This window comes from Hordeum vulgare, chromosome 5H (genome assembly GCF_904849725.1).
Source record: "Hordeum vulgare subsp. vulgare chromosome 5H, MorexV3_pseudomolecules_assembly, whole genome shotgun sequence".
In the NCBI taxonomy this organism is placed as follows: domain Eukaryota; kingdom Viridiplantae; phylum Streptophyta; class Magnoliopsida; order Poales; family Poaceae; genus Hordeum; species Hordeum vulgare.
In genome coordinates, this window is record NC_058522.1 from 565,898,109 (window position 1) to 565,970,197 (window position 72,089).

A 72,089-nucleotide genomic window follows, 5' to 3' on the forward strand; every position below is an offset into this window, starting at 1 on the left:
GATCTTGTATTACGGAACGAGTAAAGAGACTTGCCGGTAAGCGAGATTGAAATAGGTCTACGGATACTGACGATCGAATCTCGGGCAAGTAACATACCGAAGGACAAAGGGAATGACATACGGGATTATATGAATCCTTAGCACTAAGGTTCAAACGATAAGATCTTCGTAGAATATGTAGGATCCAATATGGGCATCCAGGTCCCGCTATTGGATATTGACCGAGGAGTCTCTCGGGTCATGTCTACATAGTTCTCGAACCCGCAGGGTCTGCACACTTAAGGTTCGACGTTGTTTTATGCGTATTTGAGTTATATGGTTGGTTACCGAATGTTGTTTGGAGTCCCGGATGAGATCACCGACTTCACGAGGGTTTCCGGAATGGTCCGGAAACGAAGATTGATATATAGGATGACCTCATTTGATTACCGGAAGGTTTTCGGAGTTACCGGGAATGACGAATGGGTTCCAGGAGTTCACCGGGGGGGGGGGGGCAACCCACCCCGGGGAAGCCCATAGACCTTGAGGGTGGCGCACCAGCCCTTAGTGAGCTGGTGGGACAGCCCAAAAGGGGCCTATGCGCATTGGAAGGAAAAATCAAAGAGAAAAAAAAGAGGAGGTGGGAAGGGAAGGAAGGACTCCCACCCACCAAACCAAGTCCAACTCGGTTTGGGGGGTGGAGACCTTCCCCCTTGGCTCGGCCGACCCCCTTGGGGCTCCTTGAGCCCCAAGGCAAGGCCCCCCCCCCCCTCTCCCACCTATATATAAGGAGGTTTTAGGGCTGATTTGAGACGACTTTTCCACGGCAGCCCGACCACATACCTCCACGGTTTTTTCTCTAGATCGCGTTTCTGCGGAGCTCGGGCGGAGCCCTGCTGAGACGAGATCATCACCAACCTACGGAGCGCCGTCACGCTGCCGGAGAACTCTTCTACCTCTCCGTCTCTCTTGCTGGATCAAGAAAGCCGAGATCATCGTCGAGCTGTACGTGTGCTGAACGCGGAGGTGCCGTCCGTTCGGTACTAGATCGTGGGACTGGTCGCGGATTGTTCGCGGGGCAGATCGAGGGACGTGAGGACGTTCCACTACATCAACCGCGTTCACTAACGCTTCTGTTGTACGGTCTACAAGGGTACGTAGATCACTCATCCCCTCTCGTAGATGGACATCACCATGATAGGTCTTCGTGCGCGTAGGAAATTTTTTGTTTCCCATGTGATGTTCCCCTACAAATATACGTCCATCGTGGCTGATAACTCACGCGCAAACATCGTGATAATTTTTGACTCAAGAAAAAAGTAGTTGACAAACATACACTCATAACTTATATGGAAAAATAACATGGTAATATATGCACAATAAAGCTGATAATTTACTTAGCCGAAACGTGGTAATTTTTTACCAGGGGAAAAAGTTGTTGAACCGCCTTTTCCTGGTACTCATGTCTACTAGCATGGTAATCTATGCACATCAACGTTGATAACTTAGCTAATACATGGTAACTATTTTTTGACTTACGGAGAGGGGGATGTTAAAAAATTACATGGTAAATCACATGGCGGGCAAGGATGGGATTCAAACAGTGAAAAACCAGAAAATAATAGAAAATAATAACTTTCTTCCATAAGAATTAATATGTAGGATTACCGCTCCCCTGAATCATAGTATGTAGATATTGGGAGTAGGTAGGGCAAGACAAGTTCAGTCAAGAGATAGTAAAGATATCTGAAACAATTTTATCTTGGTAGGTTGATCTCTCTTTAGGTAGACTTTCCTTAGGAACAGATATCTCCCCTTAGAGATATTTCTCCCTCTTTAAGTAAGCTCATTGATGATATTTCTCCCCTATAAATAGGTTCATTGGAAGCTTTGATATTTCTCCCTCTTTGACATTAATTGCCAAAAAGATCAGAGGATAAGGGCTCATTGAGAGATTGAAAGGGATCCTTGATACTTCTCTTTTTGATAAGGGTTCCTTGAATTTGACTTTTCGTCCCCTTAAAAGTAGGTAAGGGTTCATTGAAAGTTCTCCCCCTTAATTATGAATTAGAGTTCCTTGAACTATCTCCTCCTATAATAGGAATCCTCGATAATTCTCCCTCTTATAGTAGTTTAGCGCTACAAGCGACTACCTGCTACAAGCGATATCATGGGCTTTGCCTAGGTGCCGAGGTTGGCCATGTCACTCCCGTCTTCGCCTTGGGTTCTTTAGAAAAAAAATGTCGCCACTGATACTTTCAAGCAAGTGACATTTTTATTATGACGATGTTTATGTAAGGGGTCCCGAGTTTCAGTTTCACCCCGGGCCCCCGAAATCTTAGGACCGGTTCTACCAATCCGGCAGCCTAGGATTAGCAAGCATGGATTTCGCTTTTATCGTTTGATTTCGTCCGTAGTCGGACCCTGCTCTTATGTATGATGATTGAATGTATTGTTGTATTTGAGATGTTCAGGATTTAACTTGTGACGAGTGTAACCCAATTCCATATACTCATCTCCTCTTTACGTGTACTTATAACGATATCCATTCTTGCGAAACGACGAGATGTGCTTCTATCCCAATCGAGGCCCTCGAGTGTCCATCCTCACCGTAAGTGTAGCAGCCACCTTTCTTGGTATTCGTTTTAATGTTCTTCTTGAAAGTAGTGTTCCATTGAACCGTGTTCCTTCCCTTAAATTTGTGGAGATTCTTCTACGCCATATTGGCGCTAGAAGATCCCCTTTCATGTGCTAGTCATTTGCTCTCAGATTCTTCTCAGCACAGGGATGACCGATGACATCATAAACAAAGAATTCATATCTCTGGTGCTTAAGAGAAGTAGCAAACCTTCTCCAAGGAGGGAGTTCAGAAATCATGCATCCTGCAATAAACTTGTCTAGTAACTCACACTTGAAGAGCTCATCATGTAATCATGTAATGATGTAATCGTGGAACTGCTATCAACCATCATGTTGTCATGGAACTGATATTAATATTGATATCAAGGAGATATCAACTACACCAAGTCTCTGCGCCAACACGATTTCAAGAACCATTGAAGACTTCGAGGATGCACACATCCAAATTATTACGAAAGGAAAAAAACCGACAAAGCATTGGAACAAACCTTGGCTGATGGCAATCTCAGGCAACATGGTAGGTTCTACAACATTGACACCTCTTTTAGAAAGGAAATGGTGCACGAACTGGACCCAACCATCGAAACATGCAGCATCAATAAGGTATGAAACAAAATTTAATCTACAAAGACCAAGTACATGAACTAAGATTTTATCACATTGGTTCAGTTATAAGACGTTTTGATATTTCAATATGGACTACATACAAACTGAAATGAGTCAACAAACTCACTAAAACGTGTATATATACATCCGATTCAGAAAAAAAAGTTAGAACATCTTATAAATCGGAACGGAAGGAGTAGTTAAAAAGACTGAACTTCAAGGTACAATTAATCTCCTAAAACAAATTATAAGAAGACCAAGCACAAGTCTCCTAGCAGAGCTAATCATAGCTCACAAGTGACAGCACAAAAATCAACTTATCTCGAAAGAAATCTAGCCGAGGGAAATTCAAATGCCAACTAGTGTCAGCCGTTGAATGTTGTTTTCTTCCAAACCTGAAAAAGAAAGGGGTGCCAGGCAGATCCCTTCATACTAGGATCTAAGTACAAGTGTTCTAGAAGAACTATCAAAGTTCCCAAGAGGCAGCATAGAAATGAAACTTAATTACACTGGATATTAAACTAGCTCTAGAGAGGGATGATGGAGTCCTAGCTAATTGATGTTTGAGAAAGGGTTGACAGGAAGAGGCCATCATAGGGTCCATGGCAGCCTGCGCACTGCTTCGCCGCAGCGTCATTGCGGCTAGCATGGTTGCAGACGTCGCAAAAACATACATGGAAGAGCCGTAACCCTCGCACCGTCGCCCCTCGGAGGTTGCAAGCCTCGCATTTTCTGTGCCCGTTCGCGTCAAGGTTCTCCAGGAACATTACGTGCTTCAGCACGACGAAGTCGCACCGAATAGTGTAGCGGTCGCCTTTGATATGCTTCATGTTCTCCATGGCCTCCCTCGAGATAAACCTGCGGTAGCCCACGGTGCCGAATTTTTGTCTAAAAGGACCATCTCTCGAAACGATTTGCTAAAGAAGACCACATGCGGTATCTAAAGACAAAAAAGACCCCCTCTTTGCGTGGCGGCAGGCGCGCCAGGCGACACGTGGAACCTGCCGCCACCAGCCCCAGCCGCCACGGCGCCAGGCGGCCGGTGTGCCTTTCCGTTGCAGCTCGCCCGCGACGTAACGGGCACAAAGGCATTGGGCCCTGCCGCCACCGCGTGAGGCGGCCGGCGGGAATCTCGGCCGTGGCGGCAGGCCCCACCGTACTAGATGTGCACCATGAGCTGTGTATGCATGGATGGCTTGACTCGTTTTGAACTACTAGGATCCGTACTATACCACTCATATATATCATGGTAACGCAATCACTACCCCGATGGACGGCAAGTCGTACGTGGTGGTGATGCATCATTTTATGCGGAACTGTTGCCGTCAACATTCGTCTCCATCTCTTTCCAACCACCCCACTACCTAAGCTCCAGCCCCACAACTATAAACATTGCACTACCACGTACCTACAACAGCTGCTTCACTCGATTGCACGGGCCGAGATTCCTGCCGGCCGCCTCACGCGGTGGCGGCAGGGCCCACTGCCTCTGTGCCCGTTACGTCGCGGGCGAGCTGCAACGGAAAGGCAGGCCGGCCGCCTGGCGCCGTGGCGGCAGGCCCCAGCCGCCTCGGCTGGTGGCGGCAGGTTCCACGTGTCGCCTGGCGCGCCTGCCGTCACGCGAAGAGGGGGTCTTTTTTGTCTTTGGATACCGTATGTGGTCTTTTTTCGCAAATCGTTTCGAGAGATGGTTCTTTTAGACAAAAATTCCACGGTGCCACGATCCCCATCTTCACGGATGTGCACAGTTCGGAGTTGGTTTCGATTTTTATTCTCGAGCAACGAGAGAGAGAGAGAGAGAGAGAGATCGGCGGCTGCTTATAGTTGACTCGTTGAGATCAGTTCTTTTTGGGAGGGTGGGGGCTGAGATCAGGATTTTCTCGAGTTCCGTCAGCAAAACAAGAGGCGGGGTATAAACTGAAAAATTGCGAGGTTATCGGTACCGGCAGATCCTGGACCGTTTTCTATGCATCCATATTAGTGCTACTTTTGTTCGTACTAGTTAAATGTCCGTACGTTGTCACGGGACAACATAATAATACAACGTTGATGTCCTTACGTGGGTTCAATCTCGATCCACTCCTTTTGCTCAAGACCTGCTCCTATCGCTCTACTTCACACCATATAGTTTCACTTTAACATGATAAGCTCCCTCTATGATGCTACGACAAAAGTAAACCCGCATTGTCGCTAGGGACAAGTATATAGGTCTGTTGTCAACAACTTAGTTTTTTCGCCCAGTGTTGTCTTTACTGAAGCACTTTAGCTATCCCTATTTATGAAATCCTCAATTACTATCACCGGAAAGGGAATGTGATCACTGTTTTAATATATTTTTTCTGAATCTTATTTTAATTTTTATTTTCAAAATAGAACGGTAGAATTCTGACACTACATAAGTAGCTTAATTCCACCACACTTCGCTTTCATGGACTTCACCCAAGCCCACACATCATTCTTCAGTAGAAGGTCGGTTTATATTCAAGTTTGTTCATGCAAATTTTAGAGAAAGTAATTTGAATATTAAATTGAAGGAGTGGCATTATCAAGGTTATTTAGGGTTTAGGGTATAGGAGGGGAGAAGGAGAGGCATGTGTACGTTTTCAACCTACAGCAGATATCTGGATAACAAACCTGTATGAAGGCAAACATGATATTGCATCTTAGTTTCGTGAACAACTATACGGGGTAATACAGAATACAACAGAAGAAAATTCAACTGAATGTAGAGAAAAAATAGAACCCACCTGCTGCTCTGGCCGTCACATGCAAGCAGCAAAAACTATGCATAAACCAAGATGTGGTGGGCAACACAAGTAAGCAAATAAAAACCTACATTTTGCATAACCATGCATCGAAATCCAATTGCTAGAAAGGCAAATGTCATAGATCTTACACCTTGATCGAATAAGCTTCTCGCAAGAACAACCCTAATAAGGACCAAAAAAGAATCAACTAAAAGTATTATATATTAACAATTAAGCAACCACCAAACTTTAAAGGTTACAACTCTTGTCCAGTGAAACACCCTTTGCCGGACATAGCAGAACACTCGAACAATTTTGTTAAAGAAAAATAAAATCATATACAATTATTATATACAAAATCTAATCCATTGCCACCGCCTCCTCCCGTCCATTGCCACTGGCGGATCTCCTGTTCTCCGTTTCGTCACCATCCATTGTCCCACCATCCGTTACCACTCGTTGGCCCCTGCCATGGGAGAGAAGAACCTGGGGGTGCACGGTGCAGCAGTAAGGGCAATGCAAAGGCACAAACAATGTGATGTAGTTTCAATAAAAACATGCCGCATGCTGCAGAAGTCACAATTAATAGACATGACGTGGTGTTGGGAGGACTATTTTGTGTGCCAAAAGAACGTGTCCGCACTCTGCACTAATGAACATGATAGTTCATAACTTAGTATCAGCAGCGAATCATATAGTAGATGTGTGTGTTTGTTCCAGTTCTGACAGTAAAATATGTTTTACTCGGCAAAATGCACGTCTAATTTGCAGAAAGATTGGAAAACGTACCTAAGAGCAGAGGATGACCGCTAGCTCCATGGTTCAGGAATAGCGTGAAGTGGCTGGCCAGGCACCGCCAGTTTGGCGCTTCCACTGCCACTCCTCTGCTCGAGTGTAGCCACCGCGCCGGAAGACCACCGTATTGGAAGTGACCCACCGGTTGTCACCCTTGTTAAAGCCTGATTTTTTTGTTTGCAAGATTCTTGTATTCTTGTAAAAATAAATAGGAAGATTGTGTGATAACTTATAGTGAAAAGGCAAACCTAGAATCTCTAAGAACATGCAGATACTATTGGATTACTATGGTTGTTGAAGTCACAATGCAAATTAACTCACCTCTTTATTCGGTTGTTGTAGTTTTGAATCACATACTTCTTCATGCGCCATGTGATCTGGGTAGTTCAGAAGGAGGAAAATGTGAGCATATGTTCCAATGGGAGGACCACCATGAAAATTTATTTTGTGTATGCTTACTGGTAGATGCCGATGGCGGCTTTAATGCGAGCATATGCTTACCTATAGATGTCAATAGCAGCAATTTAGATGAAAAATAGATGGTGGAAATTAGGATTTACTTATGCAACTTGATTCAATCACACAACTTACATACTTGATGATGTCAATTGTTGTCCAGACAAATCAAAACTGAAAAACTACTAAAAAAATAATTGGAAAATAATGAAAGTGGACATGAGTATTTTCTACTAATATATGAAAACCACATAAATAAAACTTAGATTACACCCCGAGAGTAATTGCAGACTGCAGATAAATATTTAACAGCTAGAATTAAATCAACCAATCAGACATTATTAGGGGGGTGAAATCCTAATAACTGACCGCTGTGGCATGAATCATTTGTGCGTGATAAGAGATCAAAAGATGGCGCACTCAATGATACATGCGCAAGAGATGGGAATCATCATATACTCCCTCCGTTCCTAAATATAAGACATTTTAAATATTCCACTATAAACTATATACGGATGTATATATATAGACATATAATAGTGTATAAATTCACTCATTTTACTGTGTATATAATCTATAGTAAAATCTCTACAAGGTCTTTTATTTAGATACGGAGGGAATATAGTTTAACTTGAACAAACCTCAACCATGAGGAAATAGGAGCACTGCTCCTTGCCTTGAGCGCCTGCTTGCTTTGGTTTAGCACAAATTAGCATGTTTTAGGATCAAAATATTGGTACCTGAAACAAAAAACAAAAAATGATAGGACGATGTAAGCGGCAATGTCTTAGGAGCAAAAAAAATCAGATCATGATAAGAGCTTCCTAGCAACACAATCATACCTACAAAGGGGGGGGGTAATATTTTCTTCGACATACAAATTGAAGGCATGTTTTTAAAGTCAAGGCACATAGGAAACAGAATGGAGGCACAATAATATACATGCATAATTAAGGGACCTCATATTTAAAGATCAATGTAACTGGAAATAAGTTGATCACAACATTAGAAATCTAGTGGTGCAGTCGCATGCAGCTATAGGACGTGATAGTGCAGCAAGTCATCTAGACATTTAATTAATCTGCAGTTGTAAGCATTTATATTAGTGATTATGTGCAATCGGTCGATTACATATTCCACAATCCACATACAGGTCAAGTATAAAAATGATACCTCACTCGGACCACCATTTATAATTTCTAGTACATTCCTAGGGACGGCTAGGATCTACATATCCTCTTCCGGTATCCTCCAAGACCAAGAGAATACTGGTGGATTTCGTTGAGCACCTCCAGTACACAGCAAAGTAAGTAAATCCACCCATGAGGCATACCAACGGAATGAGCTTGGATTAACCTGACATGACGCTAGTCCAGTTACCTGGCTACTATGCTTGCACGCCACTTTGAGTTGATGGTTCTGCCTTCTCATGCTCTAGCTTTCCAAAAGCATGTAGTACGAATCAGCATGATCACCGTTACTCGGCACTTCAAAAGCCATGTACCGCTGCAATAGATTTTATAGATAGCCAAGAAAGATTCAGTGCTTGCTTGTCATGGTAATTCTCAGAACAACATAAATTTTGTGATTGATTAACCTGACATGACGCTACAGGCCAAGGTTCTACAGAATCAGAGTAATGAAGGGATGATGTTCAGAGGCCACACCTTAAAGAAAGCCTCAAATACTTTGGAGGGATTGAACAAAAACGCAACAGAAAGCCTCTCGGGGTAATGGTTCTGCAGGATATTCGCACTGTCTCTGGCAGTCTTTATGGGGGTTGCGTTGGCCAGTGTCCATTCTGTGAAGTCTATCAACCACACCATTTTGTCTAGACCCTCAGACCTCAGGCAGGCTGAGAACTGCATTCTCCAGGGTATATATAAGATACCGCTACTGCCCCTCATGAGATGACGTATTCTGAAAAAAAATATGGGTGAATTAAAGGATAACGAAACTATAGGCCGCCAAAAACGGCGAGTTCTTACCTGCTTTGCAGGTCTCATAATAACGACGGCTCTCCCCTCTCTATCTGCGAAAGTTGCCCTGTACATTTTACATGTTTCTGCTTCCACAGAAACATCAGGCTGGAATGAAAAATGAAAACAATCAGAAGAACTCTTGGTTACTTGACCAAGTTCTGAGAAAGAAATCACTTGAGCATTGTAGGGAAGGAAAGCATATATATATTTACCCAGCGAATATCCTCAGGCCTGCTAACTGCCCTCCACTTGAGACTTTCTTCCAACATTTTCCGAGATTTGTCAACATTCCAGTTGCGTGCTTCGAGATACCTAGCCAAGCATGCTTCACTGCAATACTTCTCGCCACGGGCAGACATAGGCCCAAGTGCAGCTCTCAATTCGTTGATCTGCTCACAGAAGATTGTTACATGAGAAAATAGCATATATGTTTAACCAAAGATGCAGATACCAAGGGTGGTTTTCTCTTTAACAAGAAGTAGTATGCACCGATATTTCTCAGCTTACGGGGTACGACCGAACTGGAAACATCTAAAGAATTCATAAAAGAGCTCATGTAGGTTCTGGTATGGAAGGGGGCTATGTTGTATCATACTATCAATGACAAGATACGTTTGTATCAAAGCACACGTAGAAAAGCTTATGTGGTCAGACATTTCACACTCCTAAAAATGCTACATTATGGGCTTTTGTGCAAAGCTGAATTTCATTTGATCTATGTAAGATTTGCATGGTAACAGTTTTACAGCGTAAACCAAACGTGACAAATTTTCAATTATTACCTTTGCTTGTCGCTGCTCAGAATCATCTGAATTGAAATGAGAGGCGTGCTTCCTACGGAACATGATGTCTTCAACTTACCGAGGCTTCAACCTGCAGATGTGAAATGACAATAAATTAACACACATATTAGATGAGTAAATAATTGAATACAATTGTATTTTCTATTTGACTAAACGTGAAAATAAGTTCATCGTGACTTTTGAGAGGAAGTGGTTTCAAATCTGACAAAATTGGCGTGAGTCAGAGGTCATGTAGTGAGATTATTAATATTATTTCTGGTTTTCTTCCTATTACAAGAGTTCGCAAATGACATTAGAAACAACAATTAAAATTGGACAAAAATGAACATGATGTAATTATATTTTTAGTCTTCTACTACAGAATGTTGTAGAATGAACAACATGAGTCGGCCATTTTGTGTGCCAATGCAAAGATTACCACACTGTTAGTGTGAGGTCTTAGCATCCTGATAAGTCTGAATGAATCATAAGTAGACCACAAGTATGTGGACCCATTTGAGCAAGCATAAATAAGCCAATTTGCTCTACCTACTGCCTCTGTCTTCGAAAAAGGATGGGTGCATCTTCCCCTTATTTTCTGTCGCCCATCAATTGAGCGGGTCGGGCAGGGCGTCGTGCAGGTCGGCGAAGACGCGGGCCCCGGCGGCGGCGGCCTCGGTGGCGACCTTGCGCAACGAGCTGCCGGAGCGGGAGGAGATGAGGCGGCCGAGGTCGAGGCCGGAGACGATCCCCGACGACGCGGCCTCGAGGGCCTCCCGGTGTGCGCGCTTGGACGGGTGCAGCTGCGCGGCGCCCCGCCCGGCTCGGGGGCGGCCGCGAGCGCGCGGGGGCGGGGGCGGGGGCGGGGGACCGAGCGGCTAGCGCCGGAGCGGAAGGAGATGAGGCGGCCGAGGTCGAGGCCGGAGACGATCCCCGACGGCGCGGCCTCGAGGGCCTCCCGGTGCGCGCGCTTGGACGGGCGCAGCGGCGCGGCGCCCCGCCCGGCTCGGGGGCGGCCGCGAGCGCGCGGGGGCGGGGGCGGGGGACCGAGCGGCTAGCGCCGGAGCGGGAGGAGATGAGGCGGCCGAGGTCGAGGCTGGAGACGATCCCCGACGGCGCGGCCTCGAGGGCCTCCCGGTGCGCGCGCTTGGACGGGCGCAGCGGCGCGGCGCCCCGCCCGGCTCGGGGCGGCCGCGAGCGCGCGGGGGCGGGGGCGGGGGCGGGCGACCGAGCGGCGGCTAGCGCGCCGCAGCCGCCGATGTCGCGATTGTGTCAGGGGAAGGAAGGAGAGGGGAGACGTGGGAGGCGGTTGTGTCAGGGGAAGGAAGGAGAGGGGAGACGTGGGAGGTGGATCCACGAGATGTTTTTTTTCTTTTTTGTTGCGAGGTGGGATCGAGAGGTGGGATCGATCGCTGCGAGGTCTAACCATCGCGGAGGTTGAACCATCACGATGGCATATCGTGCTTTAATAGTAGAGAGATATAAGATGTCACTTTTTTTTTTGAAATGGACACACATCAATACAGATAGAGAGAGAGGGGTCCGCACTTGCGCTAAGGCATTGCAGCTGCCGGGCTCTAGTGAGCCCTTTATTTATTTTTGCCAAAATACTATTTCCACACACTAAAAAAATCTGAAAAAAGTATACACACAGGTACATATTTATCATTTTTTTGACCTTTTCAGAGCTTCGTCTAATTCCTTGTACTCCACAAATTCATCCGAGTGATCTTTTATCTTCTCTAGTGCTCCAATCAATTCTGGAGTCTTGTTTTTTCCTTGATGTAGTCGTTGTATAATCTTTTCTTTCAGCTTTGAAATTGTGTGGCTATCTTATTAAGAGTAAATTTCAACCGTTTGCTATATGTGAGATACTATGGTAGGCTGAAATGTGACATGACCGTATCCCAAATAAAATATGTCGACCTTTCATCTACATAACTAACTCCTCGATCTACCTTTATCTGATTCTATTCTCGAATGGTGATCGGGGCTTGGTCCCTAAAAAATAATTCCGCATTTAGTTATATATTTATGGGCATTCTCATGAGGAGCAATTGGTTTGCTATCTTTTGTGACTTCATCGATGTTTAACTTTATGTCATCACCCAACTTTTTGGCCCGGCCTTGTACCCTTCTAGATAATTGGCTAAAAGAAGGAAGATTCATATATATATATATATATATATATATATATATGGATTGAGCTATGCAGCGGCGCCGCATGCTGGTGCTCCCATGCGGTGGGTCGCATGCACATGCACCTAAAATAGACGTAAATATTCTCTTCAATGCTTGAAATTCAAAAAGTTTTATCTTTAAAACCGTTAATTCGATCGATGATCTGTTTTCAGTGTTGGCTTTGTCGCGACAAGATCTTCGAAACTAGATCACATGTCGACATATTTCGACAATATTTTTTTTCCTTCCGTAATTGTCACATTGTTTCACTCACTTGCTATATTATTAACCACTTACTTGCCCAATAAAAATAACTTAATTACCATATTTTTTGATGTCGTTTTGTGCAAAGATTATCGATGCTTATAAATGCAGTCCCCAAAATGTTTTGATGTGCTTATCATTTTTATTCTAATAAGTTGTCATGTGGTCTCACAAAGCTTGTAGGTGCTTATAAAATCACAGTTGCCATATATATTTTTTGTGCTTGTCATTTTAATCCTACCTCGTTATCATATTGTCTCATACAACTTGTTAGTTATTGTAAAAAAAAAATTGCCACGATGTTTGCTGTATTTATCTGTTGAATTATATCCTCGATTGTTATGTTGTGTCTAAATAAAAGGACATTTGATTGTTTTGAAACGTAGTTGTGGTAGTGTTTTGTTATGTCGGTCAGTTAAATTCTACTCAAATCTCATATAAGCTTGTAGTTGTTATAAACAATATAGTTGTCGTATTATTTTGCAACGCTTGCCACTTAAATTATAACTAGTGACCAGCTATTTTATAACATTCACCCCCATCACCTCATTACCACGAGTATTCTATGTAGTAAAGAAAAATAAACCAAGCATGCATGTTATATGCTTTGTCATGTAAAAAGATAGACCATGCATACATGCATGCTTCAAGCTTGTGCGTAGTATTCAGCATGCATGCATTTCCCAGAAGCAAAAAAAAGTAGACCATGCATGCATGGCAGCGAGAGAGCATCCAGCTCCTCTCGGTCAAGCTCCTAGGCATAGCTAGCTGCAGACAGGAAAAGGAAAGAAGGAGGATGTACTTGTGGTGGGGTCCAAGCTATAACGACATATGACACGACCGCCTCCTAAACGGCTCACACCCCGCACATCATCGGACGGAAGCGAAGCCGCCGCACCCAAAGAAAAGGATGTGTACGGTGTAACTTAGATTTTTTATATATATAGGTCATAATACCAGAAAAGGTTGAATTTTTTGTATTTTTTACACTATTTTTGTATGTTCGCAATTTTATGTGATATAAAATATGTTTATATTGGTTACATTTTTTTAAGTCTCGTTTTACGTATAAAATAAGATAAAATTTTCGGAACGTAAAATTATGGTGCATTGATATTAAAACAGAGAGGGTGAAGAATAACTATTTCTCACCCAGGGTGACGTACTCCCAAAAGTACATAGTCATTTTCCTATATTTAATGAAGTATATTGGAAATAATAAAGAGGTATAACCAATGTGTATATGAAGTATATTAAGAATGCGCGTGTGTGTGTCTATATATATATATATATATATATATATATATATATATATATATATATATATATATATATATATATATATATATATAATCAATTAATATATTTAATGATCACCAAAGGCTTCATATATATACCTCGCTGAACTTTGTTAATTGTCTAACATTTTCTTGGTCATCATTTTCTTCGTCTCTTGGTTCTTCCTCAAATCCCTCATCGGAGTCATTCTGAAATTTTGAGCCGTCATGTCGTTCATTCTCTTGCTTTTGGGAGGAGCATATGATGTCGAACATGTCATCTTCATGATATCTTCCGCTATCGTTCATTTCTTAACTAATCCAAAAAAAAAACAATTTAGTATTCAAATTAGAATGCATTCAATAAGCTGCAGTCAACTGCCGACGAAGTTCCTAAGCATATGCAACCATGCCACATCAACACCTCCGACGATCGTCGAGGACTCCTCACTGCGATCGTCCAGCACTCGATCCTCACCGGCGATCGTTGGGGACTCCTCTGGCGATCATCGGGGACTCCTCATCGGCGATCGTCGGGGAGTCCTCACCAGCGATCGTCTAGGACTCCTCACTGGTGATTGTCGGAGACTCCTCACCGGCGATTGTCGGGGACTCCTCTCGTGAACGCCCGGACTCGTCACCGGCGATCGTCGGGGACCCCTCACCAGCGATCGTTGAGGACTCCTCACCGGAGACCGTCGAGGACTCCTTCGGCGATCGTCGGGGACTCCTCACCGGTGATCGTCAGTGCTCCTCACCGGCGATCGTCGAGGATCCTCCAGCGATCGCCGGGGACTCCTCACGTAGTAGAAGTTATATAGTCATTTTATCGATACATTGCACAATACATAATTTCATTCGTGTTTGTAATAGAAGTTCTTGGTGAAGTAAAGAATTCAAAGGACAACATGTAGTCCAACAAACATATAAGAATGAGATTGAAAGTTGTCAGACGTTTAAGAAGCTCTTGAGTGATAGCGTTGAATTACATCGAAACGGCTAAGAATCTGGCAGATCCCTTTACTAAAGAGCTATCACGTGTTGTGATAGATAATACGTCTAGGGAGATGGGTATGAGACCCACATAAGTTGCCATGGTGGTAAACCAACCTATGTGATCGGAGATCCCGTGAATTAGGACCTGGGAAAACAAGCTAGTGGTGAACTCGGGAGAGTAACTTTACTAACCCACTCTTGGATACTCTATGGTAGGATGACTACTGCCTTAATGTATTCTAAAGCTTATATGTACGCAAGATGCTATCTTAGAGAACGATCTTTGGAAGAGCACACCTATATGAGCCTGACTACTGGTCATGGTCTATGAGATTGGGATGATCTCTAATAAGTTCATGAATACGCCACGAGTGTGACTAATATGCTGCACCCGAAAGGTCAGCCTTCGGCAGCCTAGTACTAGTAAAACAAATGGTGAAACTTCTTTACGCCAAACAGACAATTCAAGGCATAGTCCATTGTTCAGTTGTGAAGGAGTGTAGCTACTTGATCTAGGTGAAGTTCAACCTTAATAGGACTTCAATGAAATGTTGTTTACATATGAGATGGGCCTAGAGCCCATATGACAATTTCAGAAAAACCTCTAAGGGCCCATGTAGGTGGCTTGACAAAGGGTGGTGGGAAGTTTAGTCCCCTCTGACTAGTGGAGAAAGAGTTGGGCCTCCTTATAAGGGGTTTCTCTTCCACATGCTATTGGAGCTTGAGAAGAGAGAGGCCCTCGTGCACTCCTCCTCCGTCGCCTACCTCGCCACGCCATGCCTCGTCACAACGCATCTTGGGTTGCGGGTTTGAGCCGAGCCGAGCTCATACATACGCGCTTATTTTTTCGGTCAGAAACGGCGAATACATAACAGACACGTCACGATCTGACACGTCAAATCGTGGGTTGTTACCGACTCATACATGCGTCCAGCCCACGTCTCTCCACCCATACGTGCCTATATATGCGAGCCATCGGCCAACCCTAGCCACCACGAGATCAGATCACATCTGCTCCACGCACTTGTTCCTTTTGTAAATGCTACCGCTGGTGACTCCATCCCCGCGTACACGGTTGACGGGAGAGCAGGCCTCTCAAATCCTACCTCTCTAGATCCTGTATGGGAGAGGGTGGTTAGGTTTTTGGGGAGAGACTACGGGACTGCTCGCGTCCGTTTGACTACTTCCTCTACATATGTGTCGCCTTCGTCATCACCATGTCGTCCCCAAATGACGTCGAACGTGCCGCGCTGAGAATCTGGGTGCCGAAAATAAGGCGGCCGAAGAGGTTGCCGTTGCGGCTACAGCCAACTGGCCTATTGAAGGGTATGACACATTTATCTCGCTCGTCTTTATTTTCTTTGTAGCACTACTAGTGTTATACATAGATCGGTCTGCGTAGTATGTGCTTGCATGATCAAATATCAGCATATTTACATTTCTGTTAATGCCATGCTAGTGATTTACGTGTGGATTAATTTAATCAAAAAATTACCTATTTAATAAGCAGGAGGAGGTGCTGGATGAAGAGCTCGAGGATGAGGAGCACTCGCCCCATGCCACCACCATGCCTCCAGGCCAAGCACCAGCTCATCGTCATGCCTCCACATCGAGCGTTGGCTCATTGAAGAAGGGATTTTTAGGACCGGCGCAACATCGTGGAGAAGAGAGAGGAGGAGCTGTAAGGGGAAGTGGATCGGCGCGGCGTCATGAAGGAGGAAGGGGAGCTCAGTGGCGCAGCACGTTGGAGGGGAGTGGTGCGGCGGAGGGTAGCGGGGCGGAGGGGCGGAGGGGACCGGCATAACGCAGTGATAGGACTATGGGTTGTGTCTAATAAAATTGAAGGTTTGTTTTGTAAGAATGTTGTCGTAACCGTGATATTCTTTTTCGTACGAGGGAGTACGAGATAATTGTATCTATAGTCCTCGTAGTCACTTGTGACGTCCAATTCGGTCCTGGAACTTGCGTATTGCTTCAATAAGGTCCCGGTATATGAAAATGTGTGATCAATACGGTCCCTGAGGTTGAGACAACAGTCCCAAATGTACACGTTCTCCTGTATGAGTATGACACGTCAATGGAAGCGAGATTTGTTGCGAGATTTTGAACCAGCGAACCCCAGGCCAAACTTTCGGGTGCAAGCCACCCCACCAACGGCCTCATTCAGGTAAACTATGGGGATGCAAATCGTATTATATGTAAATTTATGTCTTTAAAAAATAGTCAATTTATAAAATGCCCATGAGTTTTTTTTAAAACACTCATCAATTTAAAAATAATAATATTAAAAAATAAAGGTTCGTGTCTACAAAAAATGCTCACGGATTTCTAAAAAATGTTCAAAACAATGTATGGCAATTTAAAAATATTCAATTTTTTTTAAAATGTTCACTGATGCCAAAACATATTCATGAATTCAAAAAATGTTTGTCGTAAACAAAAAATGTTTATAAATTTGAAAAAAAATCCCAAGCTTCAAGAAATGTTCGCCTATGCATAAAAACTTGTTCATATGTTCCAAAAATGGATGCAAGTTTTCAAAAAATATTCACGAATTTGTGAAAAAATGATTTCAAAATATACGCAATTTCAGAAATTATATACACACTGGGTGCAGGGGGTACACATGTTAGTTTTCAGTAAACAAATGGAAAACTTTCAAAAGTGTATGTATATGCATGTATAGTAGCGCAATATCACTGTGCAATATTTCATCAACATATGTGCTTGTATGTGAGAGATATAAAAAACGCTCAATACATGAAAAAAGACTTGTTGAAGAAAAAAATCATTATCGCTATTTTAAATTCTGGGTCATTTTCTGAAAGGGAGTTCTTTTTTTTGTATTTCTGAACAAAATTGAAAATTCAGAAAAAAATGCATAAGCGGGGATTGAAAGTCCGAAAATAAAATGCCAATGAAAACATTTTTGGAAACTTATAACATATTTGTATACTGTGACCAATTTTTGAAACTCCAATCTATTTTCGAAAAATGTGATTGTTAAGAAATATTCTGAACTAGTTTTAAAAGCGCTAACAAATGTTAAATGCTTTAAACATTACTTTACAAATTAAAATACACAGAAAGGGAAGAAAAGAAAAGAGAAACATACAAAACAAAAAAGGAAAGAAAGTATGGTTCGAAACCATGTGCAACTTATTAGTAACAAATACAGTACTACTTTTTTGTAAAAAAAAAAAATTACTGCCTGCTTAATTCGCTAGCACACGCGTTCTCAAAAAAAAAAAAGTCTGAGCCTGCTGTAGCTGAATGAATAGTACTGTTCATACAGTAGGTCGCTCATCCAAATTTTATGAGAAGAAGCCCCTTGTCGTGGTGGCTTGTGCCTGAAAGTTTGGGCATGTTGGAGTTGGCCTTAGACACGATCATCTACGACACATATTACTGTCTTGCTACGACTGTAGTCTCGGTAAACATGTCCGGCTACTGTTTAGTTCCTCGCATGTGCTGGTTCTGAATTTCCGTTTGAGTCGATGCACTATGGTGTCTGATTTTCACCCGTCGCTAGCAATTCTTGTTTTAGCTACTACTTGGTCTTGCTCGATGCTCACACACACTGTCTCTAGACATTTCCGTTACGATGTATATCTGATACACGATCACCATACCTAATAATCACATAATTGGGCAAAGCATAATTATGTGATTAGGAATGCATGTTGGCCATCTTTAGCAGATCTGGCGCAACCTATCGTTGATTGATAGAAATGTTCATGTGTAGAACAACTTAAATTGCAGGCCTAAGTTATGGCTGTTAGGTTGATCTCTTCCGCGTGGGCCCAACGGCCCACCGGGCCCTTGATCTATGCGCCCTGATCGGGGACGCCCAACCCGTTATGATTGGTGGGCCCCTGTGACCTGCGCTATATATAAAGTGGTGGGGGCCGGGGTGCACGGTACGAGGTTCACCGCGCCGCCAGACACCCCATCTAAATCCCCTTCCGATCTAGGATTTTGCGCAGTGCTCACGGGAAGCACCACCCACGACCACACCTCCTCCTTCACGCCACCGACGACTACACCGGCACCAATGGCCGGAGCAGGGAGTTCATCGGCCTCGGGATTAGGTGAGTACATGGTAACTCCGGATCTATCTATGCCTAGTCGATCTACGGCTTCAACATTGGTATCAGAGCCACTAGGCAGAGATTTATTCGGAAAAAGAAAAGAAAGCATGTTTCCCCACCCCTACGAACCCTAGATGGGCATGGCACCGAGGATGGCTACGGCCTCGTCGGAAAAGAAGCACCGCCGCAAGGCCGCGCCTGTTCCTCTCGATCCCCACACGCATCGGCAAGCCGAGGTGCGGGGAAGAAGAACCTACCCCCTCGGGGGCTATGTACGGATCAAGATCCGAAAGGAAAAATAAAAAGAAAGGGGGAACGATGCAAAACAAGGACAAAAGAAAACATGTCGGATCAAGATCCGAAAAGGCAAAAGATAGAGAGAATGGCAACGAGGCACCACGGCCAACCCACTCGACGGCGACGCGCTCCCCGCAAAGGAACGCGCCACCGGCGAAACGGGAGGCCACGGCGCCATGTTCCTTTTCTCTGTAAAGAAAAACATATGAACCAAAGGCAGGGTGGATGGCACCCCAACGCCCCCGTTGACGGCGGCGCACTCTCCCTCGGGAGAGGGCGCGCACCGGCAAGAGGAGCGGAGGGGGCCGCCGCTGCATGACATGGTGTAAAGGCCGCCCGAGAGGTATGACGCGGGGCTCAGAGACCTCCTCGGCGGGGCATGCATGCCACCGACGCGAGGGAAGGCCACGGCCGCCGCGGAGAGCAAAGGGAAGAGGAGCGGCGCCAGCTGCTCCCCTCCAAAGCACCTCGCGGGAGGAAGATAGAGGGCGCGCTCGGCAGGAGAGTTGAATCTCACCGCCGGCGGCCGGCTCCACCCCTGGCCACGGGATGCTTGGGAGAGAAGGGGCCGGCGCCGAGAGCTACTGCCGCTCGAAAAGGAGAAAAGAGGCCGATGGCCGGCGCCGAGAAGTACTGCGCCGAGACGAGCCGTCGGGCTGAAAGGAGAGAGCGGCGCCAAGGGGGAAGAATGAGCTAGGGTTTCTCGGTGGGTGCGGCTCCAGCCGTTTTTGATGCGCCGATGGACCCGCCCGACCGTCGGATCTCATCCGACGGCCGAGGCCGATACCCTAGCTCGACCAGGCTCGGTTTTGGGCCGCGCGAGGGGCTGCGCCGCCCCAGTGGGCCGGCGGGAGCCGCGCAGGAATAACTGGGCCGCCGGAAGGCGCGCCGGTTCGGCCGCCAGAAGCCTCCTGGTCTTGCGGGCGCGCAAAGGGAAATGGGCCCAAGTCGGCCTTTTTCCTTATTTTAAAGCATTCTCAGTTTCTGTCTTAATAGGCAGATTTGAAAAGGTTTTTTCTAGGAATTTTTTCCTACGAAAACATGTTTAGAAAAATTGAAAGTAAAAATGTTCAAAGTTTCTGTAATTTCTTACAGAATTATTATGTAATTTTTCTGTAAAGAGAAGTAGAAAGTATTTTGAGAATAAAATAGCTTTCTCAGAAAAGGAATAGTTCATGAATTTTATAAAAGCATTAATAAAGTTCATGAATTTTATTTTGAATGTCAGAATTATTTTCTGTTAAGTTATGAGGCACATGAAATTTTATTTCACGTTTTCCGCTGCTATAAGCAATATGGAATATGATCATGTTGTTATTCTGACCGACGTTGTTTAATCACACAGTCATATTGCATATTGCAAAATGATGCATTTATTTCTATCATTTGCCCAACGGTAATGTAGATTAATATGCATAGGCAATTATATGATTATGTTAACCAACGTTATTTAATGCATATGATTGTCGGACTGACTTCGCTTATTTGGTGATTTCAGGAGGTTTCCATCTGATGAGCTGCGTCAAGGAAATTCCGACACTCAGGGGAGACAACTACTCTGAGTGGAGGAAGAAGGTGGACATGGCCCTCTGCATTGCAGAGGTAGACTGGGTGCTGGAGGAACCACAGCTAGCTGCACCAGCAGACCCAGTCAGAGAGGCTGATGAGGATGATGAGAGCTGGGACAAAAAGAAAGGAAATTATGAAAAGGAGGTGATGTCCCACTCCACCAGCAACAGGCTTTGGTTGAATGCCAACAAGAAATGCTTGGCGTTCATAAAGAACACCATTGAGACCACTATCGTCGGATCAATTGTTGATTGCCCTACGGCAAAAGAAATGCTGAATAAGATAAAGAGTCAGTTTACTGGCTCTTCTAAGACGTATGCCACCCAGCTGATCAAGCAGCTGGTGACAGAGAGCTACCATGATGGTGGCCATGGCATAAGGGAGCACATCCTTAGGATGAACCACACGGCGGCTAAGCTCAAACCTATGGATGCGGACTTGGAGATAAAACCAGCTCTCCTTCTCCACCTAGTGATGGCATCTTTGCCCAAGGAGTTCGAGACGTTTGTTGTCAATTACAACATGCAACCCGAGACTTGGGACATAGAGAAAGTCATCGCAATGTGCACTCAGGAGGAGGAGAGGATTAAGGCCTCACATGGTGGATGTATCAACTATGTGAAGGATAAGAAGAAGGGCTTTCCGCCCAACAAGGCTTCTCCCTCCAAGCCACGGGGCAATGGCAATGGCAATGGCAATGGCAAAGCTCCTGTCTATTTTCAGCATAGGCATATTACAGTGGACAGGGAAACTTGCGTCCACTGTAAGGAGAAAGGGCACTACAAGAAGGATTGCCCTGTTTTTCTAAAGACCTTCATGGCGAAGAGAGGTAAAGATATAGTTTCTTTTGTTAATGAATCCTTGTATACAAAGTTTATGAAATCTACTTGGTGGATTGACTCGGGAGCAACTGTTCATGTTGCAAATTCTTTACAGGGATTCAGTTCGACGATAACTTTGCCAAGAAATTCAAGAGGAATTGAAGTTGCGAACGGTGTCCAAGCCGAAGTTGAAGCTGTGGGTGACGTCTCCTTGGAGCTAGCCGGTGGTTTCAAACTTCTGCTTAGGGATGTGCTTTTCGTACCTTCATGTAATAGGAACTTAATAAGTGTTTCCTGTTTAGACAAAGATGATTATCAATGTTTCTTTGGACATGGCAAATGCGCCATTTGGTCTCTTAATGATTATGTTGGGGATGCATTCCTTCATGATGAGCTTTATTTATTATCGCTATGTGGAAAAGCGCCCTATGTGTTGAATGTGAATGAACAAAGTACTTCGTCGAACAACGATCAAAAGAAAAGAAAAAGAACTCACGACTCCTCGAAACTATGGCACTATCGATTGGGCCATATTTCCAGGGGGAGAATAGAAAGATTAATCAAAAATGAAATTCTTCCAAAGTTGGAGTTCTCTGACTTAGAACAATGTGTGGATTGCATTAAAAGGAAATATGTAAAACAGATAAAGAAAGGAGCAAACCGAAGCACAGGAACGCTGGAAATTGTCCACACTGATATTTGTGGACCGTTTCCGGTGAAAAGTGTGGACGGTTATGATGTTCATAACGTTCACAGACGATTACTCCCGCTTCGGTTACATTTATCCAATCAAAGACCGACATGAAGCATTTGATAAATTCAAGATATTCAAAGCTGAAGTTGAAAATCAGCTTGATAAAAAGATTAAGATAGTGAGGTCTGACCGTGGGGGGGAGTACTACGGTCGACACACTCCATATGGCCAAGTCCTTGGACCTTTTGCAAAATTCTTGCAAGAGAATGGCATTGCTGCCCAGTATTCCATGCCGGGCGAGCCTCAGCAAAATGGAGTAGCTGAAAGGCGTAACCGTACTCTCATGGATATGGTACGCAGCATGATGAGCTACTCAGACCTTCCATTGGGATTGTGGATGGAGGCGCTTAAAACCGCCATTCACATTCTCAACAGAGTTCCAAGCAAGTCGGTGCCCAAAACACCGCACGAGCTCTGGACAGGAAGAGTGCCATCCCTACAACACTTAAGAGTGTGGGGATGCCCTGCGGAGGCCAAAATGTTTAATCCAAATCTTGGAAAGTTAGACCCGAAGACAGTGAGTTGCCATTTCATTGGCTGCCCTGATAGGTCAAAAGGTTTTCGTTTCTACTGTCCAGAAAGATACACAAAGTTTATGGAAACGAGACATGCTGTCTTCTTAGAGGACGAGATGATGAGGGGGAGCCGGGTAGCTCGAACAATTGATCTTGAGGAGAAAAGGGTGCATGCACCCATTCCGATGATTCAAGAGCCATTTTTCTCACTACCCGACGTAACTCCAACCATGACAACTGCGGGAGAAGACCCGGAACCTGTCCTTCAGGAGCCGACTGAACCCGTTGTTGATCATGAATTGGAAGTGCAGCAAGAAATAGTAGAAAGTGTGCCCGACAATGAGGCACTTAGAAGGTCTAATAGAACAAGAAGACCCACTATTTCTACTGATTATAAAGTATACAATATAGAAATGGCCCACATGGAAGGTGATCCCACCACATATGAGGAGGCCATTAAGAGCCCTCACTCATCAAAATGGATAGAGGCAATGGAAGATGAGATGAAATCGATGAGTTCCAATCATGTTTGGGACTTCGAGATTATTCCTAAAGGAGCAAAGACAGTAGGCTGCAAATGGGTCTACAAAACAAAGTATGACTCTAATGGGAATGTAGACAAGTATAAAGCCCGACTTGTCGCAAAAGGATTTACACAAAGAGAAGGGATAGATTACAACGAGACCTTTTCTCCGGTCTCTTGTAAGGATTCCTTCAGAATCATAATGGCACTAGTTGCTCATTTTGATTTAGAGCTGCATCAAATGGATGTAAAAACGGCGTTTCTAAACGGTGATTTAGAAGAAGATGTCTACATGAAACAACCCAAGGGTTTTATCATGGAAGGCAAGGAAGATCTAGGTTGCCGTCTAAAGAAATCCATTTATGGGCTAAGGCAAGCCTCTAGACAGTGGTACATCAAGTTCAATGATACCATTAAAAGATTTGGATTCCAAGAAAATGTTGAGGATAATTGCATTCATGCTAAGTTTAAACATGGGAAATATATTTTCCTAATCTTGTATGTGGATGATATCTTGCTTGCAAGCAATGGTATTGGTCTACTACAAGAGATAAAGAAGTTTTTATCCTCACATTTCGACATGAAAGACCTTGGTGAAGCTTCATATGTTTTGGGCATTGAAATTCACCGAGACAGGAAGAATGGAGTCTTAGGACTCTCACAGAAAGCATATTTAGAGAAAGTTCTCCAAAAGTATAATATGCATAAGAGCAAAGCCACACCTGCTCCCATAGTCAAGGGCGATAGTTTTGGGAAGTATCAATGTCCCAAGAACCAGTATGAGCTCAATGAAATGAAATCAGTACCGTATACTTCGGCTGTTGGAAGTTTACAGTATGCACAAGTGTGCACACGTCCTGACTTAGCTTTTATCACCGGAGTACTCGGTAGATATCAAGCAAATCCAGGCCAAGAGCACTGGAAGATGGCAAAGAAAGCTTTGCGTTATGTGCAAGGCACAAAGGAAATCATGCTGACATATAGGCGATCTGATTCCCTAGAGATAAAAGGGTACTCCGACGCCGATTTTGCGGGAGATAGAGATGATAAAAAATCCACGTCTGGGTACGTGTTCACTCTCGCAGGGGGAGCTATTTCATGGAAAAGCTCTAAACAGACCATAGTTGCATCGTCTACGATGCAAGCAGAGTTCATAGCATGTTTTGAAGCCACCGGGCAGGTGATATGGCTAAAGAAATTTATACCCGACTAGAAAGTGGTAGATTGTATCCACAAGCCACTAAAGATATACTGCGACAACCAGCCCGCAGTATTCTATGCTCACAACAACAAGTCCAGCAATGCTGCCAAGACAATAGATATAAAGTATTATGTTGTGAAAGATAAAATCCAGGATCAAACTATAAGTCTCGAGCATATAAGTATGAAGTATATGCTTGCGGATCCGCTAACGAAAGGCTTACCACCCAGTGTGTTCAAAGAACACTTAGCCAGCATGGGTTTGATGGAAAGCCTATGATCCCTGGATAATAAGAGGCCCAAAAGTAAATGAATTTATTTCAAAACAAAAGGTGTGTTGTGACGATGAGACATGCTCTCCACGCCTATATGTGATGGAATAAATAAAAGTATAAAGTCAAAATGAAAGTTGAGATCAAGGGGGAGAATGTTAGGTTGATCTCTTCCGCGTGGGCCCAACGGCCCACCGGGCCCTTGATCTATGCGTCCTGATCGGGGGCGCTCAACCCATTATGGTTGGTGGGCCCCTGTGACCTGCGCTATATATAAAGTGGTGGGGCCGGGGCGCACGGTACGAGGTTCACCGCGCCGCCAGACACCCCACCTAAATCCCCTTCCGATCTAGGGTTTTGCGCAGTGCTCACGGGAAGCACCACCCACGACCACACCTCCTCCCTCACGCCACCGACGACTACACCGGCACCAATGGCCGGAGCAGGGAGTTCATCGGCCTGGGGATTAGGTGAGTACATGGTAACTCCGGATCTATCTATGCCTAGTCGATCTACGGCTTCAACAATGGCGTGCATCCATCCATCTCACCAAACACGATCAGCAACAAGAAAATGCTGCTCAATGAGCGCGGCCAACCAAACATACGCAAGGAACTCAAACAATCGCCACAACCAACCAAAACAGGCAAACAGCCTTCCAGAAGTGACGAAAGTTACTTGATAGAACGGGATGCGCAGCATCTTAGTGCATAAGTTGTCGCAGAGACGACTAAATAAACATAGGACTTGAGCAGGTTAATCAGTTCAGGCGTAGCACTGCTGATTGAGTTCAGAAAGCTACCAAGAAATAAACAGTACGAGCCTTATAACAGAATCTAGCATGAGCTCAAACTTCATGTGACCAGGGCTAGGACAATGAGCAGCGCATGATCTTGGTTGACAAAATGCAGAAACATAAGGCAATGGGAGCCTGGATACATGGTCGATTGTAGATAACCTGAACAGCAAAACTGTCTTCTAAACTGAAGCCTGTAGAAACAACAAACAAGACATATATAGTTAGCAGATGGAAGTTTTCGGCTAATAGAATTGAACCAGCAAATACAACTTGCTTATATCATGAAACCAGTCAGGCGTCGTAACTTATCAATTAGTATCATTCGACAATTTATCCGGACCTCCAAGCAACTACTCCCTCCGTCCCAAAATAAGTGTTTTAAGCTTAGTATAATTTTATACTAGAGCTAGTACAAAGTTGAGACAGTTATTTTGGGACGGAGGGAGTAGTAAATAGCACCAAGTTAAGTTATCTCATTATATGAAGACAAGGTGCAAGGCCTCGATGAAGTTTTCGTGTATTTAGCATCTTGCTGGGTGGTTTTGATTAATACTCAAGCATTATCCTCCTACTCGACAGCATAGGCGTGCAGCTGAAATTGTTACCCCAGCAGATGGAGTCGCCATGTTTGCTTGCTCCTAGGCAATGATGCAAGGTATTGTATGGTGCCATAGTGGTACACAAGCCAAATGGTGTAGAAATGGTGCATGCAACTCTGCCTTGGCCTAGGCTTGCATTTTTTTCATTGAAATATGTAGGTGGATCTTTCCAATTCTTTGACCCGACCATAACAAGATGAAATGCAATTTATAAGGAAAAATCAAGTGTAATTTACCATAGTCGCTCACTGCCGGCCGGGAAAGAGTTGAGCGAGACAGAGCAGGCATGGCGTCGAGGAGGGATCGGACACGACGATGTGGTGGCAGTAATTACATAGACAGACGTGATTCACAAACAAGGAAGTTTCCGCTGGAGCGTGCCGGCATACCACGCAGAGTTCAGCTACTGAGTACTGACTGGTGCGGGCCTGGAATTGGTTGCAGGCGGCGATGGAGACCATGCCGGATAGCAGATGCAGCAGCTTGAACCTCCAGCCCCGGTGCGATTTCGGGAACTGGGAAAACATTGATCAGATAAACAGGACAAGAACTTCAGAAAGAATCTCGCGACAACATGAAACGGCCCAAAGCATACCTCCTGCTGCTGGGACAAACCTCTTCTCTGTCGAGTCGGTGCCCTTGTTCCTCTTGGACCAGGTAGAACCCCCCCCCCCCCCCCCCCCCCGGCTGCCAAAACAAGATGTTTTTTTTTTTTTTTTGCAATTGCATTAGAAACACGAAACCCAGAAAAGATGAATGCTTTGAGGTCTTACCCAGGAGAGTTTCTCTTCTGTTTCCCCTTGTTGTGGACTTGCGCCGGCAGAACAGCAGGAAGCTCGGCAACGAGAGCAGTCACTGCAGGCAATAATTGATACTAGTAAATCTCGACGCGGACGGACACATGAGAAGGAGTTTTGGTTCGGAGAAGCTACGCACTCTTTTCGATGTCGGATTCATCCACGCCCGTGCCAGCATGCGCAGACAAATCCCCAGGCGCTGCTTGTGAAAAGGAAGAGCGAGTTTTAGAATCCCGCGTCCCCGGCAAAACCCACAGGAAAAAGAAGTGTTTTTTCGCTCAAAAACTCACCGGCCGATGCCTGTGCCACCACCTCCTTGCCCTTGTAGAGCGCAGTCACCGGTCCTTTCCCCTCGTCGGCGGTGCCTGAACCCGATGATGCGACCGCCTCCTTGCCCTTACCGAGCGCAATCCCATGCACCCCTTTGCCCTGGTCGGCGGCGGCGCTGCCTGCGGATGGGGCAGAGCCTTTCCCCTGCTCGGCCACGGTAGCATCTCTCGGAACTCAAAGAAAAAGAAAACGAAAGAAAATGTGGGAAACGAGAGAGAGGGAGTGAGCCAACAGTTGCATGGATCGGATCCCGAGAAGAAAAGCACAGGTGATGTGGAGGGCTCGCGGTACCGTCGTGGAGCACGGCGTCCGGGTTCTCGAGGCCGAGGTTTTCGACGGCGTCGGTGGAGTCGGACGAGGAGCCGTCGCCGACGGGAGCCGGCTTGGACGAGCCGCCGGCACCGTCGTCCTTCTTGGGCGGCGAACCCCCCCTGGCCCGCCATGGGAGGCGTGGTGAGAGGAGGAGACGAGAAGCGGAGGAGGGAGGAGGGAAACAGCGGGCAGCGTCGGGGTGACGAGAACGGGCAGAACAGCTGTTTAAAGACAGGATCAGGCAGGGGAAAAGTTTGCGTTCCGCCCCTTGCACTGTTTTCATTTCTCGTTAGAGCTCCCTGTGCGTTCACCTTTTTCATTGATGTGGGGGAGTTGCAATTTTCAGAGAAGTGGGAGGGGGAGACTGCAGTTTTAACAGCCCTGGCTGCTGGCGTCGGTGGGCCCGGTAACGGGTCTGCCATTTGCTTTCCCTTTTGGTCCATTTTTGAAATCCAAAAATCGTCTCCTTTGGCGCCAACTATGTGAAGCCTTTGATCTGTTTTTTTTTTGAAAAAGATTAGCTAAATTTGTCTCGTATATATGCATGGAACCTACTCCACCATATTTTGTACTCCACCCATCTGAATGTATAGAGCATAACATATATTTCGAGATTTTACTTTTATTCTCACGTATAGACCTATAAACACTAGCGGAGCTTGAACAGAATACGAGGGCCATCAATAGTAATTACAATCATATACTCCCTCTGTTCCTAAATATTTGTCTTTCTAAAGATTTTACTATGGACTACTCCCTCCGTTCCTAAATATAAGTCTTTTAAGCGATTTCAATAGGTGTCTACGTACGGTGCAAAATGATTGAATGTACACTCTAAAGTATGTCTATATACATCCGTATGTAGTCCATTAGTGAAATCTCTACAAAGACTTATATTTAGGAACGGAGGGAGTACATACGGAGTTATATAGTCATAATTTAGAGTATAAATTTACTCATCTTGCTTCGTATGTAGTCCATAGTTGAATCTCTAAAAAGATAAATATTTAGAAAAAAAGTTAGACGGGCCATGACCTGGGTTAGCCCAGACATAGCTCCGCCCTTGCCTATTATATATGTTGTGTGTGTTATAAAAAGTATACGGTCAAGTTTGAATTTAAAAAGAGCTTCTAATGATACATTTTATAACATACATCTCACGTATTACCTAAGGTCAAGATAAATTACTACATACGCATTAGGGCATCTTCAAAATGGACCCTCAAATCGTCCGCGAGCGTCCGGACCGAGTTGTCCAAACGCAATCTGCCATCCAACGGCATCATTCATGTGTTCGCGGACGAGTCCAGACGTCCGCTTTCCCGCAAATTGGAAGTAAAGCAGGGGCATTTGCGGGAGTCTCGACACCAACCACGTAGGAGTCCGACATCTTTGGCCCATCAAAAACCTTGTCTGGATCCCGCGTCGCCATATTTGTGTGCATTCTCTCTCTCCCTCCCCCCTCTCTCTCTATCTATCTATCTATCTACGAGGTTGCCGCTCTACCACCCCAGCCGCCCGCCAAGCTCTTCCCGGAACTCCATGACCTCCATCGCGACGCTTATTCACCATCCCGGTCCACACCTCTCATCTGTCCGCCATGCAGCTACCATCCGCCCCTATGGTAGTCATCATCATGCCCGACAAGTGTTTGGTGAAATGTGCATGCTAAATTTTCCCCCTTCTTTGAGGCAATGGATTTGGACATGGAGTACATATAGGAACACTACCTTGAGTCGTCCGAAGAGGAGGACTACACGGATGAAAGGCCAATGATGTAGGTGGTCCTAGTAGATGTGAAGCATGCAAAAGAGCATTTTCTCAATTTCAATTGATTGATCAAGGGTCATCGAATGCTCAATCGAAATAGGGTGTGGGTCCATTTGACGTTGATGGAAAACTACTTTGCCCCTAATTTCCTAATCGCTGGTAATTTTCAGAGGCGCTTTCAGATGCGATAAAATGACCGTGATCGCCTCTACCATGGCATTCGGTCCTTTGATGACTACTTCATCTTGAAGAAGGATGATGTAGAAAGGATTGGATTCTCTGGTTGCCATAAGTGCGCGACTTCATTGTCGATGCTTGCATATGACACGACCACATATTTGTGGGACGAATACCTCAAGATGTTTGGGGCGCATGTGAGATGCCATGGTCAGGTTTGCTATTATGATGGTCTAGGTGTTTGGAGCTTAGTACTTGACATAACCAACTGTCGTAGATACCAAGAGGCTCTTGGCAATATCCGAATCAAGTGTGTGGCCAGTTTTATTCGAATCTGTTGATTGCATGCATTGGAGATGGAAGAACTGTTTAAAAGTTGTATAAGGGCAATATTAGGGTCACGTTAAGAAGACCACCATCATTCTTGAAGCCCTTGCATCACATGATCTCTAGGTTTGGCACACTTTCATTGGCATGATCGGGTCTCACATTAACATCAATGTGTTGCAACGATCTCCATTGTTTTCCTAGATTGACCGAAGGGGATGCTCCTCCTTTCAACTATACCTACAATGGGCATGAATACGCCATGGGCAACTATATGTAGACGACATCTCTCCTTCATGGGCTACCTTTGACAAGACCATCTATGAGCATGTTGGTCAGAAAAGGTCTCACTTTGCCTAAAGACAGGAAGCAACTAGAAAGGATGTGGAGAGGGGATCGATTTCAAGTGTTCCATGCATGTTTTGCAGTTGCTCGTGCACCTCTAAACAATGGTATCCGAAGACCTTGTGGGAGGTGAAGACATGTTGTGTGATCATGCACAACATGATCATGGAGGATGAAGGTGAAGATGCCGCCACATGTCTTGAATTTGATAACATGGGGTGATTGTATCGAACTTCCATATTAGATTCTAGACATGCTTGATGAGTTTGTTCAAATGCATCAACAAATCAGGCATCTAGGAACTCATGAGAAATAGAAGGATGATTTGATTGAGCAAATGTGGGAGATTAAAAGGGACCGCTAGAACATATGTGCTAGTTAATTTCAAGTTTAAACTATTTTTTGGGACAAGTTTGAACTATTTTAATTTGAAAACTTTGTTGGATTGTAATATTTGAATTAGAACTACTCTCGCATTTGAACATTGCAACCATATACGATTTAGTATGGGATTATTTTGAGCTTGTGCTTTTAACAAAAGAAGTTGGAAGTTTGTGGACGGCTCCCACATCAATGTCCGTGGACTAGTCCTCATCGGTGCGCGGATGGGTACGATGTACGATTTGGGGGCCAGCGTTGGAGATGTCCTTAGTCCCTAGTACATGCCCAGATGGATAGTACACTATTTTCTACAATTTTGTCCATGAGTGGCCTCGATTTATAGTACATCCAAGTATGTATTAAGAACATATACAACCGGGCTTTACAAACAATCCCTATACCTCCACGGTGATGTTTCGGTCACCGACCGGTCATAAAATTGAGACCCAGACTGGCTCCTCAACATGTCCCTATATGCCTCGACTGATCGACACCCCTCATATACACCCCATATGTGGGGCTAATATGGGCAGGCTCGATCGTGCCAAGCCACATCTGCCATGTCGGACCCGGTAGATAAGATAAACCACAAATTGCACCAAATCCACCTCCCCCATCACGACTGATACGTACCAAATGAATCTATCTTTCTAAACACTTTTGCTATTGTTTTGGCACCTAATTTGCACGATATAAATGAAACTTACCCGGACTGACGTTGTTCCAACAGAATTGCCATGGTATTTTTAGTATAAATATAAGTTCCCCAAATTGGACCGGGATTTCTCACGAATTATTTCCGAAAATAAGAAGACCATCGAACCAAAGATGGACCACATGGGGCACCAAGCCTCCACGTGCCCTGGTGGCTCTCGTTCTACCTCGTCACACCTGGTGGCCATTTTGGGCCTAAGTCCACCGCCTTATGACGGTTCTTTTGCGTATAATTCTTATACGGATATACGGAGTATATCCTAGAAAAACATAGAATATCCTCGACGTGTTTTACGATACGGATCTACCACCATCTCATGTTCCTCCTCAAGATCCGATCTAGGTATGTTTTGGGCTACGAACAGGGGGATTCGTTGGATCATCATCACCAACATATCTCCAATAATAACTTCATGATGCTCTCATCCAAGTGTGAGTAATTCATTATTAAGAACATGGATATACATGAGATTTGGATGAGATTTTTAATGTAATAGATGTGAGATTTGCTAGGGGTTGATGTCTAGTATCCATTATGTTCTCAGATTAATGTTGCTATAACTTTTCTATGCTCAATGCTTGTCACTAGCGCCTGAGTGCCATGATTCCATATATGATTCATTTATGTTTGTATGAATGTATTTGTGTTCTTGATCTTTACTTGCAAGATACAGGCCGCCACGTTCTATCAGGAAGGAACTCGAAAAGTGGTGATAGGTGACCACACCACTTCAGTAGGGATTCCATGGCGTTGCCTAAGAGCGTGGGAGAGCGTGGGATACGGGCTCTGGTGGTCGCGCATAAAGCGAGGAGGTGGGTGTGCTAGGGCTGGGCGATGTCGGTCAGCTTAAATAGCTGAATTTTGCCTGAGGCGACGAGTCGTAGCGGCATCACGTAGTGTTCACAAACACCGCAACAGACGAGGCATCCGTCGAACCGTCTTGTTTCCCAGCATGCAGGTGTGGGACCCATCATCAGGCTGACATGCTGGGCGTGCCGGGTGTCCCCATATTTAACCCATATTTGGGCTGGATATGAGGGTGCTCGTCACCCTGGATGTCTGAGACCCGTTTGAGGCGCTCGTTTGAGTCAAAATTTCATGGTTAGTTAGTGACTGGATGACATGCGAGGACGTTTGAGATGGGTACAAGGGGGTTCGGCTATAGATGCTCTCACTACTAGCGGACAAATGGCTAGCCACAACTCTTGTTGGTGACGCCCTATGTTTACGCCAACATTATTGTTTGCAAATAGTGCTAGCGTCCGCTAATTTGGTACGCTAGCTGTACACGGTTAGTGTTGGCGTCGTTATTTTTGGACATGTCACAAATCGGTTGGCCCACGTGTACTCACCGTTTCGAAGATAGTGGTAGCGTTGAACTTTCATGCAAGCCGTAGTTTATTAATTAGTGTTGGCGTGCCAAGTTATGTTACATCAAAAAAATTTAACATTTAAACTAGTATTTTATGTATTTAAAGATTATATTATTCAAAAAATAACAAACATTTTATAATTAAATACTCAAAAATAGAACTGGTAGATAGCAAAAGATTCATAGAAAGTAGCTACTATCTGAGATTCAAGACCATATTTATAGCTAAACTCATGAAAAAGAGAAGTTTTCATAAAAAAATTAACAAAATCAAAATTAATCTTTATATATGACTCTTTACCTTTATTGAGTTCTCAATCTTCAGAGTTGCGTTTAATATTTTTCAGAAGATCCCATCTGAATTCAATATTCTCCTTCATATAGAAACCAACAACACAAGAATGGAGTAATGTTTGATCATCATGAGAAAGTTGAGCATAAAAAAATTGTATAATCAATTCACTTGAGAACTCAAGGTTGGGACAAGTGTGCATCATAGATTTAAGCCTCTTCCAAGCTTGAGCGATACTTTCTCCTTCACGAGGACATCAATTAGAAATAAAAATTTCGATCATGATGAATTAGATGCATAGGATAAAACTTCTCACGAAATTCGAGCTTCAAGTGATTCCAATCCCATGATCCAATATCATCCAATAGCGTGTACCACATTAGTTCTTTACCCTACAAAGATAAAGGGAAAACTTTCTTTTTAACTTCGTCTCTGGGTAGACCTGAAAGCTTAAATAATCCACAAATCTCATCGACATATATCAAATGGTAATCAAGATGAGTCGAACCGTTATAAGGATTAACCAACAGTTTCTCTACCATATCCGAAGGAATCTCATAATAAATATTTCCAGCAAGTTCAGTAGGTTGAGGAACAACTTCCGTTTGAGGCAAAGATGCCTAGAACAAGCCACTCAAAGGATGACTGTTCATAGTGACAAGCAACAGTAAATTTCAGCACGTGCCAAAAATGTTTCCTTACCAATTTCCACTTTATAAAGTCGCTTCACTCCCCGGCAACGGCTCCAGGAAATAGTCTTAATGACCCACAAGTATATGGATCAATCGTGCTCCTTTCAATAAGTAAGAGTGTCGAACCCAACGAGGAGCAGAAGAAAATGATAAACGGTTTTCAGGTAGGTATTTTTTGCAAGTGTTGTAAGTAACAACGATAGATAGTTTCGTAGCAAGATAATTCGTAACAAATGACAAGTAAAAATAGTAGAAAATGTGCAGCAAGGTAGCCCAATCCTTTTTATAGAAAAGGACAGTCCTGAAAGTACTCTTATATAAATCAAGCGCTCCTGAGGACACATGGAAATTTCTGTCTAGTCATATTCATCATATTGAGTTGATTCACGTCTGCTACTTTGATAATTTGATATGTGGGTGGACCAGTGCTAAGGTGTTGTTCTTAATTTAACACACAACCAACTTATGATTACCCTCTCTCACAAACATACGCAACTACGAAAGAAGAATTAAGATAAATCTAACCATAACATTAAACGTGTAGATTCAAATCAGCCCCTCATGAAGCAACACATAAACTGGCGTTTGCGCTTCTGTCACTCTCGCAACCCATCATCTACTTGTTACTTCACAATGACTTCTCTTAGGCCCATAACATTATAAAGTGTCATGTAGTCAACGTTCACATGACACCTTTAAGAGAAGTAACAACATACATATTATCAAAATATCGAACGAATACCAACTTTATATGATTACTTATAACAGGACTTCTCCCATGTCCCGAGAAAGAATGGTTATTAGTCACACCTCATATCAACATGTTCAAGATCATAGGTGTAAGAATGATAATTAAGGATCTGAACATAATATATTTCACCAAGTAATCCAACAAGCATCAACTACAAGATGTAATCAACACAACTAGTGACCTAAACGTACCAATCTGAGGTTTTGAGACAAAATTTGAATATGAGTGATGACCTAGGGTTGGAGATGAGATGGTCTGGTGAAGATGTTGATGAAGAATGATCCTCCCATGAAGGAGGAAACGTCGGTGATGACGATGGCTTCTATTCACCCCCCCCCCCCGCCCCTGAGGGAAGTTTTTCCGACAGAATCTCTCTGTCGGAGAGGAAAAGGTCCTTTGCCCAGGTTTCCGCCTCAAGACAGCGGCGCTTCGTCCCAAAAGGTTGCATATGATTTTTTAGGTCGAAATATTGCCTTGTGGACAGTAGGTGCCCCCCTCTGGTATATTTCTGGCCCAAAAATTCTTAAATATTCCAGAAAAATTCTCCGTGAAATTTTAGGTCATTTGGAACAAATTGATTTTTCTGTCGTTTTCTCGGTTCAGAATTCTAGTTTCTAGATATTTTCCTCTTAGTGATGTACCTTGCATATTCAGAGAGAAATGACATAAGAATTGTATGATAATAGAGAATAATGGACAAGAATAATAAAAATATCAATAATAATTCATGATGCAAAATTGACGTATGAGTTACTGCTGGGATTAAATTGAATATAGCCAATTCTATTTTTACGTAAGCAGTTGGGCTTGCTATCATTCAAGTTAATGATTGCCGTGTTATGATTGATTTTGTTATATTTGATATACTTGAAGGTCCCGTTGCTCCTATAATTCTTGGTAGGCCATTTCTTAGGAACATAAAGACTGCTATTAATGTGTTTGAGGGAAATGTAATATTTAACCTTCCCACAAACGATCCTTTTGTGATAAACTTCCTAGAAAAAAGGAAACAAAGTCATACACCGGAGACGGCATTGTCGTCAATGCTTGAAGCTATGGGTTTGGCGTAGTTATGTCCAAGTGATCATCACTAAAGTTGAGCTATCCGACCGAAAACAATAGATATGTGGGAGGCAAACCATACATATAAGGTAGAAGAGTAAGTTTTTGTTTTCCGTTTTAGTAAGAGAGTTTTGAAGTTTATATTATGGAGGATAAGTGGAGAAAAGTTGTGTGTGCTACTGAGGCATTTGTCATGTGCAAAATTATCGTGTGTTGTACTAACGTCTAAATGCCTAAAATATGCATATATGTTATGTTGGAACTAACCTCACAGGAATCACAGAAAAAAGTGAAGGCTCTTAGGAGACAGATCAAAAAATGACCTAGCATGTGAACACATCGATCGTATAGGAAGTCATATGACGCGTGAGCGGCTTCAATAGAATCCAACCAAAGGCACCCGAGCAGACGACACGTATCATATGAGCATAAATGTTCATGTAGATGGTCAAATGGAACTTCTACACAAACACAGAAGAGGTCCAAAGCAGAAGACGTCATCCTATACGAGCATCCACGCTCATACAGTGTCACCTTCGACCAAAAAAAAGAATGAGAGAACGGAAGACAATGTACTATACAAGCGCCACCACTCGCATGAATGGTCGTATGAGGTAAGCACACACACAACTTTGGTTGCAGAGTGAATAGCGACGTTCCATGCGAGCACATGTGCTCATATGGCGCGAGTGATCATTATCCTCGTTATCAGTTTTGTTCTCTTTACTCATATCGGTACTATGCTATCCTCTTAATCTCAATTACGTTGTCCGGCCAGATGATAATGATACTGTTTGCATACTCGTTATCGTTGACATTCGAAAAAAGGTTCAAAAAAATTGAATATTGATCATAAATTTTAAAATAAGTTCACAAATAATTAGAAAAATATCATGAACATGAAAAATGTTTCCAAATTCTTAAAATTTCCAAAAAGTGAGAAAAAACTCGCAAAAATGGAAAAAGGTTCATGAATTTGACATTTTTAAAACTTTACAAAATTTGGATAGAAGTTAACAGTTTTTAAAAAAAATCATGATATTGAAAAGGTTCATGAATATTAAAAAATATATCAAATTAAGAACAAGAAAGTAAAAAAAGAGATAATGAAAGAAATAAAAACAAAAATAAAAAATAAAAAATAAAAAATGAACAAAACCAGATCCAAAAAATCAAGAAATATAAAAGAAACACCCTGAAATCTTGAAAAGCTTCACTAAGCCGGAATGAGAAGCTTCCTACAACCGGGAGAATGTGCCATGATATTCTGTGCCTTATGGATTGGCCTGATACAATCCAAGGATTGCTGCACCATAGAGTGCTTTCTATTTATCGGAGAGGAGCCTTCTAACGATCATTTGGGACGAGATGAGAGCGCGCCATATGTCGCCGCATGTCACGTTCTAGGCGTTTTCTTCAGATTTTATTTTTTATTTTACCTTTTTCACACATGTTTTCTGCTTTTTTTCTTTTTTTCACAGGTTTTTCTAAAAACACGAAAAAATGCGTTTTTTCTTTCGTGAGAGGCACAATTTTCATTCCGCAAGAGGCATAGTAAACACAATTTTACTTAGATGAGACGTGCCTCTCAAAAACGACAAAACATGGTTTTTTCGTGAGAGGCGCCGTTTTGTTTCCGCAAGAGGCAAGATCGTCTTTTTTTTCTTATATGTTTTGCTTCGGAAACAAAAAAGCGTGTTTTTTTGCGAGATACATGGTTTTGCTTCCGTGGGACGTACGGACCAGCTTCCCCGAGAAACACGATCGTGCTCTCGGAAATGGCTTTCAGAAAGGAAAAGAGTGCTTCCAGTTCGGTTTTTTCGTGAAAAAACGGTTAAAATCTATCAACATGTGATCTAGTTTTAAAGATCTCGACGCGAGAAATCGAACGGTCAAAACGGTTTGAGATTTGGATGCAAGATTTTAAAGACATATTTTTTAAAACATTTTAAATAAACAAATCTATGAAAAAGGGGAAACTTGCACGTTGCGAGAGACACCCTTTTTAAAGACCGGTGTTCTTTTTGAGTCACACAAATTCATTGTTATTTTGTTCATATGTTTGCGTATGACCAGATTCTTCCAATCCACAAAGAAGTTCTTCTCATAGTTGACTACAACTTCAGAGTGAATACTATTTAACAAGTTAACATAGTGACTTTTCTCCATGCAACGCACCTCTTGTCGCAACATGGGAAGATGGAACTAATTTTTGGAAATAGTACTCACCCATTAATGATTTCGTGTTTATCACATACGTCAGAGAATAGTGTTGTAACGAGTACCTCTTGTCGTGAGCGTATTAAATCAATTGGGTCGGCCCAATCCCTGTTTTCTCACCCCTGCCAGCTCTAGGAAGATTCAAGAACTTTCTCTAAACTGGCTTTTTCCTTTTTTTTCTTTTGGCATTTATCATTTTCTTTTTCTTCTATGTTTTTTACTTTTCCTTTTTCTATGTGTTTTATTTTTTTTTGCTTTTTTTGTATTATTTTATCTATTTTTCGTTTTCATTGAAATTTGTGTATAAGTTTTTTAATTCATGAATATTTTTGAGTTTGGTACCTGGTTTTTTAGTCATTATCATATTTTGATTGATGATCTTCTTTTATTCCTGCAATTCGTGACCATTTTTATGAATCGGTGAGCACTTTTCTGATTGGATGAACATTTTTAAAATTTTGAGGTACTTTTTTAGACGAACATAGTTGAATTCGTGAACTTTTTTGAATCATTTATTATTTTCTGAAATTTGTGGAAAAATTAAATTCAGGAGAATTTTTCTAATTGAATCTTTTTTTAATTAGTAAATATTCTTTTGAATCAACGGACATTTAAGTTGGGAATAAGTTTTCAAGTTCGTGAACATTTTTGAATTTCATATATTGTACCAAAATCCATGAACATTTTTTGAATCCATGAACATTTGATGAAATATCGAATAGTTTTATGTTCTTGAACATTTTTTTATTTGGAATATGTTTTGACATATTTAATTTTTTTTTCTCGAATTTGAGATTTTTGTCTCAAAGTATAAAAAAGCAAAGAAGAAAACAAGAACTATTGGATCTTTTGCAAGCTTTACGCACTGAGTCCAAATAAATGGGAGCACACTGTCGCTCACGCAGACCCCCTCTTCGGCTGGGCCAACAAACAACTTCGCTCGTTCTTTTACTTTCACTCGATCGCAACCCAGTTCCTTCGCTCGGTAAGTATCGCAAGTCATCTGTTGCACGGTCAAACCATTTAACCGTTGACTTTTCGAAAATAGATCCATAAAAAATTCATCGAATTGAAAAGTAGTTTAAAATTTTGAAAAAGTTCATCAATTTTGAAAAAAGTTCATTAACTTGGGAAAATAGTCCATTGATTTTTAAAGAAGTTCCTTAATTTGGGAAAAATAGTTAGTCGATTTCAAAAAAAGTTCATTAACTTGGGAAAAATAGTCCATTGATTTTGAAAGAAGTTTCTTAATTTGGGAAAAATAGTTGGTCGATTAGGAAATTTAGTTAATGGATATTGATTCTTCAAATTTGAAAAAATCTTATAAAATTAGAAAAAAGGTTCACGAATTTGAAAAAATATGTGCATTTAAGAAAACAAAAAAAAAGAAAAGAAAAAAGGAAAAAGATCCGTCTGAAACTTGAGTAGCGAACCGGAAAAGTCCCGTTCAGGAAACTTCGAGAAGCTTCCCAAAACCCGGGCTTATGAAACTGAAAGTAAAGAGAATAAATAGAAATAAAACAAACAAAAATTTTCAAGTACGGTGACAAACTAGTGGTTACTGCAGTCTCTTCAGAGTGTGAGTTTGGTGGGTTCGAATCCTAGCAACACACCTTTTTGTAGCTTTAACAGACAAAAATTGAAGGCAAACTTGGACGGCTCAAGCGTAGAAGGGGCTGTGCGCTTCAGGCACCCGATAATATTCGATATGGGCACCCGAAGCATCAATAGGAATTGCCCAAATAAAGCTTCTCCCAGCAAGGTCGTATGAAAGCGTGCCATTGCGGTACATTTTATGTAATACATGAACAGTATTTCAATTCATGAGCGTTTTATGTAATCCCATTTTTTTCTAAATTTCGTGAACATTTATTGTAATTTTGAACGTATTTTGAAATATCGAATATTTTTAGGATTGTGAGATTCTTGAACAGTTCTCAAAGTAAAAAAAAAAAAAGAAGAAAACAAGAACTATCGGATCTTTTGCGAGCGTTCCGCACTGAGCCCAAATAAAGCTTCTCCCACCAGTAAGGCCTTATGAAAACGGGCCATTGCGGTACTTATCACGCAGACCATCAATCAAGGCCCAACTTGACTGCCCGGAGCGCTTCCAGTTTTGTCACCGGCCGGCGACGGGAGAATAGATCGGGCTCGCCAATCTCTCGCCGGCTTCCCTCCGTCCCTGCCCAAAGGCGGCTGCGGCGTCAGATCGCGCACCGAGAAGAGTTGATCTGCTCCGCTCGGTGGACGCGGGCCTGCGGCAGCGGCGGCGATGGAGAAGGGAGGGGAGGCGGGCGGCGGCAGGCCGGAGTACAGCATCATCGTGCCCACCTACAACGAGCGCCTCAACGTCGCCCTCATCGTCTACCTCATCTTCAAGCACCTCCCGTAATCTCCCCCCTGCCACCCCTCCCCCCATCAATCCTCCCACCTCTGTTCATCCTCTTTCAGTTCTTTCGGATGTTGAGATTTTTGTCTCGGGCGGAGGGCGTTCGTGATCTCAGATAGGTTCCAAACCTGGGGCTGGGTGCACCGATATCAATTGAAGCCTTCGTGTAAAGGCTAGTGCTGCTAATGGCTCTAGGACTCCAAATTCAATACTCACGTATAAGACCCCTCTGGAACTAACTGTTGCGTTCGATTCAGGCCATGAGATATGGCTGTGATCACTGTCACATCTCCTCATACTGTGATCCAGAAAGATTCCAAGCCGGCTCAGATTTTCTCTTCTGTAGAATAAACCTTGGGCGGGGTGCGTCCACATCAACTGAAAATGTTGTTACTATAATTGCCTTGAGGTTCACAGGCCGGGTTAAGCAGGAAATTCTGTAGCTATTAGTTCATTCTGTACTCACTTGTCGGAACTGTACAACGCCTCTGCAATTGCCTATTGTGTTCGATTCAGACATGGACCATGAGATATGGTCACTGTCGCCTTTTAGAGGTACGTAGCTACTAAATGTTAGTGGAGCCTTGTTCAGCAATTGAGTCTCTGTCATCAACTCTATCTTGTGAGAAGAACTCTCAAAGAATATTAGAGCAAGGTGAAAGTGTCATAAGACGATTTCAAAAGTAGATTCCGCTTCTTGTTATTTGTCGAAGACTAGGAAGTTATTCAGAGTTATCCAAAGTATATCTGGTCCTGTCAATGCGCGCAGCTGGTTTCAGTTAGCACTTAGCAGTGTTCATACCCTAGATCATAGTGCTGGTGTCAACTGGTTAACTCTGAATAACTTCCTAGTTGGTATGACTACACCATCTTATTTTTAGATTTGATAAAACCAGATTTCTCTAAATCTTACAAGCGCAGGCTCCTTTTGTATTCACATTACCTGTAGCTGGTTTTTTAGCATCCATCACGGGGCACATTTACTTGTAGCATCCAACATGTTTTCTGTTGCTGTTGTATACACATAGTATTTGGTCAGCATTACAACATGTTCCGTTGGTGCTGTATGCTCGTATTATTTTTAGCATGATGTTGGTGTATTTCAAATCACAAGGCTGTTGCATTTATTTACTTAACTTGAACTGATGATGTAACTTTCTACTGTAGGGATGCCAAGTTCGAAATCATTATTGTGGATGATGGAAGCCCTGATGGAACTCAAGACATTGTAAAGCAGCTGCAGCAAGTATATGGTGAAGACCGTGTTGTAAGTAATTTAACAAACATGTTTATGTATATATTTGTGGTCTGAGTTTTGGTTATTTATGACTTACTGCAATGTTTTTTACCTGATATAATTCCAGCTACTGCGAGCTAGACCAAGGAAGCTAGGGCTTGGTGAGCTTAGCTGCCCATTTCTACTTATGGTGATTTTTATGCTTGATGCTCGTGTTAATGAACTACTGTAAACATTCAGGCACTGCATATATGCATGGATTGAAGCATGCTTCAGGGGAGTTCGTTGTTATAATGGATGCGGATCTATCTCATCATGTATGTTTCTTCTCATTTTCTTCTCTATGTTATTTGACATAGTTGAGTATTTAAATAGTTCTGTTCCTTTTAGTTACTGATTCCTATTTCTATTCTGAACAGCCAAAGTATTTGCCAAGTTTCATCAGGTGAGAATCATATACTGAAAGATGCTTTTAATTTTATCCGGCAAGAATGATGGGATTTGCATGCTTTGTATTTTATGTTATTGAGGAAACTGGTAGGAGGACTGCTGCTTCTCTAGTAGCAGAAGAGGAAAAACATAATTACAGTGGCTGTTTTCAACAGTAAACATCACAGAGTTCACATGCAGACCACTCCCAACACTGAATTGCACCCTTCCAATTCGTAGAGTGGCTCCCGTCGGTGTCAATCAAGGGCACATTAAGCACTTCCACATGTTATGGGTAGCGTAGGAGACAACCCTATTTTACCCGGGGATCTTAATTACCAGTGCTTAGCTTTCAATTTGCCTCTGGCCATCAAATTAAATGTGAATAACCCACTCCACAGGCCAAAAAATATCACCAAGATGGACAGAGGCACTCATTCCGGCCACCGGGAGAATCCAATTCTGGCCTTCTAATACCTTATTTTTTCTCTTCTTCCTGGCTGCCAGTTAGTACAGGACCAGGGTGCAGTCACAAATAGGATCCCTCCAACCCAATTGCTCTGCATAAGATGCGAGGGTAGCGCCAGTCATGGTGTGCCTCCACTTGGATCCTCTATGGACATGTGTTCTTGATTGCTCGCTCTCACTCTGCCGCTGCATCCCTTATTTCTTGGATCCTCTATGGACATGTGTTCTTGATTGCTCGCTCTCACTCTGCCGCTGCATCCCTTCTTTCTTGGGTCCTCTATGGACATGTGTTCTTGATTGCTCGCTCTCACTCTGCCGCTGCATCCCTTCTTTCTTCAATCCTCTATGGACATGTGTTCTTGTGTGCTTTGTTTCTAGATAGATACAACTATAATCGTGTGGCAGTGAGGAGAAACTGAAAGGCCGGTCTTATGGCTGCCTCCCAAACACGGACAATTGAGGTCCTCTCATCATCGTTCTGGGATGGTAGTAGCATGATGTGATGTGATTTGGTGAAAGGTTTTCTCTGAGCCAGTCTCCCAGCTGTATAGGCTGACATGGGACTGGCACTGCCTGGCCTTACTGTATGGTTTGTAAATATTAAGTGCACATTTATAAAATATATTTTCTCTATTTATTCTGTTCTGTTTTGAGTGCTCTCTTCTCTTTGGCAAAATATGTCTTAATTAGCTATTTTGCTTGTCAGGCCTAGAAATGAAATTTTGGCTAACAAAGGCATATATATGTACCTAGTTGAGTTTTAGTTGTCTGATTTAATGGCTGAAACAACTTCGGCGAAGTTTGGTATAGCTGAGCTATCCAAGCCCACAAAAACAATTACTTGGAAGAACCTATATACTCCCACCGTCCCAAAATAAATGTCTTAAGCTTAGTACAAATTTGTACTAGAGCTAGTACAAAGTTGAGATAGTTATTTTGGGACAAAGGGAGTAGCTTTTTTTAATCACGTTCATCATTGGCCAGGAAGCAAAAGGAAACCGGTGCTGACATTGTAACTGGCACGCGTTATGTTAGCAATGGTGGTGTCCATGGTTGGAATCTTATGCGGAAGTTGACTAGCAGGGGAGCAAATGTTCTGGCACAAACGTTACTACGGCCCGGAGCTTCTGATCTGACTGGGTCGTTTAGGTGTGTCTCATTTTATTCGAATATAATAAGATCCCCTACAATTACTTTTATTTGACACTTTGCCGTTTCGTAGGCTATATAAGCGAAGTGTTTTGGAGGATGTCATCTCCTCCTGCGTCAGCAAGGGCTATGTATTCCAAATGGAGATGATTGTCAGGGCTACTAGGAAAGGTTATCACATTGAAGAGGCAAGCTATTTCACACTCACCCATTTTCATTTGTATAAGGCTGGATTATAATCTCTTGACTTTGATAGTTGTAACTTTGCTTGTCCTGTCCAGGTCCCAATCACTTTTGTCGACAGGGTCTTCGGAATCTCAAAGCTTGGTGGATCTGAAATTGTTGGATACTTGAAAGGCCTTGTGTATCTGTTGCTCACAACATAGGGCGAAAAGACACAGTAGATGAATGACTGTCATAGGACAAACTCTTGTTGAGATTGATTTTTCTTATGTTGTTAAGCTTGCGTTGTATAAATTTGTTAACATTTTCAGACTTACAATTGAATTCTGTACACAAGTTTTAGTGTGTGGGTATCCTTATGAATTGTGTGGTACCTTGAGTTCTGCGACTTCTACCACTTGCCGGTGCGCGCAACCACCGACTTAGGCCCTGTTTGGATCCCAGTGCTAGAGCTAGTTGGAGCTGAACTAACTCTCAAAGCATCCAAACACATGTGCTAGAGCTGAACTAACTCTCAAAGCATCCAAACACATGTGCTAGTTTGGGTTAGATGAAAACTAACCCACCCAAAAAACTATCCTGAGATGAGGTGCTAATTGGAGCTAGTTGTGGTGGATCCATAAAAAAAAATTAGCCACACCAAATCCCTCCTCCTGCATCTTATCTCCTCCCATCTCTCCCTCTCCTCCTGCAGGCCGCCGCAGCCCGCCCCGCCCCCGCTCACCACCAACGCCGCCACGTCCTCCTCCCGCATCCACTCGCCACCGCCGGCCGCGCTCGCCCCTGCAGGCCGCCGCAGCTCGCCCCCGCCCCGACCGCGCTCACCACCAACGCCGCCACGTCCTCCTCCCGCATCCACTCGCCACCGCCGGCCACCTCCGTCCCGTCCCGTCCAGACCGCCCCAGGCCACCCAGGTTATGTCATTTGTGAGCGGATGGAGGCCACACAAGAGCTGGCCACAACAAATTCTGGTTAAAAGAGATACATGATTGAAAAAGGTGCATTTATTGTCAAACTAACCTTTACATCCAAACACCATCAAAGGCTAGAGTTAGTTCATGGTTAGACTAAAGTTAGAAACTAACTCTAACCTCTAGCCCTGTTAGATTATCCAAACAGGGCCTTAGCTGCTTATGGTGTCACATGAGTTGATTGTATCCATGGGATTAGTGCTTCAACAGCTACCTTGAAAAACTATATAGTATGAAAAACAGGCAGTTTTTAGAACTGGTTGGTTAGTTGTGAACATTGCTCTGGCAGTTAACATGCAAGTGAAACGGATGGACGGCACATAAACAAGAGGACAGGAAACATAAAAACACTTCATATGCAGTACTTCAATTTAATTTAGCAAATCTAAGAGCGTATAATGCTCGAGGAAAAAGACATACAGAAAACCAGTATTTTGTTTTTAATCCCAGCGCTCCTTATGCTTGGTACAAAGTATAAATGTGTGAAAATAGAGGGCGCATAGAGATGAATGGTCATCCAAATCCCTGAATCTATATTACATCAAAGGAACTGTCCGAAAATCAGTCCCAGAAAGCATAACCGCGAATGACCACTCATCATCAAAAGGTGAGATTTCTTGCAGATCCTTTTGATTGGTATTGTCTGATACTAACTTGCCATCCTTCCTTCTCAATCTTCGCTCTTCTCCTTTTCCTTTTCTAGCTTCTGTGACACACCCACAAGAAGTTAGAATGCATTTCAGGAGAAGTTGTGCAATGACAATATACAGTAAATACCAGAAAGCAAAATGAAATTCTGAGAAACACAAGTTGCTGCCGCGTCAGTTTTGTCTATGTACCAAAATGCATACAGGGTGACTAAGTTAAGCCCAGAACTATTGCCTACATTTACTCTATATCTGAAGCTGCATTTTACCATCAGCGGTTGCTGCAATCATTTCATGTCAGCCAAATAATGAATGATTTACTGAACCAAACCAGATTTACATATAAACCAACATGGTGTCACAAATATAGGTTTCAGTTTCTTTTCAGGTAAGATATATCAAGAGCCAACACGTTTCCTACTCACCCTTTATGCTGGTATCTCACCTAAAAAACAAAATGACATTAAAGGAGTATCTAAAAGAAGTTTCCGCTTGCTGCTGAAGTAAAAGCAGGCGTGTATGTCATTTGGCCTAAAAACATACAGATCCCTCTTTCGAGAGCAGAATATATTGTTGTTGAACCAACATTGTGAATATGTGACCCCCCACTACTGCAGTTAACACCAACAACCACAGGTAGCCCTAAAACAACATGGAGCCATGGCTAGGAAATGCCAGGTTTTCCCCACTGTAAACATGGAAGAACACACATGGGGATCCATGGATCATACCCTGCCCCAACTACGCATGGTACCGATCAAGCCCTGGCTCCTAGGCATCAACGCGGCAACTAATCACAGGCCCTCTCACGCGCCAACCCACCCGCCCCCGCATCTCCCGTCAGAGAGCAACCATGGCATTCAATCAGCACACAGGCAAAACAAAAACAGCTATGATTTCGCAGGCCCGGAGCCATGGATTCGGCACGAACAAGAAGCAGCGGCGCGGGTCGGGGAGGGAATCCCACACCAAGTTCTCATACAGAACGGGTCGAGAACACGAGGGGGGGTCGGCGCTTACGGATTGCTCGGAGTGCCAGGCGAGGCCGCGGTAGACGTTGAAGGAGAAGGAGCCGGCAAGGTAGAGCGTGGCCACGCCCAGCCCCGCCGTCAGCGCCTTGAACGCCGTGTCCATCACCGCCATCTCCGCCGCCGGGGGTTGTTCGAGCGCAGAAACCCTCGTCGCCGGATTCCGTCGGTCTGCGTGGGTGCCACGAGGGGAGAAAGAAACCTCGGGTCGGCCTTGGGCTACTAGACTAGTTCGGGCTGTGGGCTTCCGGGTAATTCAATGCTAGGCATTTTCTTTTTGCGCGGCCTGGCCCAACATCTACGAAGCGGCTTAAAATTCACACTCGTAAAGTTCTATGGGAGCTCCGGGAGCGACCGCCTACCTGCCGCTCACTGCGGCAGGCAGACCTACGCCGCACAGCGGTCCGCCCCGACTGGGCCGGCCCAGTTTTGTTTTCTTTTCTGTTACTTTTTCTATCTCTGTTTATTCTCTTTTTATTTCCTTTTTCCTTTTCTTTTTCTATTTGAGGAAAAAACATTCGAATTTGAAAAACAATTTCTAAAAATCATGAACAAATTTGGAAGTGTGAACAATTTTTTAAAGCACGAACATGTTTTAAATATTGAGAACAAAATTATGACAAAGAGAACAATTTTGATACACCCTGAACAAATTTGAAAGCGCGAACAAAAATTTTAAGCACGAACATTTTTTGAATTTTGAGAACAAATTTTGCAACCGATAACAATTTTCAAAAAAACTTAACAAATTTGGAAGCGTGAATGATTTTTTAAAGCACGAACATTTTTTGAAACCGATAAAAATTTTCAAAAAAACTTAACAAATTTGGAAGCGTGAATGATTTTTTAAAGCACGAACATTTTTTGAATATTGATAACAATTTTCAAAAAAACTTCACAAATTTGGAAGCGTGAATGACTTTTTAAAGCACGAACATTTTTTCAATCTTGATAACAAAATTTGAAAAGGAGAACAATTTTAAAAAACCCGTAACAAATTTGAAAGCTCGAACAATTTTTTAAAGCATAAACATTTTTGAAATTTTGAAAACAAATCTTGAAGCTGAGTACAATTTAAAAAAACATGAACAAATTTGAAAGCGCGGACAATTTTCTAAAGCATGGATATTTTTTGAATCTTGAGAACAAAATATCGAAAAGGAGAACAATTTTGAAATCGCAAAACAAATTTAAAGCACGAACATTTTTTGCATTTTGGGAACAAATTTTGAAACCGAGAGCAATTTAAGAAAAACGTGAAAAAATTTGGAAGCGCGAATAATTTTTTAATACACGAACATTTCTTGAATATTGAGAATAAAATTTTGAAAAGGAGAACAATTTTGAAAAAGCCTAAACAAATTTGAAAGTGCGAAGTATTTTTTAAAGCACAAACATTTTTTGAATTTTGAGAACAAATTTTGAAACCGAGAACAATTTAAAAAAACGTGAACGAATTTGGAATCGCGAACAATTTTCTAAATACAATTTTTTTTTGGAAAAGATAAACAATTTCTTAGTCTATAAGCAATTTTTTTGTAAGAAAGAACATTTTTTGGAATTTGTGAACAATTTTTGAAACGGAACATTTTTTGAAGTTATGTGCACTTTTTAAAACAGGAACATTTTCTGAACTTATATACATTTTTTGACACGGCAAATATTTTTTATGAAATGAAAAACATTTTTTAATCTTCTCTTACATTTAAATATCGTGAATAATTTTAGAATCGGCGAACAAAATTTGAAAGAACATAATTTAAATTTTAAAAAAAGAGAAGCATTTTTCGTAAAAGAGGAACATTTTTAAAAAAAATGTGAACAATTTATTAGAAAAGGAACATTGTTTGAAAAATCATGCAGTTTTTTGAATACGAGAACAATTTTTGGAACACCAAATTTTTTCAAAAGATGAACACATTTTGGAAGCAGGAACATTTTTTGAAGCACGGACATTTAAATATAAACTGTGAATACGGGAACATTTTTGGAAATTCAAAATAAAAATTATAAAATGTCAAACAGAAAAATAGAAAAAGGAAAAAAGGAACAAAAGTGTAGGAAAAAATGAAAAGAGAAACAATAACATTTGTTTCTAAATGAACAATTTTTGAAAATGTCAGACATTTTTCTGAAATCCAGAACATTTTTTGAAGCTATGAATGTTTTTGAATAACCGCAAATATTTGAAATTTAGAACATTTTTATAAAATCAGAAAAACATTCTGAATTTCAAGAACAAATTTAAAACGTGAACTTAGCTACAAAATAACCATAGAAAAAAACAGAAGAAGGAAAACGAAAAAATAAAAAAAAGGAAAAAACGGAACAGAAAAAAGGACAAAAAAATGAAGCAGAAACCAGAGCTGCCTGAAGAGGGAGATGGACCGGCCCAGTTGTTCGCGCCCCTGTGCGTTGGCCCGACTATTGGATAGGGGTCACCACCTTGTTATGAGAGTTATGTCTCGCGCCGAGCGCTACAGTATCGGAGCGGCCCACTAAAGTGATTTTTTTCCAGAAAAAACAGAGTGAAAATTGTGTACGCTCGAGGGATCGAATATGAAATCTCTCTAGCCACTGCGCCACCATCCAATTATTTTTTGAGCCAGAATACCAAATTTATTCCATCAACCTGAACGACCAGCTAAATCGCCGATGATCAACGCGTGAACAAAATTCGGCGCACCATCCGACCAAAAGGTTGAGGATGAACGGCCCGTTCGCGCACCATATGCAGCTAGCCAGAGTGCTACATTATTACAGCCCCGTGGGCGAATACACATAAAGTAAGAAAAAAAATTAAGCTAGCAAAAGATTTGATCTACTAGAAGTAAACGGCGTTAGATTTAATACTGGTTTGTTTTCTTTTTCTTCTTTACTTTTTATTCTTTTTTTCTTCATTTCTATTCGGTTTTCTACAGGTTCTTGCTTTTCCCCCTTTTTTCTTCTCGTTTTTTGTTTTTCTCTGTTTCTTTCATTGTTCTTATTGGTTTTTCCTTACTCAATTCCCTTCTTTTATTCCTTGGTTCTTTGTTTCTTTATTGGTTTCAATGTTTTTTTTGTTCTTTTTTTATTATTATTCTCCTGGTGTTTTGTGCACTTGTTTCTTTCGTTTTACCTTTTTTTATTTCCTTTTTTTGGGGGGGGGGGGGGGGGGGGAGATTCTTGAAGAATGACAAGCATGTCATCGTATTTCTTCGACGTTGTCGTTGAAGGCAAATCAACGGATTGTCGATGCGTCATCACATCAAAACTTCCATATCTGAATAAAGGACCACCACGAATAGTGGAGGACTTATCATTATGGCACGTCGGGTGGGGAACAAACCTGAGTACCTTTGGCCCCATAACCATTGTCTTCACTCGATGTTGTTGAATAAGAAAGGCAAAACTTCCAAGCAACAAACCGGAGCCTTGCATCCGATAGGTTGTCTCCCGAAACACCCGATCTGCCACATAGGAGTAGCGATAGAATACATCTCCCTTTGGCCCCTTGACCTTGTTGTAGAGGGCATTGCGAGATGTTGTTTGGACATGGGTTACTAATTCATAGTGCCAGTGCAGCCGTCACCTCGGCGTTGACAAAGAAACTATGAACCCTAACTATAACTCTAGACCCCGACAGAAGAATTGGGTCCCTTCCCCTCACCTGTATATTTGGACAACATAAAGAAAAGGTGGAATTGACCATAAACTTTAACACAAAATAACCAACCATGGGTTCTAAACCCCAGTTATGGCGATTAAGAATAAATTTTAAGTATCATCCCATGATTGATGAACTTCTCATAAAATTTAATTGATGGCTTACCAAAAATGATATTTGTAAAATAGTCTCGTTGAGCTGTGAGTAGGATTATATAAATTACTAACATTAACATTTTATGTGCTAGCAGATATAGTAATATACTAATTTAAAAACCTTGCACTTGCTGGCTTGCTTTAGTGGTTGTGCACAAGCCATGCCTAGCAACATTTAATTGTGCAAAGAGTCATGAGATGATAAAATGAAACCTTGTTTGTACGTGACCTAGCGTGAATACTCCAACATGCATATGGCGTGTTTGTATGAGTGGCTTGCTAATTGTATATTGAATGAATTAATATCAACGGTGAATTTAACCCATTAAACGCAGGAGAAGGGCGGCCAACCAGCTATGCCACATGGCGCAAGCTAGTTGGTCGCGGTGAGATAGTTTTTGGAATATATTTTTTAGATGGAGGTGAGGATTTTTTAAATGTTGTTTTTAGATGGAGGTGAGGATCCTACATGTTTTTTTAAACGGAGAGCTATGCAAAATGGTGCTTGCTAGTAGGCTGGTTGGTATTTTTTGTACCTTTTTTAGATGAAGGTAAGATTTTTTTCCTGAGATATTTTTTTAGATCGAGGCGAGGACCTCATGCATTTTTTAAAAAAATAGAAACATGTGCATAGCTTCCTCTCAAATGGCGTCACAGGGCGACGCCGCAACCACTAGTTTGACAGCAATGGTTGCATGATAGCTTCGCCCCTGCGTGTATACGAGATTCCATCTAACCCCTCACTCTCAATATTCATGACGATGTAGCCCAAGGACCATAGACTATATGTGCATGTACGTTTGAATTTTCACAATGTTGAAAGTGAAGGTCTTTTTCATCAAAATACCGACTAGTCTAAAGTAAAGTTTTCCTTCAACAATACAAAAGAGAGGTCATCCAGAAGTATTCTAACCCTTCATTGTCAATATTCACGGTAAGCTATCCCAAGACCCATAGACTATAAACTATGTGCATGTACCTTTCAACCTTCACAATGCAGAGAGTGAAGGCTTTTTCATTAAAAAATCTCACTAGTCTAAAGTAAAGTTTTCCTTTAACGACGATGAGATAGGTCATCCCATTTTCATTATTCACGGCGAGGTAGCCGAAAAACCATAGAGTACGTGTGGAAAGCTAAGACTTTCACAATGCTGAAAGTGAAGACTTTTTTCCACAAAAAACGAGTAGTCTAAAATTAAGTTTTAATTCAAGGATACGGCTCATTCAGGAGTGTGTTTTTTACCAAGAGCTCGAGAAGCCCAAAGTGAAGGGTTTTTTTAACCATACATGAGAAGGGTTCAATTCAATCATGCATGCATAAGTATCACCAGGAGGCGTTCTAACCCCTTTTGTCAATGTTCATGGTGAGGTAGCCTAAGAGTCATAGATCATGTACGTACGCTTCCGCCTTAGCACAAAGCGAGGTAGCTTAAGAGACAATGGAACCAGAGGGTTTTCTATCGAGCTTTTCTTTTCATCCTTAGTACAAAGCGAAGTTTTCCCTCGACTATGCATGGGACGAGACACCAGGCCGGGCGCGCTCTACGTCCATCTGGACAATCATACCTAACAAATTTAATCATGGCAAGAGTCGCAAGATGATAAAATAAAACCTTGTGTTATGTACAAGACCTGATGCGAATACTCCAACTTATATAGGGAGGAATTAAGAAAAAAATCATTGTTGTCGCTCTTCCAAGTATAGTGGTTCAAGGCGTGTTTATACCAGTGATTTTCTAATTGTATATTGATTGAATTAAAATCATTGGTGAATTTGACACCAATGCGTGCATGCTAGTTTCACCCTACATGTATACGAGATTTCATCCGACCTCTCATTGTCAGTATTCATGGCGATGTAGCCCGAGGAGCATAGACTATATGTCCATGTCCGTTTGAACTTTGACAGTGCTAAAAGTAAATGTTTTTTTCATCAAAAAAAATCCGACAAATCTAAAGTAAAATTTTCGTGTTGAACGATATCTTAGAGAGGTCATCCCAATATCCCATTGTCAATATTCACGGCGAGATAGACGAAGAACTATAGACTATGTGCTGAAATTCAAGATTTTTCTCATAAGAAAAACGACTAGTCCCAAGTTAAGAGGATTTTTCTCCATCGATAGCTCGTGTAGCCCAAGGCCAAGGTTTTCTCCAATCGTATATGAGAAGGGCTCAATCAAACCATATGTACATCATGGCTGGCTGGACTGATATACGGTTGGAGTAAGTATCATTCGGTGGCGTTCTAACCCCATTGTCAATGTTCACGACGAGATAGCCTAAGAGCCGTAGATCGTACACGTACGCTTCAGCCTTGGAGTTGGAGGCGATGAAGCTGAAGGGTTTTTCCATCCCTTAATACAAAGCCAAGTTTTTCCTCAAACTATGCATGAGACGAGACACCAGGGCCGGGCACGCTGTAAGTCCATCTGGACACAGGAAACGACGAGCTATCAGCTATGGCCTATGGGAAAAGCGGTTGGAACCCGGAACTTGGAAGCACATGAGTGAACGTGAACCGCTAGAGACGGCCGGCGGGCGGGCCAATCATGGAATGCAATCATGCAACCTTCCACTATAGAAAACCACTTGATGTCGCCCCATCGATCGTCTAGCCACCGTTTCAAAATTCTTATCTTAGTTTTGTCTACAAAGTATATCTAAATACTAAGAGGATGTTTGGATCCAACGGATTTATTTTAGTCTGACTAAAAGTAGTCTTTTTAAGAGGCTAAAGTTTCAAACACCCCTGACTAAAGAGAGGCTAAAATTAGTCTTGAGACTAAATTTGTTTAGTCAGGGATACCCCTACTAAAATGTGGATTAGTCCTCTCTCTCTTCGTTTAACTCTTCTCCTTTAACACAGACGAGTTCTGGATTGGAGGGTTTTAGAGCATAATAAATGCTCATTAACTGGATTTTAGTCTCTATTTGGATCCAAGTATGGATGATGCTAGCAAGTTTTAGTCTCACTACTTTTAGTCATGAGATTAAAACGTATCCAAGCACTCTCTAAATCGTGACTAGATATATTCATAACTAAACAAATCTAAAATAAGAATTTTAAAACGAAGGAAGTATGTCATAATGTCCATTGGCAGCTATAGCTTGACTTGACCAAAAACAAAATGTCACGACCGACCGACCTCCCAAGTCGTGTTGAAACTGCTACGTACCCAGTGATAAACAAAGCTTAATGAGCCTGACCCATTGGAAATTAAGAAAACATAATGGTCCTGTCAGAGCACACATCATGGCTGGCTGGGCTGATATAATTGATCGTTGATCAACGCCAACGTACGTACGTACGCGGTTGCGCAGGGCCAGAGTATTAATGAAGAAGTCAGCGGGGTCGTCGCCGATGGGTGCATTACTATAATATAAGCAGCTGCAACGCGGTTTCTCTCTGGCAGACCCATGATACATTGTACGTGAGGTGGTTCTGTCGTCGCAACCGTTGTCCGCCGGGGCATCTCAAACGCTGACCCTAGAACGGACACAATATCAAATAGTGATATGAACACGGATGTCCATCATCCAATCTTGTCCCCATACATTTTCAAACACAGCTGACTAAATCAATTGTTTTCGTGTGAAACCGGTTATATTTTTTACTAATCGGTTGTTTTCATGTAAACCGATGGTTTTCATTTAAATTGATTATATTTTTAACATATTTCATTAAACAAAAGCGTTCGGACCCTAACCTAGTCTAAATCTTCACCCCTCCCCCTCCATCGTCCATGTCTTTGTCGTTTCTTTCCGCGTCGATGTCCAACGATCGTAAGACCCTTAAAGTAAAGATGCGGTTGATGGTGAGGAAGAGTAGGACATGAGATTCGAGGCCCCGCAGTCTTCCATGCCTTACTCCTCCTCATCGGAGTCCGTGACTTTACTTTCGTTGGTGGACGTGAGATCGATGATGGACGCGGCTTCATAGTCGTAGCGGCGTGATTGAAGCACAATTGGCAACGCAAACACCGTGTAGTTTCCTGTATTCTCGTCTGTGAGACCGCCTTTGCATCCGACCGCATAGTGACGCGTTGCGTCCGGTGCGAGCGCGTGTGGCCTCATAGAACGCGCATTATTCAACGACGAAGTTGAAGTTCTCCACGGTGATGGCCGCTACAACCTCCTCGTTAGCGAACTGGTTGCAGATTTGACCCTCCATCCGTCGGTAATGCGCGTGGAGCAAGAGCCTGTATCGCTCCTCCTACGAATGTTAAAATGTCGACACCGGCTGTGGTGCCGATTGCTCCTCCGCATGATGGTGTCGAAGTGTGCGTCAAAAACTTTCAGAAAAAAAATCTAAAATGCATTTAAAAATAATGCAAGTATCAGGACTTGAATTCTAAGGGGTTGAAAAAGACATTGCTCCTCTAATCATCCAACCACAAATTGATTCACGTTTAGGTTGCGTGTTATACTTCTGTAGATGCCTCGAACAAACAGTCGAAGACTTGAGAAGAGTCATGGCCTCATGGCCTAATGCGGAGAGCATTATGTTACTTGTTTAGTCTCAATCGGGGCCCCTTCCCCCTGGCCCTTGGTGGGTGCGTAGGCAGTGACTCGGACCATTAACTCAGCGAAGCCGTACCGCTTGTTCCATTGGCCGGAGAGGACCGAGCTAGTGTTGTATGTTCACATTATCCCTCCTGGCTACACGTACTCACCTCACTGGTAGCTAGCTAGTGTCTGAAACTTAGCTCTTAAGCAAGTACAGGGAGAACGAGCATATCCATTCCCAACTCAAGCAACATCCTCTCTTCGTAGATTTCCATTAAAGAAACCACCACATGACACATGCATGAATGAACGTATTCTACACACCATTCACTAGCTCTGTACTTTCGGGATGTAGTACTCTCTTACGTTTTAGACGTTGCCATGGTCTCTAGCAGTTCTAGTCATCACTGTACAACAGTACAAGTGTTTCCCATGGCAATTTCGACGGTACTATTCTCACTTTATCGATCTGAACATGTCTGCATGTATCTATAGTGGTTATAGGTTAGAAATGTCTCATCCAACGTCTATTCACGAACGTGTTGACGTACTTCTAGTGAACCGACATGTCACAGAATTATTAACGTCATGGTCGACTCGGGACCTAAATTAGTAGAGCACAACTCTGGTCTTCCGTGTTCACATCGCCTCCAAAGACATTACTTATATCCAAAGCTTAGCTTTTAAGCAAGTACGAATGACAATTCATTTTCTATGATATCCCGTGAGGTGGTGATGCCTTTTATTATTAACACAATGTATGCACGTTTATGTGGACATTCTAGTGAAATGTCCATTATGTCCTTCCTATAGGGCTCTCCCGTCTCTGTGTTGCTACTTGTGTGCCACATCTCCTAGCGCGCCGAAACTCGTCGCCTTCTGTCACTAGCTTCTTCTTCTTCTCATCCTCGTCCCCTTTACTTACCTCTCACACCTTCTCCCTTCTTGTTGCTGCCCACCTCTATCGCTGCTCTCCTCTCTCATTACAAGTTGTCGTCATCATGTGATGTCAAGTCGATGCACCCTCGCATCCTAATAAGACAACCATCTACAACAGTTAGAGCATTCTTCCCTGTTGGGCGTCAGTGTGTTGTAGCCACCACAACCTTATCATCATAAAACTTGTCACCGACCAGGCACTATCACTCCTTATCTATGGCACTGAAAGAACGATGCGGTCTAAAACTGTAGGCATCTTAAAAAATAGTTTTCTTTTGAATATGAGTAGCCTACTATAATAGGTGGCACTTTCATGGAGCTAGACCGAAGGAAGAGCAAAAGCGATGCCACAACCTACTAGAAATATGTAGTAGGGGGATATTTTGCTCTGCATCCTGCCTGTTTGGATATGTGAATATATTAGAAAGAGGATTGAGGTATATCTCTACGCCGAGTGTTTTGGGGGTTGGAGTATCTTGGTCTTCGGGAAATGGGAACCCAGGCGGACTCCTCTTGTCTTGATCACCTATTTGTGACCTATCCTCTCGATTACGACTTTAAAATGGGTTTTGGGCATGTCAAGTGTGCGTCTTCCCGGGTAGCATCTTCACATATTCAAAATAGCTAGTGGGGTCCCTGAGGATTCGGGCCTGCACTCATGCCTTGGATCGTGCTAAGTCTTCGGTTGCGCCCGGAGCTCGACTCTCTTTGAGTGTTTTGATGTACGGTTTCTGAGAACATGGGGTTCCGATTTGCCGCAACTTCGTGGATTGGAACTCCAGAACATGCTTCTTGGATTTTGAGGCATCGCCACCGGTCTCGTCTCGTCCCGTGATAACTTGGAGGAAGACCGGCCTGGCGCCCGTTGGCCTCACATTGACTAGTGTGTCATGACAGTACCATATGAATGCCTAGCAGTGGTTGCGCAAAAGGTCCAACAATGGTGGGCCAAGCTCTCAGGGGCTCCCGTGACTGACCTCCCGCCACTACTAACAATGACTCTACAGTGGCATGCTTATATAGACGCCCGCCACTTGGAGACATTTTTAGTTGTGGTGGGCCACCTGGGGCACCCACTATAACTATATGTCCAGCCGGCAAAGCTTCTAATGCAAAACCAGGAATTAGACAACAACTAACGTATTTGGTCATATGCATTACAATAGATGTATTGCACATTAGCAGCAACACATTTTACCATAACAATAACCCTCATGATAACAACAACACCATAATGACAATGAACTGGATAAAGATTACCAAATTCTTTACTTTCCACTTGTAAACACGTTCGTGCGTACTTCGTAGTTGATTCTCTCTGTGTGGACGAAGTTCGAGTAACCCTCATAGTTGATTTTCTCTTGCAGACGAAGTTGGAGTAACGATCATCTTCTTCTATTTTAGTCTTATATACTTTATACTAGTTGTTCTCGTAATCATCCACTTGTTCATTGCATTTCTCCCATGAATCATAAGACCCGTGTATTCGTTCCATAGTACATCACATACCACTTCATCTACGAAGATAAATAAACAAGCTAACATCAAGTCATATAGCAATCTTCATAGCAACATAGAAATTATGTTCACAGGCACCGATTATATAGATCAGATATAGGTAGTGCACAAGTAGTTCACAAAAAAAATTCAGTTCCGTCATTGCAACATGAAATTAAGTTCACATGCATCAATCATATAGATCAACACACCAGTAGTTCACAAGCAAAAGCTCGACACAGTCACGAGGCCTTCTCGCCTCCAAACATCTTCGTGATCTTGGCTAGGGTAGTTTACTCAGCTTTCGCAGTTGTTCATGCCCTCTTGGAGGCTTCTCGTGCACAATCAGTGGCCACTTTAGCACTGCCAGCGAAATAAACCACCAAGGATCCACGAGCCTTGATGGGCTTGGAGTTGAAGGACATCCCTATGGACCTCGTCGTGGAGCCCTTTCATGTGGGGAACACATCGGGTGACGTAAGACGCTTTAACTTTTATTTGCCTCTACTTCTAATGCTCCTTTCTTTCTCCTGGCCTCCCTATGCTTTGTACAAGTTCACGAGGTTTGCCGCCCTTCTGTCGAGCCCTCATTGCACGTTCAAAGCTCGAACCCGAAGATGGTGGCACTACTGTAGTCGGTGCCGGAGGGAGGTCCCGTGGTTTTTCAGGCTCCTTCCAACATGAAGCATGTTGTGCCCTCTTAGGAGCAGCAGGATGAGTTTGTTGCACGTCCCGAAGAGGAGGAGAGTGAGGATGGTGGTAACAAAGAGGAGGAGAGCGACGATGAGAACGATGATGAGGAGGCCTCCCATGAGGAGGAGCCTGCGGATGAGAGTGGTCATGTCTTCTCCTTTGCGGGCCTAAAGAGAGTCGTGAATAAAAAAAATCCTCCAACACGGCTCGAGCCAGGGAGTAGCGGAATGATCTACCGAGGATCCACGAGCCCATTAAAGGCTGGGGGGGGCTCACCACTATTGGTGGTCCAAGTCTTAGTGGTGAACCCGCCGGGGACACACAACGTCCTTGTGAAGGGTTGGTAAGATTTTCCCCCATGTACTGTCTTTGTTTCATGGTGATAGTCCCGCGTTTTTCTTCTCAAGCTACACAACCTGCCCAATCTATATAGGAACTCAACACAACCTGGAGTTCCACCATGACTCCAGTAGCATCCTAACCCGCCACGTCCAGTACTCCATATGTCGATAGGTGTGAACCAGGAACCGCCGCTAGAGGTTGCGACGATCGGGGCATGTTAGGATGTTGATTTTGTTCTTCTGTCATTTGCGTGTGTCAGATTATAGCCTTTGTCTTGCCTTTTTGGCAATCTGCAGGTATTTCTCCTACCCCTGCTCCTAAGACTGTGAAAAAGGTTGTGTCGGAGGCCCGGGTTGATGTCGTGCAAGTGCATGATAAGCTCATTTTGCATCATGAATTACTATTTAAATTTGTGTTGATCTTGTCCATTATCAATTATTATCATAAAATTATTATGCCTTTTCTCTCTGAATATGCAAGGTACATCACCGATAGGGAAATATGTGGAAACTCGAATTCTGGATCGGGAAACCGAGAAAAAAGCAGAAAAATGAACTTGCTCCAAAGGACCTAAAACTTTACAGAGATTTTTCTAGAATATTTAAGAATTTCTCGGCCAAAAATATACCGGAGAGGGGCCACCAGCTGGGCACAAGCCATCAGGGCGTGCCCCTTGGTCGCGCCCTCATGCTTGCTTTTACTGATCAATAACCCCCTGCTCTTCTTAATAGACTTGGAGGCGTTGGATTGAGATGGTTGAGTGTCCCGCTTCTCAACTGGAGAACTACTCCCGTGATGACGACCCCAAGTTCCATGATGATCCGGAGCTTTCAATCGATTTTGAGGACATAGTATTTTACCAGGAAAGCGTCGACGAGGTCAAGGTGGCCCTCCAGGCTGACAATCCTGGGCCTCTTCCATCCTCCACCGCAAACAAGGGGAAAATCAGTACTCGGAGAGGAGCTATACCTCCTATCTGTTGGAAATATGCCCTAGAGGCAATAATAAAATGGTTATTATCATATTTCCTTGTTCATGATAATCGTCTATTGTTCATGCTATAATTGTATTAACAGGAAACAATAATACGTGTGTGAATAAATAGATCACAATGTGTCCCTAGCAAGCCTCTAGTTGGCTAGCTCGTTAGTCAATAGATGATCATGGTTTCCTGGTCATGGGCATTAGATGTCATTGATAACGGGATCACATCATTGGGAGAATGATGTGATGGACAAGACCCAATCCTAAGCGTATCACTAGATCGTATTGTTCGTATGCTAAAGCTTTTCTAATGTTAAGTGTGTCTTTTCCTTCGACCGTGAGATTGTGCAACTCCCGGATACCGTTGGAGTGCTTTGGGTGTACCAAACGTCACAACGTAACTGGGTGACTATAAAGGTGCACTACGGGTACCTCTGAAAGTGTGTTGGGTTGGTACGAATCGAGATCGGGATTTGTCACTCCGCATGACGGAGAGGTATCTCTCGGCCCACTCGGTAGAACATCATCATGAGATCAATGTGACTAAGAAGTTAGTCACACGACGATGTGCTACGGAATGAGTAAAGATACTTACCGGTAACGAGATTGAACAAGGTATAGGTATACCGACGATCGAATCTCGGGCAAGTTCTATACCGACAGACAAAGGGAATTGTATACGGGATTGATTGAATCCTTGACATCGTGGTTCATCCGATGAGATCACCGTGGAGCAAGTGGGATCCACCATGGGTATCCAAACCCCGCTGATGGTTATTGGCCAGAGAGGTGTCTCGGTCATGTCTGCCTGCCTCCCGAACCCGTAGGGTCTACACACTTAAGGTTCGATGACGCTAGGGTTATAGGGAATTGTTATACGAGGTTATCGAAAGTAGTTCAGAGTCCCGGATGATATCCCGGATGTCGCGAGGAGCTCCGGAATGGTCCGGAGGTAAAGATTGATATATAGGACGGATGGTTTCGGACACCGAAAGTGTTTCGGGCGTCACCGGTAACGTACCGGGACCACCGGGACCACTAGAGGTGGCCCCCGGGTCCACCGGAAGGGGGCAACGACCCCGGGAGGATAGACGGGCCAAGTGCGGGAGGGAACCAGCCCCTAGGTGGGTTGGTGCGCCCCCCCACACTGAGCCCAAGGCGCAGGAGGTGGAGAGGGGGGAAACCCTAGGCGCAGGTGGGCCTAAGGCCCACCTAGGGGTGCGCCACCCCTCCCCCTTGCCCTGGCCGCCGCATCTCCCATCTGGGGGGGATGCCGCACCACCAAGGGTGGGAACCCTAGGTGTGGCACCCCCTCCCCTCCTCCTATATATAGTGGGCACTTTTGGGCTTTTGGAGACACAATTTTCCCTCTCCCTCGGCGCAGCCCTGCTCTTCTTCCTCCTCCTCTCTGTCGGTGCTTGGCGAAGCCCTGCCGGGAGACCTCATCTCTCCATCGACACCACGCCGTCGTGCTGCCGGAGATCTTCCCCAACCTCACCCTCCTCCTTGCTGGATCAAGGTGCGGGAGACGTCACCGGGCTGCACGTGTGTTGAACGCGGAGGTGCCATAGTTCGGCACTAGATCGGAATCACACCGCAATCTGAATCGCTGCGAGTACGACTCCATCAACCGCGTTCTAGCAATGCTTCCGCTTAGCGATCTTCAAAGGTATGAAGATGCACTCACCCCTCTCTCGTTGTTGGTCTCTCCATAGGAAGATCTGAATATGCGTAGGAAAAGTTTTGAATTTATGCTACGTTACCCAACAGTGGCATCCGAGCCAGGTTTTCTATGCGTAGATTCTATGCACGAGTAGAACAGAAAAGGTTGTGGGCGATGATTTGTCAATTGCTTACCGCTACTAGTCTTATTCTTTTCCGGCGGTATTGTGGGATGAAGCGGCCCGGACCGACATTACACGTACGCTTACGTGAGACTGGTTCCACCGACAGACATGCACACCGTTCATAAAGGTGGCTAGCGGGTGTCTGTCTCTCCTACTCTAGTCGGATTGGATTTGATGAAAAGGGTCCTTATGAAGGGTAAATAGCTTTGGCATATTATCATTGTGGCTGTCACGTAGGTAAGAAAGCGTTCTTGCTAGAAACCCAAATCAGCCACGTAAAACTTGCAACAACAATTAGAGGACGTCTAACTTGTTTTTGGAGGGTTTGACATGTGATGTGATAAGACCAAAGTTGTGATGTTGCATGTATGATGTATGAGATGATCATGTTATTGTAATAGGTTTCACGACTTGCATGTCGATGAGTATGACAACCGGCAGGAGACATAGGAGTTGTCTTAATTTATTGTATGAGATGCAACGCCATGTGCTTACTACTTTTACTTCATTGCTAACGGTTAGCTATAGTAGTAGTGATAGTAGTAGTTGGCGTGACGACTTCACGGAGACACGATGATGGAGATCATGATGATGGAGATCATGGTGTCACGCCGGTGACAAGGATGATCATGCGATGCCTAAAGATGGAGATCGAAAGAGCAAAGATGATAATGGCCATATCATGTCACTATATGATTGCATTGTGATGTTTATCATGTTTTTAATCTTATTGCTTAGAACCACGGTGGCATAATAAGATGATCCCTCTTAAAATTTTGAGAACTTATTCCCCTAAGTGTGCACCGTTGCGAAGGATCATTGTCCCGAAGCACCACGTGATGATCGGGTGTGATAGATTCTAACGTTCGCATACAACGGGTGTAAGCCAGATTTACACACGCGAAACACCTAGGTTGACTCGACGAGCTTAGCATGTACAGACATGACCTCGAATACAAGAGACCGAAAGGTCGAACATGAGTCGTATGGTTGGATACGATCAACATGAAGTTGCTCACCATTGTGACTAGTCCGTCTCACGTGATGATCGGACACGGGTTAGTCAACATGGATCATGTATCACTTAGATGACTAGAGGGATGTCGATTTAAGTGGGAGTTCGTACTTAATTTGATTAAATGAACTTAATTTTCATGAACTTAGTCTAAAAGTTGTCTTTATAAATATTGTAGATGGCCAACGTCAACCTCAATTTCAACGCATTCCTAGAGAAAAACAAGCTAAAAGATGATGGTAGCAACTATGCGGACTGGGTTCGCAACTTGAAGCTCATCCTTGAAGCAGCCAAAAGGGCTTATGTCCTTGAGACGCCGCTAGGTGACCCTCCCGCTCCCGCAGCAGCTCAGGACATTCTGAACATCTGGCAAACGCGGAGTGATGAATACTCTCTGGTTAGGCGTGGCATGTTATACAGTTTAGAAACGGGCCTCAAAGGCGTTTTGAGCAACACGGTGCATATGAGATGTTCCAAGAGCTGAAGCTAGTTTTTCAAGCTCATGCCCGTGTCGAGAGATATGAAGTCTCCGACAAGTTCTTTAGCTGTAAGATGGAGGAGAACAGTTCTGTCAGTGAGCACATACTCAAAATGTCTGGGTTACACGATCGTCTGACTTCACTTGGAGTCGAACTTCCGGATGATGTTATAATTGACAGAATCCTCCAGACTCTCCCACCAAGCTACAAAGGTTTTGTGCTGAACTACAACATGCAAGGGATGGAGAAGACCATTCCCGAGTTGTACTCGATGCTCAAGTCAGCAGAAGTAGAAATCAAGAAAGAGCATCAAGTGTTGATGGTCAACAAGACCACTCGTTTCAAGAAGGGCAAGGGTAAGAAGAACTTCAAGAAAGACGGCAATGCCAGATGCCGGGAAGAAGAAAAAGAATGGATCCAAGCCTGAGACTGAGTGCTTCTAATGCAAGGGAAAGGGTCACTGGAAGCGGAACTGCCCCAAATACTTAGCAGACAAGAAGGCCGGCAACGTTAAAGGTATATGTGATATACATGTTATTGATGTGTACCTTACCAGCACTCGTAGTAGCTCCTGGGTATTTGATACTGGTGATGTTGCTCACATTTGCAACTCAAATCAGGAACTGCGGAATAAGCGGAGACTGACCAAGGACGAGGTGACGATGCGCGTCGGGAATGGCTCCAAGGTCGATGTGATCTCCGTCGGCACGCTACCTCTACATCTACCTTCGAGATTAGTTTTAAGCCTTAATAATTGTTATTTAGTACCAGCTTTGAGCATGAATATTGTATCAGGGTCTTGCTTAATGCGAGACGGCTACTCATTTAAGTCAGAGAATAATGGTTGTTCTATTTATATGAGTGATATGTTTTATGGTCATGCTCCGCTGGTGAATGGTTTATTCTTGATGAATCTCAATCGTGATGTTACGCATATTCATAGTGTGAGTACCAAAAGATGTAAAGTTGATAATGATAGTCTCACATACTTGTGGCACTGCCTCCTTGGTCATATCGGCGTTAAGCGCATGAAGAAGCTCCATAATGATGGACTATTAGAGTCTCTTGACATTGAATCATTTGACACATGCGAACCGTGCCTCATGGGCAAGATGACTAAGACTCCATTCTCAGGAATAATGGAGAGAGAAACCGACTTATTGGAAATAATACATACTGATGTGTGTGGTCCAATGAACGTTGAAGCTCGCGGTGGCTATCGTTATGTTCTCACTCTCACCGATGATTTGAGTAGGTATGGGTATATCTACTTGATGAAGCACAAATCTGAGACGTTTGAAAGGTTCAAGGAATTTCAGAGTGGGGTCGAGAATCAACGTGACAGAAAAATTAAGTGTCTACGATCTGATCGTGGAGGAGAATATTTGAGTCACGAGTTTGGCACACACCTATGGAAGTGTGGAATCGTTTCACAACTGACGCCGCCTGGCACACCGCAACGCAATGAAGTGTCTAAACATCGTAATCGCACTTTATTAGATATGGTACGATCTATGATGTCTCTTACCGACTTACCGCTATCATTTTGGGGATATGCATTAGAAACTGCAGCATTCACTTTAAATAGGGCACCGTCTAAATCCGTTGAGACGACACGGTATGAACTATGGTTTGGCAAGAAACCTAAGTTGTCGTTTCTTAAAGTTTGGGGCTGCAATGCTTATGTGAAGAAACTTCAACCAGAAAAGCTCGAACCTAAAGCGGAGAAATGCGTATTCATAGGATACCCTAAGGAAACTATTGGGTATACCTTCTATCTTAGATCCGAAGGTAAGACCTTTGTTGGCAAGAACGGATCCTTTCTAGAGAAAGAGTTTCTCTCGAAAGAAGTAAGTGGGAGGAAGGTAGAACTTGATGAGGTAATTACACCCCCTCTCGAACAGGATAGTAGTGCAAAACGGGAAGTTGTTCCTGTGGCGCCTACACCAACTGAAGAGGAAGTTAATGATAATGATCATGAAGCTTCGGATCAAGTTACTACTGAACCGCGAAGGTCCACAAGGGCACGCTCCGCACCAGAGTGGTACGGCAACCCTATGATGGAAATCATGTTGTTAGACAACGGTGAACCTTCGAACTATGAAGAAGCGATGGCGGGCTCGGATTCCAACAAATGGCTTGAAGCTATGAAATCCGAGATAGGATCCATGTATGAGAACATAGTATGGAATTTGGTGGACTTGCCCGATGACCGGCGAGCCATAGAAAATAAATGGATCTTCAAGAAGAAGACTGATTCAAACGGTAATGTAACCGTTTATAAAGCTCGACTTGTCGCAAAGGGTTTTCGACAAATTGAAGGAATTGACTACGAAGAGACTTTCTCCCCCGTAGCGAAGCTGAAATCAGTCCGAATCATGTTAGCAATTGCCACCTTTTATGATTATGAAATTTGGCAAATGGACGTCAAAACACCGTTCCTAAGGGTGCTAACAAAGTGTGCAACCTTAAGGAACAGTTGTATATGATGCAACCAGAAGGTTTTGTCGACCCTAAGGGTGCTAACAAAGTGTGCAAGCTCCAGCGCTCCATCTATGGGCTGGTGCAAGCATCTCGGAGTTGGAACATTCGCTTTAATGAGGTGATTAAAGCGTTTGGGTTCATACAGGTTTACGGAGAAGCCTGTCTGTACAAGAAAGTGAGTGTGAGCTCTGTAGCTTTCCTCATATTGTATGTGGATGACATATTATTGATGGGGAATGACATAGAGATGTTGGAGAGCATAAAGGCCTATTTGAACAAGAGTGTTTCAATGAAGGACCTTGGAGAAGCTGCATACATATTAGACATCAAGATCTATAGAGATAGATTGAGACGCCTCATTAGTCTATCGCAAAGTACATACCTTGACAACATATTGAAGAAGTTCAATATGGAAAACTCAAAGAAAGGGTTCTTGCCAGTTTTGCAAGGTATGAGATTGAGTAAGACTCAGTCGCCGACCACGGCAGCAGATAGAGAGAAGATGAGTTATGTCCCCTACGCTTCAGCCGTAGGCTCTCTTATGTATGCCATGCTGTGTACCAGACCTGATATAAACCTTGCCATAAGTCGGGTAGGGAGGTACCAAAGTGATCCCGGTATGGAACACTGGACAGCGGTCAAGAATATCCTTAAGTACGTAAAAAGGACTAAGTAAATGTTTCTCGTTTATGGAGGTGACGAAGAGCTCGTCGTAAAGGGTTACGTCGACGCTAGCTTCGACACAGATCCAGATGACTCTAAGTCACAAACCGGATTCGTATATGTTTTGAATGGTGGGGCAGTGAGCTGGTGCAGTAGCAAGCAAGAAGTCGTGGCAGCATCTACATGTGAAGCGGAGTACATAGCTGCTTCAGAAGCAGCTCATGAAGGAATTTGGATGAAGGATCTCATCACCGACCTTCGAGTGGTTCCAAGCTCGTCGGGTCCAATGACACTCTTCTGTGATAACACTCGGGCCATTGCCATAGCCAAGAAGCCCAGGTTTCACCGGAAGACGAAGCACATCAAACACCGCTACAACTCCATCCAGGACCATGTCCAGAGTGGAGTAATAGAGATTTGTAAACTACATACGGATCTGAATGTTGCACACCCGTTGACTAAACCTCTTCCACGAGCAAAACATGATCAACAACATAATGATATGGGTGTTCGATACATCACAATGTAACTAGATTATTGACTCTAGTGCAAGTGGGAGACTGTTGGATATATGCCCTAGAGGCAATAATAAAATGATTATTATCATATTTCCTTGTTCATGATAATCGTCTATTGTTCATGCTATAATTGTATTAACAGGAAACAGTAATACGTGTGTGAATAAATAGATCACAATGTATCCCTAGCAAGCCTCTAGTTGGCTAGCTCGTTAGTCAATAGATGATCATAGTTTCCTCGTCATGGGCATTAGATGTCATTGATAACGGGATCACATCATTGGGAGAATGATGTGATGGACAAGACCCAATCCTAAGCGTAGCACTAGATCGTATTGTTCGTATGCTAAAGCTTTTCTAATGTCAAGTGTATTTTCCTTCGACCGTGAGATTGTGCAACTCCCGGATACCGTAGGAGTGCTTTGGGTATATCAAACGTCACAACGTAACTGGGTGACTATAAAGGTGCACTACGGGTACCTCTGAAAGTTTCTGTTGGGTTGGTACGAATCGAGATTGGGATTTGTCACTCCGCGTGACGGAGAGGTATCTCTGGGCTCACTCGGTAGAACATCATCATGAGCTCAATGTGACTAAGGAGTTAGTCACACGATGACGTGCTACGGAACGAGTAAAGAGACTTACCGGTAACGAGATTGAACAAGGTATAGGTATACCGACGATCGAATCTTGGGCAAGTTCTATACCGACAAACAAAGGGAATTGTATACGGGATTGATTGAATCCTTGACATTGTGGTTCATCCGATGAGACCATCGTGGAGCAAGTGGGACCCACCATGGGTATCCAGACCCCGCTGATGGTTATTGGCCGGAGAGGTGTCTCGGTCATGTCTGTCTGCCTCCCGAACCCGTAGCGTCTACACACTTAAGGTTCGATGACGCTAGGGTTATAGGGAATTGTTATACGAGGTTATAGAAAGTAGTTCAGAGTCCCGTATGAGATCCCGGACGTCACAAGGAGCTCCGGAATGGTCCGGAGGTAAAGATTGATATATAGGACGGATGCCCCCCACACTCAGCCCAAGGCGCAGGAGGTGGAGAGGGGGGAAACCCTAGGCGTAGGTGGGCCTAAGGCCCACCTAGGGGTGCGCCACCCCTCCCCCTTGCTCTGGTCGCCGCACCTCCCATCTGGGGGGGATGCCGCACCACCTAGGGTGGGAACCCTACGGGTGGCACCCCCTCCCCTCCTCCTATATATAGTGGGCACTTTTGGGCTTTTGGAGACACAGTTTTCCCTCTCCCTCGGCGCAGCCCTGCTCTTCTTCCTCCTCCTCTCTGCCGGTGCTTGGCGAAGCCCTGCCGGGAGACCTCGTCTCTCCATCGACACCATGCCGTCGTGCTGCCGGAGATCTTCCCCAACCTCTCCCTCCTTCTTGCTGGATCAAGGTGCGGGAGACGTCACCGGGCTGCACGTGTGTTGAACGCGGAGGTGTCGTAGTTCGGCACTAGATCGGAATCACACCGCGATCTGAATCGCCCCGAGTACGACTCCATCAACCGCGTGCTAGCAACGCTTCCGCTTAGCGATCTTCAAAGGTATGAAGATGCACTCACCCCTCTCTCGTTGCTGGTCTCTCCATAGGAAGATCTGAATATGCGTAGGATTTTTTTTAATTTATGCTACGTTACCCAACACCATCATCCCAGATGCTCCTTGCTCCAACCCTAAAGGTCATCGGTTGATACGTCGCAAACATATCTATAATTTCTGCTTGTTCCATGATCTTTTGGGTGACATTGTTATATGTTTTGCTACACTTTTATACCTTTTTACACATATTTGGACTAACCTACTAACTCAGTGCACCCAGTGCAGTTTATATCTGCTGATGTCTTTTTTGTAGGGACTTTTATCTAAATTTACAGAGTCACAAAAATCCCGACAAAAATATATAAAAATCAGCGTGAAGTCTAAATGCTAGCATAGTGTATAAGTTTGATCAATGGTAATTTCAATCACTTTTCCTAGCATCATAACCAAAAATTATTTCTCATAAAACTCATCATGATAAAGTAGAAACCAATTCACATGTCATGGTCCAAGTAGTGCATTCTCTTGAAACTTAACAACCTATGTTCTTAGTCATCAAAACAATATAGTTCATCTTATTTCGAAGAAAGCCTAAGCAAGAGTTGCACATACTCAATTATCATATAGTCTTCTATGATTGTTGGTACTCAAAGAATATTTTTAGAACAAATAACATCCATTGACCACATACAAAGATAGGGGCTCAATGTTTCGCCTCCTAACGTACTTATTGTAAAAATAATTGTCAACAATAATAATTTATGATCAAATATATTTAACTGGACATATATGCATGGATCTTTCCCCACCACATGATGCTTGCCAACTAGAGATTGAGGTTGAAATAAGAATTTGAGTCAACATGAAAGTAAAGAGCATAACTGTAAATAGAATGTCCCTTCATAGAGGGAAGAAGGGATTTGCAGAGGTGCTAGCACTCATTTCTTAAAACAGACATGAATATATTTTGGGTGGTGTGTCTTTCCTGTCAGTGTCACGACAAAGGACTTCAATATATTCCATGCTAAACACATTATTGGCGGTTCCCAAACAGAATATAATTTTTTACTCCCCCTCCACCATTCAAACACATTCCATGGCTACCCGAATTCACAGGTGCCCTCCAAACAATCAACTTTCATGGCGAAGTTTTTATTTTTATTTTTGTATTATCCAGGATTTGGCATCCTTTTTACTAGCCTCTCTCGTGCAATGGCAAGTAAATAAACACTCATCATGAGAATAACCCGCTTAGAATGGACGATATTGACCGCCCCGATCGCTCCATGAGCTGTACGAGCACATAAAAGACAAAATAGAAGTTTATTTTAAGATTTTAGAGGTGGCACATGCAAATTTGCATTGAATGAAAGTGAAATACCATAAATAGGTACGTATGATGGACTCTCATGGAGGCCCAAGATCACATGGTAGCCGCTCTCGAACGGAGCAATCTCGAATTGGAGGGCCTCGCTTTGGTAGTTATGTTCATCTCTAAAGATGACTTCGAGTTTGATCTAACCAAGGGCGCATATAGGGTGTCCTGGAACCACCCCATGAAAACCTATGCCCGATCTTTGTAGGTTGGAAAATGAGATCTTCATCTTCTCAAGGGTGTTGGTGAATATCATGTTGAGGCAGCTCCCCCTTCCATTAGGACGCGTGAGAGGTGAAAGCCCCCCAAGATTGCATCTAGTACCAAGGCGTGTTTGCCTGGGTATATGATGTTTTCTGGGTGATATCCAACGTCGAAGGTCGTCGTTTCTTGGGACCACGCAATCCTTTCGTTGGTTGCATTTGCTGCTGCATAGGTCGCGTGTCGTGTGAGTTTCTTGTTTCGATGTGTTTTGCTGTCGTGAATATCGTGTTCATGAAGGTCTTGTGGGTGGGATTCCAGCCTTGTGGGGTCCGTCTGATACATACCCAAGCAGGGTGGTCAGGACGATCATAGACCGTCGGGGCTTGCCCCTGCCCATTGTACACGTGGTCGACGAGGTATGAGGGTGAGATGTCAAAGGACTGCCCTGATTCATCACCGACCAGCTCAAAAGAGCCAAAAGTGAGGCATTAGCCAGGCATCGGCCCTCTTTAAATTTCTACAGGGTTAGGTCTCCGATCAACGTCTCCCGTGCTTGGCGCGCCAACTGACGGAGCAAAATACCATCAGATCCCCCAGTAGGGTTCATGATGAGATCAAAAGTACCAGACGGAGTCTGCATGCATGGTTTACCCAGGTTCAGGCCTCCGAACACTAGTAGAAAAAGGGCCCTTTGTCACAGTTCGTAAGGGCCTTCTGTCCCGGTTTTGGAACCGGGACTAAAAGGTCGTTACTAATGCCCTCGGCCTTTAGTCCCGGTTCTTACACCAACCGGGACAGATGGCCTCCACGTGGCCGTTGCGGCCAGGCCAGGCAGGGGGGCCTTTAGTCCCGGTTGGTGACACCAACCGGGACCAAAAGGCATCCACGCGTCAGCACCTGGCTGAAGCTGAGTTTTTTTTGAAAGGGGCTGGTTTAGGGGTTAATTTAGGTTGTTATATACACCAACCAAGGAGCATCCATGAGCAAGCACAAAAAGAAATAATTTTATCTTTCATCAATGAGCATCCATGAGCATGCACAAAATTTCATCAGGCACACCACATTCATACTTAAAAGTGCAGTAGCAGTTCAACACTATCGTACTTAAAAGATTTACACTATAAAGATTTAAGCTCCATTAGGTTCTTAAGATCTTCACTCCTACTTCTTCACCTTCTCCTTCATCATCCTGATGCGCTTAGACTGACGAAGCCCCAGGCCAGGCTATGGGATGTACTCCTCTACCAGAATTGGCATGGCCCTGTCGCCCAGCTGTGGGATCAACATCGCGAGGCCATCATCGCTGCTACTTTTGCTGTAGCCAGAGTCGCTGCTACTTTTCCTATAGACAGAGTCGCTGCTGCCGTAGACATAGCACCTGTCGCAGTACTCGCTGCTCCTGCTCCCATTGCCTTGCCAAATGCAAAAAAGTTTTTTTTAAAATGGGTGTGAGACATAGCCTAATGGATAGGAAGAAGAGACTGAGCGTACTGGCATCGTCGTCGTCCTGGTAGCGCCTCCGACACATAGTCGTGTCGAACACCTTCACGGCGAACGTGGCGTCGTCGTCGTACCTGAAGACAAGGAAGTACCCGTGCCGCAGGTCGTAGGCACGGACGAACTGCTCCCAGCCACGATCTAGGTACATGCTTCCATCGGTGTCGAACGCCACCTCCACGTCCCACAACTTGCGAAGCCTGTTGCCGGCCTGCCTCAGATGCATGTTCTGTGGCCAATGACCGTCCAACATCTTCACAAAATTGTCCGGCAGCACCTGCCTGCTGGAGGATTTCTCAAGTATAATCATGAAGAACTCCATCTCTGAAAAGCAGGAGAAGAGACCAATTACTATCCTTTGCAACATTGTCAGTACTCGCTGCTCCTGCTCCCATTGCCTTGCCAAATGCAAAAAAAGTTTTTTTTTAAATGGGTGTGAGACATAGCCTAATGGAGAGGAAGAAGAGACAGAGCATACTGGCATCGTCGTCGTCCTGGTAGCGCCTCTGACACATAGTCGTGTCGAACACCTTCACGGGAACGTGGCATTGCCGTCGTACCTAAAGACAAGGAAGTACCCGTACCGCTGGTCGTAGGCACGGACGAACTGCTTCCAGCCACGATCTAGGTACATGCTTCCATCGGTGTCAAACACCACCTCCACGTCCCACAGCTTGCGAAGCCCGTTGCCGGCCTGCCTCAGTTTCATGTTCTGTGGCCGATGGCCGTCCAACATCTTCACAAAATTGTCCGGCAGCACCTGCCTGCTGGAGGATTTCTCAAGTATAATCGTGAAGAACTCCATCTTTGAAAAGCAGCTGAAGAGACCAATTACTACCCTTTACAACATTGTCATACAACATTTACAGCAACATGATCATCAGTATTAGGTAGGACTTTTCTGCATAGTGCTCTCCAATTTTAGCATTCAAAGTAGGAGTACTTTTCCAATTTGAGCATTCAATAAGCAAAACCAAATTGTAAAATAAAGTAGTATTCAAATTAGCATGCATTCAATTATAAGCAAAACTACATCATCTCTTGTCATACATATAGCATCGCTAATATAGCTAGAACCGTACGCCCGACGGGTATCGTCGCTGGCGGTGGACACCCAGAGAGAAGGAACCATCACAGGATCATAGCTCTAGTGAGATCCCTGAAGAACCTGCCAGATATTGTCGAACCTGCCCTCCATCGCAACCATCTAGCGACGGACGTGCTCGTCCTCCTCTCTCACACGGTGACGTACCACCTCCGCGGTGTCCGGAAGCCTCGGCACCGTCACTGGCCCACGCGACCGCCACCAAACAAGGATCGGGTCAACAACGGGATGGCTCCTCACCAACCTACGCCCCCCGGAAGGTAGCACCTCCTAATACCAGTCGGGCGGAGCCCAGTCCCGGACAGGGCCCCTCTGATCAAGCAGGTGTCGTCCTCCACCGAGTCGACGACGAGGATGCAGGATAGACATCGTAAAATGAACTAAAAAAATAAA

The 72,089-nt window shown here is 43.6% G+C and overlaps 2 protein-coding genes, 2 long non-coding RNA genes, 1 other non-coding gene and 1 pseudogene across 7 annotated transcripts; 2 read left to right on the forward strand and 4 right to left on the reverse strand.

Annotated features, from left to right (window-relative positions):
* Window positions 1–8,854: 8,854 nt before the first annotated feature.
* LOC123397333 lies at window positions 8,855–10,050 on the reverse strand (annotated as a pseudogene).
* Window positions 10,051–25,412: 15,362 nt separating this feature from the next.
* Window positions 25,413–26,830, reverse strand: LOC123399280. Its single transcript, XR_006610350.1, has 3 exons — window positions 26,741–26,830; window positions 26,382–26,660; window positions 25,413–25,737 (listed from the first exon to the last, which is right to left on the reverse strand). It is a non-coding gene; the product is annotated as an uncharacterized LOC123399280 (long non-coding RNA).
* Window positions 26,831–26,882: 52 nt separating this feature from the next.
* Window positions 26,883–27,472, reverse strand: LOC123399995. Its single transcript, XR_006610463.1, has 3 exons — window positions 27,233–27,472; window positions 27,082–27,141; window positions 26,883–27,000 (listed from the first exon to the last, which is right to left on the reverse strand). It is a non-coding gene; the product is annotated as an uncharacterized LOC123399995 (long non-coding RNA).
* A 12,309-nt stretch (window positions 27,473–39,781) lies between these two features.
* Window positions 39,782–43,922, forward strand: LOC123453108 (dolichol-phosphate mannosyltransferase subunit 1-like). Of its 3 annotated transcripts, none has more exons than XM_045129870.1 (8): window positions 39,782–40,076; window positions 41,245–41,344; window positions 41,442–41,475; window positions 41,555–41,631; window positions 41,734–41,759; window positions 43,196–43,360; window positions 43,434–43,548; window positions 43,642–43,922. In XM_045129870.1, the coding sequence occupies exons 1-8, from the start codon at window positions 39,961–39,963 to the stop codon at window positions 43,744–43,746; spliced, it is 738 nt and encodes a 245-aa protein (XP_044985805.1). In that variant the 5' UTR covers window positions 39,782–39,960; the 3' UTR covers window positions 43,747–43,922. The 3 variants fall into 3 exon arrangements, with proteins under 3 accessions (XP_044985805.1, XP_044985807.1, XP_044985808.1); XM_045129872.1 differs by having other exon boundaries at window positions 43,247–43,360; XM_045129873.1 differs by having other exon boundaries at window positions 43,295–43,360.
* LOC123400612 lies at window positions 42,611–42,746 on the forward strand. The gene has a single exon (XR_006610832.1). It is a non-coding gene; the product is annotated as a small nucleolar RNA snoR113 (small nucleolar RNA).
* Window positions 43,923–44,872: 950 nt separating the features above from the next.
* Window positions 44,873–46,414, reverse strand: LOC123399281. Its single transcript, XM_045093700.1, has 2 exons — window positions 46,183–46,414; window positions 44,873–45,221 (listed from the first exon to the last, which is right to left on the reverse strand). The coding sequence occupies exons 1-2, from the start codon at window positions 46,303–46,305 to the stop codon at window positions 45,186–45,188; spliced, it is 159 nt and encodes a 52-aa protein (XP_044949635.1). The 5' UTR covers window positions 46,306–46,414; the 3' UTR covers window positions 44,873–45,185.
* Between the last annotated feature and the right edge of the window lie 25,675 nt (window positions 46,415–72,089).

Excerpts from the sequence above, each read along its gene's own strand:
- LOC123453108 (XM_045129870.1), top strand. The coding sequence starts at position 39,961 with ATGGAGAAGGGAGGGGAGGCGGGCGGCGGCAGGCCGGAGTACAGCATC. Across the intron at positions 43,361-43,433 it reads GATCTGACTGGGTCGTTTAG|GCTATATAAGCGAAGTGTTT; the intron begins GTGTGTCTCATT and ends GCCGTTTCGTAG. Across the intron at positions 43,549-43,641 it reads AAGGTTATCACATTGAAGAG|GTCCCAATCACTTTTGTCGA; the intron begins GCAAGCTATTTC and ends TGTCCTGTCCAG.
- LOC123399281 (XM_045093700.1), bottom strand. The coding sequence starts at position 46,305 with ATGGCGGTGATGGACACGGCGTTCAAGGCGCTGACGGCGGGGCTGGGC. Across the intron at positions 45,222-46,182 it reads CCTGGCACTCCGAGCAATCC|AAGCTAGAAAAGGAAAAGGA; the intron begins GTAAGCGCCGAC and ends GGTGTGTCACAG.